A 72,089-nucleotide genomic window follows, 5' to 3' on the forward strand; every position below is an offset into this window, starting at 1 on the left:
CCTTTATCCAAGGCGCTTTAGATTGTGGATTACATTCACCCATTCACACACACATTCATACACAGATGGCAGAGGAAACCATGCAACGCACCAACCTGCTCACCAGGAGCAACTAGGGGTTCAGAGTCTTCCGTGTTTTAATTTTCTCTGCGGTTTCTCTACCCCTGAGTCACTGCCGCCCATGATATTTACATGTCTTTGCCAGTGTGCAGTGTTTTCCTATAAGCCGTAAAGCACATGTACTGCTTGCTTACTGACCTGCCTATTTGCCAACATTTAGTTGTGTGCGGACGTTGTTATTACCTAAACCTACATTTCCAGAATGGTTTTAATGTTTCATTAAATGTGATGTGTTAAAGGAATCGATTACTCACCCCATGGAGACCTGAGTTCAATAATATTTCTGTTTTTGTCGCATTCCTAACTAAGACAATAATGTGATTAGCTTAATACATTTAGCCCCCTTTGATTCCGGATGCGTGGAGACACGTCTCCATCCAAAACAAAAACAAAACACTATTATTGAACTCAAGTCTCCATGAAAAAGAAAAAAATATATATATATTTGGGTGAACTACTCCTTTAACACCCCCAAAATGTTTTTTTTTTCTTTCTATTGATTAGTCCACACCATGGAGACTTGAGTTCAGTTCAATAATATTGTTTTTGTATTTGTCGCATTCCTATTACAAAATTTACTTGACCCTTGACCCTAAATTTACCCCCATTGATTCTGACCCAAATGCATTTGGTTCCTCTTCCAGGGCCTTATTTGGGTCCCCATCCAGAATCAATGGATATAAATTTACTATAATCTTTTTTTTTTTTTTTTCGTCTTAGGAAAGCGACAAATACAAAAAAATATATATATTATTGAACTCAAGTCTCCATGGTGTGACTAATCAATAGAAAAAAGTCATTTTGGGGGTGAACTACTCCTTTAAGTCCACATGGGCAGGGCGACATATTTTGGTTATTTTGCCCTCAGTGCCTGACGTCCGCCCTGAACATAGTGAAGACTCAGATAGAATATTAACAACCAGTTACAACCGGTTACCAGGGCTGGATTAACCATTGGGCCGGTGGGGCCGTTGCCAGCAGCCCTTGGCTCTCAGGGGCCCTTGGGGAACTGGGCCACGTGGTCATTGACAATTTACTAAAATCAAATGTATACGTTAATCAAAATGGCCCCACGGGGGTTAATCCGTCCCTGCCGGTTACAACCAGTTACAGACCGAATATAACAACCTGAATAAACAGAAAGACCAGTGACAAAGCAGCTACTGCTGCAAACTCATTCGTTTTTTGATTCTCCTTCTTACAGATTCTGAAACTGATTAAAGAGAACGACAACCTGGTCAATGACCTGGACCGTCTACAGTCCAAATACAACAACCTGAACAAACACCTAGACCACACACAGTCCACATGTAACAACATCACTGAAGACAATGCAGAGTTACAGTCCAAATATAACAACCTGACCAAACACCTAGACCACATACAGGTCCAGATACAACAACATCATTGAACACAATGATGAGATACAGTCCAAATACAACAACCTGACCAAACACCTAGACCACATACAGTCCAGATACAACAACATCATTGAACACAATGATGAGATACAGTCCAAATACAACAACCTGACCAAACACCTAGACCACATACAGTCCACATGTAACAACATCACTGAAGACAATGCAGAGTTACAGTCCAGTCTTGACCATCTACAGTCCAGATACAACAACGTGACTGTAGAGAGAGATGAACTGAAGAGGAGGCTCTGTGGTCAGTGAGACGTCACTGTTTTTATTTATAATTAAGCAATATTACACAAGTGGGTGTGCTATATCGTCAGATATCATCACGCCTGCGTTGCCTCAGGAAGATATGGCACACCCTCAAGTGTGGAATATGCAACTGTTGCCCCCCCCCCCCCCCCCCCCCCCCCCACACACACACACACACACACACACGTCAAGTTCATTTCATTCTAATTAAGGCCCTTCCATACTTCGACCGAAGCCGCCGTTTTCGGTCAAAAGGTCCTTTTCTACCATAAAATTATATCCCTCGGGACTTCTGAAAAGCATTGGACCGAACGGAAGTTCGGAAATTTGCACGTCGGAACATTTCGGTCGAAGTATGGAGAGGCCTTAAGATAGTCGACAGAAATGTGGAAGTTTTTAATGCCACATTTAGCATAGTGCTGGAACAGGCAGCCCCGGGAGCTTATTTTTGTGAACAGTGCAGCTGATTTCTTTGATTGATGAGAGCGTTACATAAGGCTGAATATGATCACGTCACGTGATTGTTTCATCCAATTAGATTGCTTTTTTGGAACAACCTGTTGTATAATGTGCCATTAATCCGAGCAAATGACAAAACAGTGACTATTTTCTTTCTTTCTTGTTAGGATCACATGGATTTAAATTCAGCAGCGGTGTGTGTTACTACATCTCTCCATGGACGTTCACATTAACCTGGGAGAAGAGCAGGCAATACTGCAAAGACAACCAATCAGACCTGTTGATCATAAACAGTGAAGAAAAGCAGGTGTGTGTGTGTGTGTGTGTGTGTGTGTGTGTGTGTGCGGGCGTGCGTGCGTGCGTGCGTGCGTGCGTGCGTACGTGAGCGTGCAGGTGCTTGCGTTGCATATAAACTGTACTTAAAGGGGGCGGGACACCGGCCGAAATTTAACATTATGATACAGTAGGTCACGTGGTCTTTCTTCAAACGGTCTGAAAAGGAGGCGGGCCGTATCAGTTAGTAGTGAATGTACACTTCGACCGTTGTGCGGTGCCCTCGCAATGTATACTTCGTCCGTCGTGCGGTGCCGCGCACAACGTTGTTGTTAGGCGTGTAGCCCGGCTAACGCTGCAGGCTGCGGCTTTGCGAGAGCTATTGTGTGTGTGTACACACACACACACACACACACACACACACACACACACACACACACGCGCGTGAAAGCACACACACACAGGCTACACACACACACAGAGTGTATGAGCCACAGACCTCCTCTGCGGAGGAGAAGTAGGAGATCGCTGTTCTCTCGTTCTACGCTTGCTCCAGTGTCCCGGGTGCTCCAGGTTAGGGTAAGAGACAGCAGAGTATGGCCGACAAAACCGTCTCATAGAGGGGGAGAAGCGTGTTGACCCTCGTACACCTTTTTTGACACCTTTTTTGAAGAAGACATGTACTTTTTTATCGGTCTAACCATTGATTTTATAGCGAATGCTATATATTTTTTACCCCTAGAACTGATAGTTTTAAAGTTGGTTTAGAAAGTCGGAAACACAACTCGGACAGCTTTTTTTGGGGCAGTTTCAAAAGATAATGATATGGATACTCGACTCCGCGAGTGACCGCCCCTCCCCCCATATTAGCCCAATCAAATTAATGTATTGCCGTTACTGTACAGAAAGTACTACTTTCAGTACAGTAACTACAATAAATTAATTTGATTGGGTAATTTAACATGGGGGTACATGACATCATTTAAAAAATTGGCTAATTTGATAGCCATAATGGACCAATCCCCAATCACATACACACCCATTGTAACTGTTACAATGGGTGTGTATGTGATTGGGGATTGGTCCATTAGCTGTTTTGGCCGTGTCACGCCCACTTTAAGTAACCAGCATCTTTTCTGTCCAGGACTTTGTTAACAGCGTTGTTTCCAGAAACCAGAACGTGTGGCTGGGTTTGACTGACAGAGAGGAGGAAGGGGTGTGGAAATGGGTAGACGGAACACCAATGACCTCACCAACGTAAGACTTAAGGCCCATTCCCACTGGGCCAGATAACAGATAAAAAAATCTCTTTCTCCAGATATTTTTCCATTCAAAGTGGATGGTAGATACAGATAAAACAAATATCTGCCACAGATAAAAGAAATATCTGTGGCAGATATTTTTTTATCTGTATCTACCATCCACTTTGAATGGAAAAATATCTGGAGAAAGAGATTTTTTGAAGCGGTGAAAGCCGCTTCCAAGGAGTGGCTTTGTCTGTCCCGTACATGTTTTTTTGAGGATTCCCATAGATTCTCAAGGAGTGGCTTTGTCTGTCCTGTACATGTCCCGTGCATGCAGAATTGAGGATTGATCAAGCTTCACATGACAATTTGGCCCTCCAGACAAAATCATTCATTCATTCAGAATTCATAAAAATATAAAACTAAAGCACATAGAAAGTCTAGAACACATAGAATAGAAATTCACCGCTTCACTTCGAACCGAGGTTTGATTTTTTTTAATCTGTTATCTGGCCAAGTGGGAATGGGCCTTTAACCTTAATTCTACTCTTATTCATTTAAACTACCATTATAAGCACATTTCACATACAGGGATTTCATCTTCTCTATTTCTTTCTAAATGGTATTAAATCTTATAATAAAATTATAGATTCCAGGATTACAGCTTAGGTAATTGGCACTGGGTGGAAAAAATGGGTTGCAAAATTGAGGGATAAAAATTATTAATTAAAAAAATAAAGTCTTCATAGCGGAGCTTGGAGCTTGAGTTCAATCAATGCTGGTGTATTCATAGAAAGACAAGACACTTTATGCATGGCAGTAAGGGGGACGTCCCAGTGGCAGTCACGTGGGTTCAAAGATTTTACACAATGTGAGAGGTTCATGACAGTTCATACAAAGTCCATTATCTAGAGTTTGGGTACATGTTTGCTGGGGTCTGAAGTTTAAGTCAGGTGAGAAAGCAGAGGAGCCTCTTTCCTGAGTGTGTGGGGGACAGTGTGGTGATAGCAACATAGTAAATGCTGGGGCAGGAAGTGGAGAGCTGAGCTCGCCTGAGACCACACCGCACAGCACAGCCTCTTCAGATGTCTCTAGGGCAAAGGTTAGCAGTATGTGTAAGGTGTCAAATGGAAACTTACTTGGCGTGGTACTTCATGTAGACATTTGCTAACTTCAAGTTTTGTAGACACACAAGTGGAAACAACAAGGCACTTGCAGTAAGCATAAGCCCCCCTCCTGATAACCACTAAATGCGCCTCTTACAGCAGTGGTTCTCATATTTTAACTGGGGACCCACCCGCCCCACCCGCCCTACACACCCCTTGACGAGCACTAACAGTTGAGTGATTAATTTTGTAACATGGTTCTATTGTGAAAATAGTAGATCTACATGCTCACAACGCCTCGCGTTGCGAGGTGTTGTGAGCATGTGGATCGGCTATTTTCACAATTTCTGCCTCTAATATTTGCCAATTTTGTCAATGTTTAATTTGTCATTTTAGAAGTATTAAAAAGTCCTTAAATTGTCAATTTAGAAATGTGCTTATACCCTCTAGTCTATACCCTTAAACTTTATGTTGGTTTGTTTTCTGTTGAGTGAGAAAACAATGTTACATTAAGTTAATCATCTGGGGACCCCCCAAATAATTTGGGGAACCCCTGGGGGTTCCCGACCCACAGGTTGAGAACCACTGTCCTGCAGCACTAGTCAGAGGAAAAGCATGTCTTCCATACAGAAAGACTAATATGGTGGTCGTAGGAGAAAAACAAGCATTAACCTGAAATGTCAAGGTTAGATTGAATTGTATCAGATCACAACAGCAACACAATGACACACGTTGTCTATTTCACTATGCAGTGAATTTGCATCTGATTCTAGAATATAATTTTGAGGTCATGTTTAATTGTAATGTAAATGTATTGTAAAGAATGAAATGTTCCTACTAGGTACTGGTACCATGGTGAGCCTAACAACTCTGGAGATGAAGACTGTGTTGTGTTTTATAACGGAAGATGGAGCGACCGACAGTGTTCTTCCCAAAGATATCTGCTCTGTGAAAAAGTTATCTAGTAATAAAACGCTAGTGCGTTGGTACAGCTACACATTGAGTTTGCTCTGAAATATTATCTTTACTCCCAGGTATGTGTAGATCTACTATTTTTGCAAATCATGTTTTTTTTTGGGCAAATATTTAAATATATATTTTTCAGAGCAAACTTTTCTAACTCAAATCTCTGATTCTGGGGGAACAACATGCTGCCCTGCAGATCAGTGCTTAATCCATGACCTTAGCCTTATTATTGTTCATGTCATTCTAAAACAGTTGACCAAGTTAAAATGTATGCCTTTAATAGATAATTGTCTGTTAAAAAATAGCACTGCTAAATAAATAGGTTTAAGACTTGTGTTAAGAATGCATATAATTCATGGGAGTTAAAGGGGTTAAATTAGGAGAGCCTGTGGATTAGGCTACTGGGTTTACTGATCAAGAGTTTACTGATCAAAGGGTAAACTAGGCAACTGAGGTGTTTATGCTTATTGGTGATGTGTGCTGATTGTGGACTTCTCAATTGGTAAAGTGGACCCCACTCAGTGGGGAGAGGAGAGAGATTATAAAAGAGGGGGATGTTTGCTTAGCAGTATGAAGAAAAGTTTGCAGCCTGCTGCTTGGTTTAGGCACAGTATCCTTCTTTGTTTTTGTAACATGAGTGTTACCTTCTCAGTAGAAATCTCAGTAAGTTTGTATAAGCGTGTGTTTGAGCTGAGGGGAAAAAAGATTGTTGGGACTTGGGAGTATGTCCTAGAGAAGGATTCTACCTGCCTGCTGTCTGTTTCACCTCACACACCTTGTCATCCCATCACCAACTGTTCCCCAGAGCGAACAGGGACTGTGAGTATAGGGCTTTCTGGACTTTTCACCGAAGAGAGAGGATTACAGTATATCACCACCAACTGTTCCCCAGAGCGAACAAGTACTGTGATGAAGGGTTTTCTGTATTAGTCTAGTTTGGTTTTGCATTAAGATAACAGGGGTAACATAGGGTGCAAGAGGTATTTTGAGAAGGTTTTTGAGATTTGAGTTTTGACATTTTGATTTAGTAAGCCAAGCCAATTGTGGTTTTCATGTGAAGGTAATTAGGTAACTACATTAGGTAGATCTCTTATTTGTGTTGTATGTCCATTTCATGTTTTTATTTTATTTGACATTTAAAAAAGGTAAAACACATTTTGTAAATATAACAACCAATCATTAACCCTTTCAGTAAACTTTGATTACCCTTAAAGTGTGGTCTGTTAATTTATTTAAAATAGGTCTGTGGTCTAGTTATCTAGCCTTGTGGGTTATGATATAAATACAGGGTAAAAGTAGAAGGTAACAAACTCAAATGCCACATTACTCCATTCCCTACACTACAGTCCCGGGGTATGTGTGTTGAGATGGGGTCTGCGGCCAAATACATGCACTTTTGGGGGTCCTTGACATGAAAAATAAACACTGATTTAGAAGACATTTATATAATCCGGTCAAAGACTTCCACACATTTTATAAAATGTTCAAAAATAGCAGATTTACAAGCTTGCAGCACGTGTATATCTGCTATTTTGTATTAGCTAAAGCATAAAATAATGGTTGAAGTGGTTAAAATCTATTAATGACACAGATGTGCCTTCCAGGTCTCAATGGGTTAAGACCTACCATGGCCCTTATCAAGAAGAACATTTGATAAATAATAATACAATCTATCTATAATAATGACAATTTATATTGACATTATAAAATACATGAGGTGGCTGCAAGCCATCAGTCAGGTTTCGGTTTCAGTTTTCACCTTCTGCAGTGATGCAGGGTCATGTTTCACCTTTGCAGCTGCAACCACCATGAAACTTGTGCCGATTTACTTATATTTAATTTCTGTTGCAGATTATACAAATGAGATATGTTTATTTCATTTGTCAGCTTAGTACAGAGATAGGGCCCTATTTTTGCCAAGCTAAACCCTAAACCCCTAAACGTCTTTGCCTTTTTTTTTTACTATTCTGAAAAATAAAATAAAAAAATAAATAGTTCAAATAGCTGATCTACAAGCTCACAACTTGTCGATTTAGATTTTAGAGGTGTTAAAAAGTCCTTAAATTGTCACTTTAGAAATGTGCAGATACCCTCTATACACATCAACTTTATGTTGGTTTGTTTACTGTCGAGAGAGAAAACAATGTTGCACATTAAGTTAATCATCTGGGGACCCCCCCAAAATAATTTGGGGACCACACTGGGGGTCCCGACCCACAGGTTGAGAACCACTACAAGACTAACCTTTGAATGCAAAATATTTCTGCTTTGTCTGCTCAGTGGTAAAGTACTATGCGAAGTGCGATGCCCCTATTATGTTTCTACTTATAATTATTCTTCCGTCGTTTTATGAATAAAGTGCCGTATTATCTCTACGGTGCTGTCGGTTGGGGGCAATATGGTAGAAGGAAGCCCACACCATTGGCCAAAGGGTGGCGCTGTAGCGATCAACTGAATGCAAAACTTTGAACAGGTATAACTCATGCCGTTTGAGTACAAATACAGTTTAACACCCTGCCTAAGGGCGGATTCACACTGCAATCCGTTTGATTAGAACTGATTCTGAAAACGGTTGCTGGTTCACGCTGGCCAGCATTCACATTGGCAGACCTTCTGGCCTCCCTGGAGATCACTAGCACTATACAGCCCGGTCCTATAGGTGGCGGTATGCACATAGTGTCATCAACTATGCGACATTGCTGATGGTGGTCGCCAATAAATTCAGGCACGAAAGCTGGTGTAACAATTCAATGACGCGCGACAGCGCAGTGTGGTTACCAGTGTTGCGGTCTTGGGTCGAGCGACGTTCCCTGATCTACAAGCTCACAATGCCTCGCATCCGCGACGCTTTGTGAGCTTGTAGATCTGCTATTTTCCAGGGGCAGAAACGTGCAGAATGATGAGCCAGTAATAAACGTGCAGAATGATGAGCGAGTATCTGTGTCAGACCTCAGACGTCCAGCGTAGCACACGTTATTATTTTTATTATTTAATATATATAATCAACGTAGCCTACAATTGAAACGCTTTCACAAGCCACAGTGTGGCTTAATATTCACATTAATGGCACGTCAAGCAGGCATAGCAGTGCCAAGGAATCTATAACATCGAAACAAAAGTCAGGGATATAGGTTATTTTCGGTTTGTTTTCATGGTTTAACTTGTAGGCTAGTGCTTTCTCTTTCTGCTTTTCTTTCCCGACGGGCGACAGCAGGAGTATAGCTGCTACGCATCATGCACACGCATGCATGCACGCACGCACCAATCTCTTTCCCCCCCGCTGTAAATCTGATCCTAGAGCAGCATTATCATCTCACAGTTACAGCCATACTTCATGTCGCTGCCTCGCGGCTAATAACGGACCTGAATCTGATCCTAGGTCAGCCTAAACAGCACAGCAGTGACAGCACACAACTACACGCATTGATTGATTGATTGATTGCTTGCTTTACGGTTTGCATAAAAAGCAAAAAGTACACACACGTCTCACACACACAGTATGGGTCCTCTCGGGTTAAACACATGATGATTACAGACCCGTGTTCCGAATGTTTTAACGGAGCGGTGGTTCTGGCCGTTCCGTCTCACTTTCACCCTGCCCTGCGCTCAGTGCGCTGGTGCGAGACAATAAATAACTGTTCGCCAATTGTTACTTCTCTCAATTGGAAGTACATGACACCAGTCCAGCGCACCGCAGTAGTAGGCTAACTGGTGATATAAAAAAATAATTTTAGAAGACAGCCCTACAAGCAAGCAATCTCTCTGTGAGACGAAGTCGCTGATCCCATGGCCATGTCGACAACTGTTACCCAGTGTTTATTTGTGCCGACGCCTGACTCGTCGACATTATATGAGGTCACGTTCAACATCAATACCGGTTTTGAGGACGGTTGCTTCACACTGCTGCTCACCGGTCTCGAGGTCGCACAATGCAGTCTCGAGACTACCTCTTGAGGTGGTTTCGAGGCTATCCGTTTCTAAGGAAAACCGCAAGCTTCACACTGTCAAAACCGGTCTAAACATCTGCCAAGTAGCCTCGAGACCGGTCCCAAGACCGCAGTGTGAATCCACACCCCAAATCAGCCCTTTACGGCTCTATGGTCTTGATCTATGGTCAGCCCCAGCCTGTGGGAATTCTCACACACCTGTGTCCACTTCCACAACACCTGAGCCTGGTTCCACTGAGGCGCCACAGTACTTAATCAGTGGCTCCTCTGCCTGCTGATCAGACCAGTTTAGCTATGGGTTCATACACATTTAGTTAAAAGGCATCAAGCTACACAAACATGACCAACCCTCTCTGTTGGCTGATGCAATTTCACCTATAGGCCCCAAACTGTATTGGTAGGCCTACTAACCAAACTGTATGGGTAGGCCTACTAACACACTAGTGTTTTATTTATTTATTTTTTATAAAAAAAAAAAATGAGTGTCTGCAGCTGTCTTTTAATGACGTGTGATCCACCTTCATGCATGAAACTGTTAACACTAGAAGTGCATTCAACAGTAAGGTTTCAGTTCAATTGTTTTAAATTGTGTCTTGGAAGTACAGAGTATGTGACAGGATAAAATACAGTTGGAATACTGTACATTGTTGGGCATTTTATGAATAGATTTTTTATATAGCTTAATAGCTGTTGTTAATCTTATCTTGTTCATTTTCTTCGCTTTTGGAAGGTAATTTAAACCAGAAAAATTGTGAGCAAGGCAAACATGACACACGTGCATATGTACTTGTATGGGCCGTTCTTTCCACGTCAGTTCTTTTATGTGTATGAGCATGCATCAGCATCTCCATCATGGAAATCCGTACCAAGAAACCGCTCAAAATCTGCTTTAAAAACAATTAAACTGAAATTGAAAACAAAAAGGCAGGACAAAATAAAAATAATGAATGAAAAAATATATAATAACCTTAGAGGAAGCAGAGGCATACGTCTCAGGGTGGTGGTTCTCAATGTGCACTCTGGGGACCCCCAGGGGTCCTTGAGGAGGTTCCAGGCAGCAGAGGCATCTAATCAGAGAGTTCTGCCATTTGCGGGGTCGGAAACAGTGCTGGTCACGTGATTCATTGTCACTTTACCCCTCATAGACTTCAATGCACTGTGTAACTTCCGGTTCGCGGTTTGTCACTATACGCAAGAAGACCCTAGCTCACACATGGGCAACTGGCGGCCCGGGGGCCACATGCAGCCGCCCCCCACCTTCACTTAATGCGGCCCGCAGGTTAATATCGGAATACTGATATTTTATGGTTACAATTCCAAACATGCAAACATGACCCTCTTTAATTACTTCGGTCTATATTAGCAGCTTAATTATTAGTATAGTAGTATTAAAATGTGAGTCTTCTTTATGACCAACGTATTTGTATTTAAGTTCATAAAGTTAACAGGAGTTTAACTACAGTAAAAGCATTTGAAATTAATTCAAAATGTTAAATTTCAGGATTCCAATTCAAAAATAAAAAATAAAACATTCAGGATTCAAATTCAAAAGAAGCAAAAATAGCAGATCTACAAGCTCAAAGCGTGTTGCGTCGCGTCGCAGCGCGTTTTGAGCTTGTAGATCGGCTATTTTTGCTTCTTTTGTATGACATACTAAAATGGTCCCCTGGATTGAGTGTGGTCAAATATTGGTCCTCTCCATCATCAAAGTTGCCCACCCCTGCCCTAGCTCAATTGTTGATAAAAAGTGGACCTTTACAGATCAGCAACTCTCAGAGTTGTGGCGGTCCATGGCCTTATCACGCAAACCAAGTGGGGGTTCTGTAAATTAAACGTTTTGAGAACTGCCGGCCAGCTTCATCCTCCTAGCTGCTACCTTCTTGCTGAGCCTCGGCAGTTGCCTGTACAGGTCCTTGTTGGTAATGTGGATGTTCTGGTCCACATTCAGAACAGCTCATAGCATTCTGGTGTAGCACCCATCCAGGGACTTTCCTGCATGGTGTTGAGTGGATCAACAGTCACCAGCTGATCCTGTTCCTCATACCATTTATTCCCGACGTGTTTTAGGAGCGGTGCTGTTTATGAGTTCATTTCATTAAGTACACGATCCTTTCCACCTGTTGTTACTGGTCATCATGGTCGACAGTTCCCACCTGATGTCGTGTGGGAGTCCTGACTGCTCCAGACCGTACTCAATAACTGCTAGCTTGCATAAAGTCTTCATACTAGGATTCAAGTCTAAGACGTACAGTTCAGGTTGTTCATATCCTGCAAACACCATGATGCGATCTCCCATGATTTTACAGAACTTCCACAATATCTGAGATGGGCCTTTCCCCTTGGGCTCAACCTTTGTCCAGGAGAAGGTCTCTGGATTGAATTTCCACAGATCAATGAAGGTCCACCTGATGTTGCCACCAAATATGTACAGCTCTCCATTGTAGGTAAAGCTATTCCTGTTCTGGTATCTTACTTGAAGCGGTGCAAGTGGGCTGAGCCAGCAGTTGGTCTCAGTTTCAAACACATTGATGCTTTTGTCATGGCTTTCATCTCTGGACATGACAAACATTTTTGTCCCAATGAATAAGGTTTGCGGACAGGAGCAGCATATATATGCTTGAGCGCCTCTGATGTCAATCAAAGACCAGACCATTGTGGTGGTGTCCAACTTGTAGATGTCCCTAGTAGATTGCATCTGTGTGCTGGTCACCTGGATCCTTCCTCCACATATATACATGACCTTCCCCAAAACACAGGCTGAGTGACTTTCCCTTCCCTGTGGAACAGTCCCAGAAACCTTGGGCCTGAACCATCTGTGAGTGTCAACATCAAATGCATAAAGAACATTGTAGTAAACTAATGTTGTTCCCCAGTGTGATCCTCCCCATATGTAAATGATATCTTCTATCAGCACAGCTGTGTGGGTGTAGCGCCAGGAGGGAACCTCAAGATGACGCTCTCTGTCAGTTGTCACTGGAGGCAAACTCATGCAGCGTAAAGACACTGTGTTGAATATGTGCACACTCATTTGATCAGCGCCATCCCCTCCAAAGGAGTAAAGTTTGTGTCCCACTGACACAGTAGAAGCATGCCATGTATTCATACCACATGTCTCTTTCAGATGTGCAGTCCAGTGTAACATCGTGATTAGGTATCGTTATTAAGTCTTGCTCCGCAAAGACTTATTGCACACTCAAACTTATATTGGTGCAGTGGAAACAAGAGCAGACAAAGCTTGGCCAATCTGTGAAGCCGATGGGTTGGCTCAGCCAATCAGGGATGTGGATGATATATTTTAGATAGTCATCATTAGATATAGAAAAGATGTGTTAAATGTTTTCATTTACTTCTTTCGTTTTAGTGATTTTAACATCTTTGATTTTCATGCATGCCCCTAGGTTGTGGGGCATGCACGTCAAATCAAATCCAAATCCACTTGTACACATGCCCCCAAGCCCAACCACTGAAATCAAAATACTAAAATCGGCACAGAGTGCCGGCACACAACAGCTATTTCCCGTATTAAAGCCGTTTCCCACAGAACACAGATGCTGGGGTTATAGACACACACACGTCACACAGTCTTATTATATTATTATTATTGTGTGCCTGCAGCGTCCCCACTCAGGGTAAGGGGAGAACGAGGACTACTGCAGCCATCAATGCAATCCCTATGGGAAGCATTGTAGCAATTCATTTTTTTATTTTATTCAGCTACATCTAGATAGGAGAGAGAGAGGGATGAGGTTGCATCTCCAGGCAGAATGAAACTGCTGTAACAGCCCACAATAAACCTAACCCTTGCCAAAATATAGGGGTTAATGTGGAATAGCCTGTTTTATTCCCACCATTTATTTATAATTTATTTTCATCATTTTGTGAAATTACATTATTTTATTTATCCACGGGTTTCCAACGCCCCATAGTGCATTGCGCAGACGTTGTACCGAGCTTCCGGCGCCGCATCTGCGACGCGACGTGAGCTTGTATGCCTGCTGTTAAACTGGAAGTGTGGTCCAAAATAATCTCCAGTAAACTCCCGCAGAAACAGGTGGATATCTTACTGTAAATACTAAATATATATTGATCAGTGGTGGAAAAAGTACTCGCTATTTACAATTTAGGCATTTACTGATACTCTCACTCACATTTTATTTAAGCAAAAGTATCAATACTGCAATGTAGAAATACTTTGTTACAAGTAAAAGTCCGGTATTCGAAATGTAATTGACTAAAAGTACAAAAGTAGTATTACTCATAATGATTTCGAATGTATAATCAAAATGTACTTAAAGTACGAAAAGTAAAATTACTCATAATGTTTTCGAATGTATAATACAAATAGGCGATGCAACATATTGTGAGCTTGTAGATCGGCATTTACTGTATGTTTTGTCATACTAATCAAAATCTACAAAGTAACTAGTAAATAAGGTTTTCAAATCATTTAGTGGCGTAACAGTAAAATATTTGGATCCAAGATATAGAGTAGAAGTAAAAGTATTGGAAATTGGAAATACCAAATGCACTTAAAGTAGTTACTTTTACTCCTTGTGTCTCCATATTTCACTGTCTAAAGAATGTATAAATTCTTCATCTTTCAAGAGTGTTGCACAAGTAGTGAAAATACCTGTGTCAAAGTGAATTCACCTTTTTAAATGAAAAGGATCAAACATGCTTAGCCCATTGGATACAATTTGTACAGAACGATTGAGAAGGTAATTTAGTGTCTGCAGCTGTCTTTTGATGACGTGTGATCCACCTTCATGCATGAGACTGTTTGCACTAGAAGTGCATTCAACATTTCAGTTGAATCGTTTTAAATTATGTTTTGGAAGTACTGAGTATGTGACCTTTAAGAGCTGCTCTTATTAGCGCGCTCAAAATAAACTCCATTGAATCTATGCTACGTTACACATCGGCATTCCGACATGTCTCCTTTCCGACCTGACAGTTCATCGGAATGGGGGTGTTTTCACTTATAGCCGGGGACCCAGTCCCTCAAAATGGGAGAGGACCTGTGATCTTCTGCCGCACTTTTTATTTCTGTTTTATCTATTAGTTTGGTAATTAAGGTCCACAGAAAGCCAGGCCTGCTCTGCCGGAAACATTGCGAAAAAAAAAAAGTTATGGTCATTTGTATATTCACTGTCCCATTGACTCCACTACACAGGAACAGAAAAATATTGAAAAAAATGAAAAAATCTGCTTTAAGTAGCATGTGAGGGGTCAAACTGGGGTGTTTTCATGATTCTGAATCCATTGCAAGCTGATGACTCTGAAAAGTGATGACTCATCACTTTTGACAGTTTTGTAGAGCTGTTTTTTAGCCCAAGGAATGTGTTTCGTCGTGCAAAACAAGTGATTGCAATGGATTCAGAATCATGAAAACACCCCAGTTTGACCCCTCACATGCTACTTAAAGCAGATCTTTTTCATTTTTGTAAAATTTTTCTGTTTCTGTTTCCTGTGTAGTGGAGTCAATGGGACAGTGAATATACAAATGGCTATAACTTTTTTTCCGCGATGTTTCCAGCAGAGCAGGCCTGTCATTCTGTGGACCTTAATGACCAAACTAATATAAAACAGAAATAAAAAGTGCGGCAAAACATCACAGGTTAGACCCTATTCCCTTTGGGCCTGTGGGTCCCCGACTATTAGAACATGTGATTCAGATTGTAATGCATTGCTATTTTGAAACACAGCTATTTCGAAGAATAACACTTCAGAATGCCGGGGTTTCCCATTTTTCGAAGGACCTCGCCATTCCGAATATAATCCCAACTACTAATTGAAGCCGAGGCTGATGGGCCCGAGTCGCATGAACAGGGTCTCACACAGACTCACAGCACATGGTTGGTTCTACAGACTCCAACTTTCACACACGGATAGCTCAGATCTTTGCCTACGTTCTTAGCTACTTACCCTGCCGTTACTGTTCTTGCATGATGTACAGTTGTACAAAACATTTTTCAGTAGAACCGCCAATATGCCCATTATAGGTGACAAGGACTGAGAATCTCCATATAGAGATCTCCATATAAGGGCACATATCCGTTTTACATCACACTGACACACGTGGACTTAGTCCTACTGATGCCTTCAGTGTTCTCCATTTATGGGCATAAATGGATCGATTCACTCCACCCTATGTATGACCCAGCTGCCTATCCCTTGCTTGATCTTTCCACATGAAGATGGTGGCTTCAGCATCGACAATCCCTTCTGAATGTTAATGAAAATTCAGCCAGAGGCAATGTCACACTTCAGGAGTTCTTCAGATTCCATCTACAACAAGACCTTCATTCTTCAACAGATCTTTGCCATTTCCCCCTGGATATCATTCTGGATATCATTTCATGTTAGAACTATTTCCTTTCTTATTTGCATAATATATGTTGCAACAAACACTGTCCTATATTACAACATGACAATAACCTGTGACATCTAACAACAACGCTATCTCATTTCCATCAACAACTGCCCAATATATGCATTTATACTCAATTACTACTCAAAAAATCAAAAATCAAACCTCGGTTCGAAGTGAAGCGGTGAACTTTTATTCTATGTGTTCTAGAGTTATGAACTCTGTGATCTATACATTCTTTATATATTCTGAATTCTACATTCTTTATATATTCTGAATGAATTAATGATTCTATCTGGAGGGCCGAACTATCATGTGAAGCTTGACCAATCCTCAAAGTATCCAATCATCAGACCGGGAGGGACACTACACACATATTCTGGACGTACAGGACAGATAAAACCTGTTCATTCTGAACTGAAATGGCCATATATGGACATGGGACACACATTTTGCTTTTTGAAAAAGCCTATTCATTCTGGACTGATATTCTGGACGTACGGGACAGAAAAAACCTGTTCATTCTGGACTGGAGTGACCATATGGACATGAGGTGACATACATTGTGTTTTTGAAAAAACCTGTTCATTCTGGACTGAGATGACCATATATGGACATTAAACACACATTTTGTTTTGAAAAAAAAAACTGTTCATTCTGGACTGAAATGACCATATATGGGCGTGGGACACACAAAGCCACTCATTGGAAGCGGTTTTCACCGCTTCAAAAATAAATAAAAAATAAATAAAAACAAGAACAATAGTCTGGTGGCCCTGCGGGGCAACCACACTAATAGTTAATGAAAAAATCACACCCAATGTGAAGTGAGCGGTGGTCGTGCTTGCATAACATCTTCAGACTAGGATTTGAGTCTAGGATGTACAGGCTATGCTACACACAAGTTTTGCTATGGCAAAACACTGAGGAAAAAGGCTACAGACACACGCACAGCCACTCTATGGACCGCTCCAAAAATGTATAATAACTTTAGAGGAGGATATTAGGCTGGTGGTTCTCAATGTGCAGTCTGGGGACCCCAGAGGTCCTTGAGGAGGTTCCAGGGGGTCCCTAGCTCAATATTGTTGATACAAAGTGGATGGACCTTTACAGATCTGCCACTCTCAGAGTTGTGGCGGTCCATGGCCTTATCACGCAAACCAAGTGGGGGTTCTGGAAATTAAAAGGTTTGAGAACTGGGCCAAAGAAGTCAGAGTCGTGGTTCCACCATGGTGTTGAGTGGATCAACAGTCACCACTTTCTTCTGTTCTTCACAGCATTTATTCCCAACGTGGTTTAGGAGCGGTGCTGTTTATGAGTTCATTTCATACAGTACACAATCCTTTCCACCTGTTGTTACTGGTCGTCATGGTCGACAGTTCCCACCTGATGTCGTGTGGGAGTCCTGACTGCTCCAGACCGTACTCAATAACTGCTAGCTTGCATAACGTCTTCATACTAGGATTCAAGTCTAAGATGTACATTTCAGGTTGTTCATCTCCTGCAAACACCATGATACGATCTCCCACCATTTTACAGCCCTTCCACAATATCTGAGATGGGCCTTTCCCTTTGGGCTCAACCTTTGTCCAGTAGAAGGTCTCTGGATTGAATTTCCACAGATCAATGAAGGTCAAATTGACACCAAATATGTACAGCTCTCCATTGTGGGCAAAGCCAGACTTACGCCGGTATTCTATTTGAATCGGTGCAAGTTGGCCGAGCCAGCAATTTGTCTCAGTTTCAAACACGCTGATGCTTTTGTCCATGTCTGTGGTCCCAACTACAAACATCTTTGTCCCAATGATTAATGTTTGCGGACCTTCAAAATATATTGGACCGCAGCCTTTGGTGTCAATTAAAGACCAGACCATCGTGGTGGTGTCCAATTTGTAGATGTCCTGAGTAGATTTACTGTTTGTGCTGGTCACCTGGATCATTCCTCCAAATATGTACATGACCTTCCCCACAACACCGGCTGAGTGACTTTCTCTTCCCTGTGGAACAGTCCCTGAAACCTTGGGCCTGAACCATCTGTGAGTGTCAACGTTAAATGCATAAAGCACATCGTAGAAATATTGTGTTGAGCCGATGGGCCAGTATACCCCTCCCCAGATGTAGATGATACGTTCTATCAGCACTGCTGTGTGGGTGTCGCGCCTGGAGGGAACCTCAAGATGACGTTCTCCGTCAGTTGTCACTGGAGGCAAACTCATGCAGCGTAAAGACACTGTGTTGAAGATGTGCACATTCATTTGATCAGTACCATTCGCGCTCCCTTCAAAGAAGTAAACATTGTGTCCCACTGACACAGTATGAGTATGAAGCATATAGAGACGACATCTCTCTTTCAGATGTGCGGTCCAGTGTAACATTTCACACCACTTTGTATTTGTGATCAAAGCGGATCGGTTCAAGTCTTGCTCTGCAAAGACATATTGCACACTGGAACTTTTATTGGTGCAGTGGAAACAACATCAGACAAAGCTTGGCCAATCTGTGAAGCCGATGGGTTGGCTCAGCCAATCAGGGATGTGGATGCCAGTTAAGATCAATTCACATCAGCTTCCCTGTAACCATTCATGCCACATCTTCTCCAAGTGATTCACTAGATCCATAACCAATAACATCATCTTCTGTTGTAAACTTCTTAAAAAAAAAAAAGAAAAAGAAATACTGGACCCACTTAAATCCCATACGTTGTACAGTGGAGCCCCTCAAGGTTCAATACCTAGTGTCCTTTCTGTTTTCACTCTATATTAAAAGATCCCACACAGTGTGAAGTGAGCGGTGCCTTATGTATGTGTTCAATTCATTAAAGGAATAGTTCACCCCAAAATTACACTTTATGTAAATGTGTGTATGTATGTATGTATGTATGTATGTATGTATGTAGCATGAGCTGCGACACTGCTGGGTGACCGGTGGCAGGCCTGACGGACGGAGTCAGCATGTGCTGAGCCTGTTTCACATACTAAACTGCGACCACACTTTTAATAACTTACGGGCAAAGCCTACTTACTAATCTTATAGGCTATAGTTTGCTTATTTGTTTGTTTGTTTGTTCATTTATTTATTTTGTTTTAAATTGCTGTCTTTTGTTGTCTTAAATTGTATTACTGTCTATTTGTCCATTGTGTTTGTGGTAACTAATTTCCCTCTAGGTCTCGATGCCTTGGCTTATCCAAATGATAATATACCTTTTCATTTGTATAATTAAATATCTTTTGTTTATTTAGACACACCATAGATTAAAAAAAGCACACAAATTGGTCACCACACGCTTGGCTTGCTCCAACTGTGTTATTAAGATAAAGGAGGAACATAGACGTATGTCTCTATGTCGAGGGGGGAAACCTTGTATGTCCAAAACAGTCGGTCACTTTCCAGGATTCAAATTCCAAAGGCTTCGCGACGCGTTTAACTTTCGAGCTTGTAGATCTGCTGCTTTTTATACTTTGTATGATAAAGTATAGGGCGTTAATCTACGAAGAAAACCCGCAAAAAGTTAATATATGGAGATAAGAGGTTTCTGCCCGATGACAATGACCAAATCAAAGGGAGTAACCGTCACATGCAGCCTGAAACTCTGTGAGTAGGCTCAGGTCAAGATGGTGAGAGAGGAGCAGGCTTCCACAGTGTTGACCATGATGTCTGTGATGATGGCCGAGGACAGGAGCCCCAGTGACCACTGGATGGTCACCCAGCAGAAGATCTTCTACCCTGCCCTGGCCACTGTGGGCATCCCCTGTGAGTATATTGCAAATACTGTAGGGGTGCCCTGGCCACTGTGGGCATCCCCTGTGAGTATATTGCAAATACTGTAGGGGTGCCCTGGCCACTGTGGGCATCCCCTGTGAGTATTGCAAATACTGTAGGGGAGAAACTGGGTAAGATGAACCGCTGGGTAAGATGAACCACCCCTTTATCTTTAAAACTATACACATGAGTTGTCATTTGACCTTAAAATAAGAACACAAACATCATTTCTACCTGGCTGTAGAGTTGATAGACACATAGGCAAAGTGGAACGCATTCTTCTACCCCAAAAAGTGTTTTTTTTGCTGGTCGAAGTACATTTTTTACTTTTATTGTATAATGATTTTTATGTTAAAGCAAATGTACCCAGGTCTAAACGTATACATGTAATGCATGTTGGTGATATCCCAATGTGTAAAACTATGTGAATCATTTAGCTAAAGATCAGCCTTAATGCTTAAGGCTAGCCTCGTACCCGCCCAGCCTAGTAAACGACCAACTTCCGTGAAATGGTTTCCGGAAGAGGGCGGGTACGAGGCTAGCCTTAAGCATTAAGCTAGCCAGGTTTTGTCAAAATGGTGGCCATGGGGCAAGATGCCTTGGGGTAAATTGAACTATGTGAATCACCATTCATATTTTTTTATTAGGTCTTTGGTACTCAAATTATCCTGAATGAGCTTTCATTTTGATGAATACACAAATTTAAGAGATGTTTTTAATATCATATTAATTGCAAATATTGTCATCATGTTGAAATAATTGCCCTCTATGTGTAGAAATCCTTGTGGTACGTCACCAGTATTCACTTGATTATGCTTTAGTTCAGTGTGGTATCATGTACCGAACATAGCCGACCTCCAAGCTCTCACCCGTCGCAATGCGACACGTTGTGAACTTGGAGGTCTGCTATTTTCACTTGCCATTTCCACCAAAAAGGCCCTTTTTGGCCATTTCAACCCCTGCCTCTCTAACAGCAATGCCAGGCGGAGTGCGGCTGCTATAAGGCAATCGCCGTAGCAGTCAAAATCGTTAAACAAACAGCTGTCAGCGATGGGGTCCCACCCCTTTTACTGCCCTTGTTGGTTCCCATGGCGACGCGTCTATGCAACAGACATGGTAGCCACTACGTGGACAGGGAGATCCATTTCTGGTTGCCGTAGCCGTTGGAGCTTAAAGTCCCTATTCTCTGCACATCCCCGCTAAGAAATGTCGTTGTTCCACAGCCAACATGGCCACGTTCCTCATCATCTGGAGGAGGAAATGAATGCTTTCCCGGTCCAGCAGCTTCTACCTGATGGCCATGTCTGTGGCCGACACCTCGGTGCTGCTGGGCATCATGCTGCTGGAGTTCTCACTGAAACACCACCAACACTGTGGCCACGACATTTCAGTCCAGTTTTTATGTCAATAACTTATATTCAAACAACATTCAAACAACATTCAAACGCATCCCAGTTGCCTGGGACCATGTATTTTGGGTTGGCAACGGTCAGGCTCACAATAAGTTTCTCCAAGTGTCATCATGTCTGCCAAACACGTAAATGTTTGTCTGGTCACGCTGAGATACACCATGTTGGTTCAGTGCAGAGGCAGTATTAGCTTCTTTTTTTTAGATCGATGGTCTCAAACATGCCCATGGATGCCATGAAATCAGGGGGGGGGGGGGAATCGCCCGGCTTCGACATCCCCACACAACGCTAGATCGTTTTGAATGAAGGCTGTTTTAAAGAAGGTTTACAATTGGAGTGAATGAGAGCTCACATACAAACACATTCACACACACAAACACACTCACACAGTCATGTTTATCAACAGCTGCAGAAGAGCCTAGAGTAAAAGCCAATGCTTTTGGCTTAGTCAACAGTGCCACCTAGGGGTCAAAAATGATAATCTGTCAAGGTACATCAATGGCCTTGTGGGCTTACATAAGAAACCTGTCAAGATATGTCCATTGTCCATGGCAAAACTTTTATGACAACAGCGTTGTCATAACAGCAACAATTATAACATTATCCGTCTGTAATCATGAGGATCTCTTGTCAGCTATCTGCTCCTCTCTCGAATAGTACGTGCGTTCAGCAGGTTCATTAGGCAGGAAAGCACCTGAACGCACAGAGGCATAAAGCGGTTATTATTTTGTACAGTATACCTGGCTGGCATGCAGGCGAGTAGGCCTACAGGCGATGGCCCCATGTACTGTAGGCAAAGCCATACATTTGCATTTCTGCACTTCCACTTCAGTGAATGGACTTGGTGGTGAACTGATGATGGCTGTGTGACGCCAATGGCTCGCGGCGTGGTAGCCTAAGTATCTATTGTTCTCAGGGGAGGGAGGGTGTTGCTTTCAGGTGGTTTCAGGTGGCCATTTCTATCTGCATACTAAAGTGCCGGGGAAGATGTAGACTGATGCCAGGTCATTTGTAGACATACTGTAGGCCTATAGTGTGTATAGTTTCAATGTGCAGACTGATTTTTGTTTGATACGGTTAGACGGTTAGACTGATGATAGAATTTTGGTTTACCTACTGTATGAGCCTACAGTAGATTACTATGAATTTCATGTATTACCATGTGTTTTCTTTGCTAGTCGCTCTGGATTAACTCATTCTGTGCCAGATGCCAAAATGCCTCCAAGGTAGCTGTGCCACGGTTTTGTATGTTTTTCTTTACTATGCAATGAAAAAAAATGATTTTTTTTTTATAATTTTTTTTCCCCACAGAAACAGACACAGTTGTTGTGATTCAGTGGCAAAACGAATTTTGTCAATCGGACAAATGGTTCCAGAGATATAGCTGTTTGAATGAAAAAAAGTGTCCATCCACTAGAATGGACACACATGAACACACATTTTCTCAATCAGCTAAACAAGGGAGCGAACACACAAACAGAGAAAAGCTTTTTTTTCTATGTAAAAAACACAAAAACACAGGCACAGAATGAGAGCATCTGCTAAATGTCTAAATTGTAAATAAGACACATACTGCAGCTTACCTGCAGTGAAACAGAGACTGGCTATAGTGAGGTTACTGCTTACCTAACTGACTGAACTGGGGAGGTGCCTGCCTGGCCTGTCTGTCTGAACGAATGCACACAGCAACTTCACACTGAAGAGAATAAAGAACAGAAAAAGCCACGGCCGTTTTTAACAGTAACTCACTCAGCTCACACAAGATTCAAGTTGAAATAGACTTTATTGTGAATGATATAGCGTCATGTTTCACATAGGCCTACAGTGGCTCTACAGAGCGGATATAGGTACACTACATGGCTGTGTTATGTCTTCTTGCCACCCTTGGGAGGTTTCTCCAGGCCCTGGATGAACTTGCGAGGGATTTTGTAGTGATCTGTTGAAGAAACGAAACAACGTCAGTGGTGAGAAAAGTACTTGCCCCCCCCCCCTCCTCCAAGTATCAATACTGCAATGTAGAAACACTGTTAAGGCCCATTATATCACAGATAAAAGAAATATCTGTGACAGATATTGTTTCTGTATCTACCATCCACTTCAATGGAAAAATATCTGGAGAAAGGGATTTTTGGAGCTGTGTGAAGCACAGGCTCCCTATAGGGACTGTCGGTTATGACATCACTGCAAGATTCGGGGCTTAACTCCGCCCACTTTGGCGGCCATTGCCATTGCTAGGTCTTGGATGCATCAAGATCAGTCTGTACTAGTTCTACTTGTTGAGCAAGCAATGATACTTTTACTTCAATTGCTCTAGGCTTTGATTGCATTTCAATAAAACCATATTTGATCAACATAACGATCACACACATTTTACTGTTTATAGGGAATGTTATATTATTATAAACCGATCTTTATTTCCAAAGCAATGGATGAATGTGATGGCTGTTCTGATCTGCTTGTGCTCTTTCTGCGCTCATGCATGGACAGCCGAAGTCGTGATTTTAGCGTGATATCTTTTTATTGGGAGACAATAATGAGCACCAGCAAATGAAAGCAGACATTCCAGTGAATATGGACACGTTTACATTTTAATTTTTTGATGAAAATTGACCTGGCCGGGTCAAATTGCAAGTGGTCTTGGCAGTGGCCCAATAACTGGCTAGGCACGCTATGTGGTGTAAAGTAATTAAGTATATTTACTTAAGTACTGTACTTAAGTACACTTTTGAGTTATATGTACTTTGCCAATATTTTTACTTCTTCTCCACTACATCTCTGATCCAAATATTGTAACATTTTAGGCGACTGTTTATAGGGAATGTTATATTATTATCCGATCTTTATTTCCAAAGCAATGGATGAATGTGGTGATGGCTGTTCTGATCTGCTTGTGCTCTTTCTGCACTCATGCATGGACAGATTTTAGCGTGATATCTTTTTATTGGGAGACAATAATGAGCACCAGCAAATGAAAGCAGACATTCCAGTGAATATGGACACGTTTAAATTTTTATTTTTTGATGAAAATTGACCGAGTAATGGCCGAGTCAAATTGCAAGTGGTCTTGGCAGTGGCCCAATAACTGGCTGTAGGCACGCTATGTGGTGTAAAGTAATTAAGTATATTTACTTAAGTACTGTACTTAAGTAGGCCTACACTTTTGAGTTATATGTACTTTGCCAATATTTTTACTTCTTCTCCACTACATCTCTGATCCAAATATTGTAGGCCTGCTTTTACTCCACTGCATTTATTTCAAAACTTTAGTTAGTAATGCTAGGCCTACTATACTTTTGATTATTATTACAAAACATCATTATAACCACTTCAGCATATACATATATCTTGACCATTTGAAAATAGCCGATCTACAAGCTTACAATGTTAGATCCATGCTATTTTCAAAAGATGTTTTGATAACTTGAAAGGGACATTCTGCACAATGAGTAGGCCTACTTTTACTGTTGGTACTTTAAGTACATTTTGATACCATTCCAATACTTTTATACTTTTACTCATGTACATTTTGAATAGGCCTACTGGACTTCGACTTGTAATAGAGTACACTTGCATTGACCAATCAGTCTTATCTACAACCAGCGAACTGTCAATGCTGTTCTCCGGTCATCGCTTCCTTTTATCCAAGAGTCTTACAAGAAAGATAGCAACTAAGATGGCGGGCGGAAGTGGCCGATTTTTGCAAGGCCCCGCCCAGTCCTCACCCCCTATACGTGGCCGTGTGGGTCTGTCTGTCTGTCTGTGTGTCTGTGTGTGTGTATGTAGCCTGAACTTCCTAAACTTCGGCACGCCACTAGTCCCACAGTTTTGCCACCACACACTCGCGCCATATGTCAAATCGACCGGCTTACTCGGGAATCGTGGGCTATTACTTTTCTAAGAGAAAGGTTCTATAGTTTAATTGATATTAATTTATTAGTGAATTAATTTTCCCCATTGACTTATAATGGGAATTGCAAAAACTCACATTCAATTATTTGTCTCTCGCAAACCATAGGGGCTAGAGTTTCAAGACTTGGAGAGGAGGTTCATAATGATTTCAAGGATTAAATAAAAAATAATTGTGTCATTTGGCCGCATGGTGGCGCCATAACACCCCACTTTACGTTTTGGCCTGTAACTCTTGAACCGTAGGTCGGAAAATTAAAAATATTTTTTTCCCTGGATTCCTTGGGTCATGACGCATCTCCCTAACCCTACCCACGCCCATTTGCGCCATGATAGATTTTCCGCCATCTTGAATTTTCTCCAAAACACACTTTTTGCTCCTTTTCCTACATATTTTCTTCAAATGTCACAAAAATCGGTACACATGATCCACACACACACACACACACACACACACACACACACACACACACACACACACACACACACACACACACACACACACACACAGCTCCACTTCACACGGGTGTGATTTTTTATCTGTTATCTGGCCCAGTGGGAATGGGCCTTTACAAGTACAAGTCCGGAATTCAAAATGTACTTCGAGTACAGACAGTAGAAATAACTCATTATAACTCATTACTTTTTGACCCAAAGCAAAAGATTGCTGCTATTTGTTTGAAAAAAGCGTTATACCCTGTATAATATAACATGTATATAACGACCAAATGTGACATAGCTCTGTTTACCCAATGCTGCACCCCCTCCAACTGTATATATTATGTTCCCCTTTTCAAAACATTTTATTATATTTTGACACTTGCTTGACCAGCCCTATTTGAGTTTTTTTAGGTTTTGTTTTTGAAGGATAATCATTTCCACACCTAGCAGCAGATTGCCGACGTGTTGTATCTGACTGCCTTGGGTCTGGACCTGCATTCTGTCCTTGGCTCCAGGGACAGGCTGCAGCACAGAGCTGGCCTGGACGCGGTGCCTCAGGGCAGAGGCCACCGCCACGGGGTCCAAACCGTACAGCTCCAGGTTCTTGATGAGGGTCACCTGCAGGAAGATAGATAGCAAAAAGGGGTCATCAATATGTCCGTACACGGACAAAATGTGCCCGAGGCAAAGACTTGGCCTGGTCCGTGGCTCACATATTTTACTCAAGTAAAAGTTTCAATAGCCTACTGCAGTATAAAATACTTGTTATGTACTTGCGTTAAAGTATCAAAGTGTTGGCACCAAAATGTACTTAAAGTACCAAAAGTAAATGTACTAAATGTTTGAAAATAGCATATCTACAAGTTCACAACCTAGGTATAAAATAGGTATAAAGTCGTTGATGTATGTTCTGTGGTGTTATAATTTATAGCTGCAAGTAGGCCTAGTAACCCAAAGTGTTCAAATAAATGTAGTGGAGTAAAAGTACAATATTTGGATCCCAGATATAGTGGAGTAAAGTACAAATACTTCAAAACTGTACAGTACTTAGGCTAGTTACTTTCCGAGAGGCAGCATTTCTACTACTGTCCGTGGCAAATTCTGGATTTTCTGTTTCACACACCATTATAATGTACACTAGTGGTGGACAAAACCGTTTATTTCAGTGAACGTCGTGTTCTCAGCAATGATCAGTTCAAATGATTCGTTCACGTTCACCATACAGCACATCTCACACTGCCGCCGCAACCACCTGGCGATCCTTTAGCTGTCCATTGTCATCATTATTTCTTTCATAGATGACGGGGCGCTAAGTTCTCTAACTGGCCACCATTACTGTCCATTGATTAGTGTGAAGGAGGCTGGACACGTGTGTCATGCATCTACTTTATTTATTTCATACTTAATGTGGCGTGCTAACTCGTCACTACCTGTCTTTTGTCCTAGGAACAACAAACACAATCACATTAACACAACAATAGTTCTTTCTTTCAATTCAAATTGCAAATCACTCACTCTGACTGTCTGAGTGTGCCGTCCCGTGTACGGGGCCTCGAGGAGGCAGAGGTGAGGGGAGGAGTGAACTACAACATAACCAGTAAGACTCCCTAATCGGGAGATAAGCGACCGTTGGTCGCTTATCTCCACAAATAGGCCAAAAGTTTGTTTTACCAATTATTACACTCTATGTGAACATTTACATCAACAAATCCCAAATACAGGGCATCATCTGGGATACAATCCCTTTTATGCCCATATATGGAGATCCCTAACATAATCCCTTTCATGCCCATATATGGAGATCCCTAACAGAATCCCTTTTATGCCCATATATGGAGATCCCTAACAGCATCCCTTTTATGCCCATATATGGAGATCACTAACAGCTAACAGAATCCCTTTTATGCCCATATATGGAGATCCCTAACAGAATCCCTTTTATGCCCATATATGGAGATCCCTAACAGAATCCCTTTTATGCCCATATATGGAGATCCCTAACAGAATCCCTTTTATGCCCAGTTGGTTGCTAGGGTAAAAAAACATGGTTGCTATGGTAAACAGTTGGTTGCTAGGGTAAACAGTTGGTTGCTAGGGTAAAACCATGGTTGCTAAGGTGGTTGCTAACGTACACTAACAGACCAGCAACAACAGACTGTTGCCACAGCAACGTACACAAAGGTTTGTGTACACATGTGGTGTGATGTCATACTGAAGATATATGACATCACACCGTACACAAACAAAGGTGTGACGTGTGACGTGTGACGGACGGACGGACGGACGGACGGCCGGTGGAGGTTTTCATAGTAAACTGCTCCCTGACGGTCGCAACAACATAACATTTCAAGGAAATGAACAAATCGGTCATGATTCTTTCTAGTGAACACATCACATCACTAATGTACACACTCAGAGTTACAAACCAGGGTCCATTTGGTTCCATTTGTACAGTCTCATTTGTACAGTATTTATTTATTTTAATACAGTTTTTATTGGGGGTAAGTAGCAAAATACAAAACAGGTCAAAAAGTCAGTTTCCCCTTTTACATAGGAAGCACAAGAAAAAACAGACAAAAAGACAAAGACAGACCAAAACAAAAAGACAAAAAAGTCAGCCAAAGAAAGAACAATAAAAGTAAAAGTAGTTGTTGACAGCATCCAGGACGGAAAACCTTAGATAATAATATAAGCGGGATTCAGGGAAATAAAACCCAGACTGTTCTCAGGCATTTGAGGGGACACCCCGATCACGGGCTCTGTCACAGGAGACTGACCACCTATCCAGCAGAGGCTGCCATATTTTCATAAAGAGATCGTCCTTCTTAATAATTGAGTACCGAATTCTCTCCATATGGAGCACGTTGCCGCTTTTTGCCTTCAATGATAGTTAACTATGAAAACCGGCAGATCTTGTCCACGTATTCGCATATCTCTGTAGGTCACGCCTGACACTGCGGTTCCCCTGACACATCACTGATATCACATGTCTATGGGTTTGCTGTGATGTCAGGGGAACAACTCTTAACAGAGCGGGTTTGCCACTCTGACATCACGTTCTGGCTTCAGAATCCCTTAGGCTTTTATGGCCATATATGGAGTTCCCTGATGTCATCAATGTTAAGCCCATATCTAACAAGACTTCATATGTGAATGCCCATATATGGCCACATACCACACTAACAGAATCCATATATGGCCAAGACAGCCCATATCTACCACTTGTATGAACAAACTGCAATTATTGTTTATTAATCAAGAAAAGGTCAAACCATACAAGCACTTAAACACCAAACACCATACTGACATAAACACCTTCGCACACACTTTCAATGACACATTCATTCACATGTATGGTGAATGTTGTCTAATAGCAATTTAAATGTAGCTAATCTACACACAACTAATTTACACTTTTTTAGGTGTGTGAGCCTCCACCACCGTGGACTGGAGTAGTGGTTCTACAACTGTGTGTGTGTGTGTGTGTGTGTGTGTGTGTGTGTGTGTGTGTGTGTGTGTGTGTGTGTGTGTGTGTGTGTGTGTGTGTGTGTGCGCGTGTGTGTAAAACACCAAATAATGCAGGCAGGGCAGAATTTGCAGGACGATACCCACTCATAATTTAATTACAAAAGAGAGCATTCAAATCTTATAACCACCTAAAAGAAAGTTACCCAGATGAACTCCATAACAAGAGACTCTCACACACTGATAACATCTAGACTAGAGAGATGCCCCCTCAGCCAGCTGGTCCAGGAACTCTGTAGTACTGTACACAAACACAAGCAGAGCCACCAGGAAGACATCTCTCTGGACTAAACCTAATTGTAAAACAAAAGCTACCTGACAGTGGAACGAAGCAACCCAAAAGCAGAACAAACTAGAATGCTATTTGGCCACTAAACAGAGAACATAAAGTGGCAGAATACCTGAGCACGGTGACCAACCAAAAACAAAGAAAAACCCTTGACAAGGTACACACTCAGTGAGCATAGTCTTGCGAGAAAGGCTGTCATAGGCATACCTGGCTCCCTATAGGAAACAGACTGCGCACAAAATGAAGTGGAAACTGAGCTACACTTCCTAACCACCTGCTCACTGTACCAAGACATGAGAGACACATACAACCCATAGATCATAACCCCCAAGGAGAGTTTGAAAACATGATAAAAAACTCCCTTAACTGCGGTGTGAAGAAAAACAATGTGCAAAGTAAACAAACACAGCAGCAAGATTTGTGAGCTGCTGTGATAGAAGGATATCAAATGGAACACAACCACCCTAAAGACTACCATTGTTAATTATCACTGCACTCTGTCTGTATTGAGTAACCTCGATACAAAACTTTTTTACTCCCTTCAATTGTACACATTTTGTTATGATTGTATTGTATTGTATTATGTACACTTCTGCTTTGGCAAAGTAAACTTATGTTTTCTTATGCCTATAAAGCCCATTGAATTGTAATTTGAAAGTGTGTGTGTCTCTATATTGTAACAAAAGGCGAGGAGGTGTTAAAAATTACACTCTTCTACAGCAGTGTTTCTCAAACTTTCAAATGTCAAGGTCTCCCCTTAACTCTGACCTTGGTTCCATTTTTACACTGTCCTACAGACTTGTAAGGGTCAATTTAGACCCCCAAAAAGGAACCCAAGGAGTCCCTGGAATCCACTTTGAGAACCACTGTTCTACAGAAACAAGGAGTCTGGTCTCAGCCCCATCAAGACGGTCTCTAAAGCCTGCTCATTATGCTTTGTACTTTGTCAATAGTACCCAGAGCACATCACTGCATTTCATGTTGTGTGATGATGGCCCGTCAATCAGGCTGGCTTTTGTTCTGTTCTGACCTTTCACATTGAAATGAGCCAATGACTGGAGGAGGAGAGGTGTGAGGAGGTGTTTCTCCTCTCCAAGGACAAAGAGAACACTCTGCTGCTCAGACTCAGACCACTACAAATAGGAGTCAGGACACAACACACACACACTGCGACCAGACACTCACCATGGAGTGACCACCACCGAGCAACTATCATTTCAGTTCAACTATCAGATCGCTTTTTCAACCTTCTGTTGTGGGGAAACATTCAAGACAAAGTTACAGGTAAGGTTGCCTTTCCTTCTGCCTTCTTACACAATTACCATTTCTCATACAATATATTTGTTTGTTCCATTTTAACTTGACTTGATTTTGACTTAAATGTAAAACAGCATGTGATTCGGTAAGACGTTGAAGCTTTAAGGATATCACACAAAAAAAGTCCTGGGGACTTGTATCTAATCTATTCAACAGTTTCCATTTTTGTTTTGTTTGTTGAGAGTGGGTTGGATAAAACAAATTGTATTTGTTTTCTTTAGTGTAAGCATTCTCAAGAATAAATGTTACATCATGGGAATTATTTCATCCCTCCTGACCGCTAATTATGAATAATTTAAACTTCCTGTAGATTTTAATTATGAGGAATTACAGGATTGGTTCTGATTTGTCAAAGAGTATCCCATAGTGATTCCCCTCAAAAAAATATTTCCTTTAAATGTAGATACATGACTGATGAGGACTTTGCAGATACTTGGCCAGTGTTGACTTCCACCTCAATAATATTGTTCTAGTCAAATACAGTATATGTAAATGAAGTATCTTAATTGCCTGTGTGTGTACTTTGCATTACAACAGGTCTGTAGTGGCGTGTCAAAGCTCCATCCCCTGCCAGACTCATCTGAGACGATAAGATTGACCTTCAGATCAAACACAGCTTCCAGTGAGGAGGACAGACAGTCTTTCTACAGCTACAGGAGGGAATACTGACCCAGACCACTGGAACCTGCTGCTGACTCTGGACTTTAACAACAACCACCATTCACAGTGAAAGCAAACCTCAGGGAACATTCTAGAGGAGGTGTTACTACCACTGACTAACTTCTGTATTGAGTTTTTTGTAGCTTCACTCAAAGAGACTAAATGGCTTCCACGTCGTCTCTTCCAGAAGAGGATTACTCCTGTCTTGTGTGTTGTGACATCTTTAAAGATCCTGTTATCCTGTCGTGTAGCCACAGCTTCTGTAATGCTTGTCTGCAGCAATGGTGGAGACAGAAGGGAATGAAGCAATGTCCAGTTTGTAAGGAAATACATTCTACAGATCATCTACCCCGTAACCTGGCTCTGAAGAACCTATGTGAGGCCTTCGTACGGGAGAGACAGAGAGCTCCAAAACGTAAGAGAACTTTATCAGGGTCTGAGGATCTCTGCAGTCTGCATGCCAAGAAACTTAAACTGTTCTGCGTGGACTGTCGACAGCTGGCGTGTCTTGTGTGTCGAGATTCTATAAAACACACCGACCACAGTTTCAGACGCAGAGATGCTCTGGATCACAAGGAGGAAGTCTTTACATTACTGAAGCCTTTAAAGGAGAAACTAAAGGTATTTACTGATGTTTTAAAGATTAGTGACCAAACAGCGAAACACAATGAGATCCAGGCACAGAACACAGAGATGCAGATCAAGGAACAGTTTAAGAAGCTTCGTCAGTTTCTACTAGAGGAAGAGGAGGCCAGCATCAGTGCACTGGAGGAGGAAGTGCGGAAGAAGAAGAAGAAGATGAAGAAGAAGATTAAGGGTCTGAACAGAGACATATCAACCCTTTCAGACAACATCAGAGACATAGAGGAGGAGCTGAGAGCTGAACACCCGCAGAAATACAAGACCATAATGGAAGGAGCCCAGGTCACACTGCAGGACCCATCACTGGTCTCAGGAGCACTGATAGACGTGGCCAAACACCTGGGAAACCTGACCTTCAGGGTCTGGAACAAGATGAAGGACATTGTCTCCTACACTCCTGTCATTCTGGACCCCAACACTGCCTGTCCATATCTCATCCTGTCTGATGATCTGACCAGTGTGAGAGAAGCAGAGAGAAGGCAGCAGCTTCCTGACAACCCAGAGAGGTTTGACCATCGTGTCAATGTCCTTGGTCCTGAGGGTTTTAACTCAGGGACTGTGGGATGCTGGGATGTTGAGGTTGGAGACAATGCACACTGGGATGTGGGTTTGTTAGCAGAGTCTTACCCGAGGAAGGGTATATTTGCGTTTGTTCAACGCTGGAGTATGTCACTTTTTAAAGGTGAATACAGAGCATTCACAACAGGGAAAGTCAACACTGTTCTCTCATTGAAGCAGAAACCTCAGAGGATCCGAGTCCAGTTGGACTGGAATGAAGGAAGGCTGTCATTCTCTGATCCTGATACTAACACACACATACACACCTTTACAGACACTTTCACTGACACACTCTTTCCATACGTTTCCTCTGATGATGATCTCCCTCTGAAGATGTTACCTGGGAAGATCAGCGTAATGGTGGAACAATGCTGTTAGATATGATGATGATAAAACATTGAGAGTATTTAAGGGGAAATATTATAGAATATACTGGTGAATGACGGTCATGTTAATAGGGGTTTCCTAAAGCAGTGGTTTTGATTGATTGAAGACTTTATTAGACGTTTGCATAGGAAAGGGTACAGTTTCATGACAGTACATTTCACTGGTACACTTTTTTTCATTGGGATCCTTTCTTAACTCATGGTTTTTGTGGGTCCTGACCTTTTTCATGTCAGGACCCACAAATGGATATTTGGCTGCGGACCCCCATTTGAAAATATCTTGTGCCCTTTAAAGAGAACATTAAACATGTTAAAACATTTTTGTTCAAAAATCTGAAATAAATCTTGATGTGAACTTTTAATTCTTGCCTGATTGTTTCTTTGTTGTCCTGTCTGAGTCACTGAACGTTACATAAAGAGTTAACAACACATATATCCAGGGTAGTAGGCCTAGCTGAGCAGTGCACAAGTGTGCATTTACAGCAACACTGCACACACACACACACACACACACACACACACACACACACACACACACACACACACACACACACACACACACACACACACACACACACACACACACACAAAACATACAATTAGTATCACTGGACTAAACCTAATTGTATGTTTTGTTAATTCATAATTCCAGTACAGCTATTGTTCAGCTATGACTTATTCACATATTCATTCTCTCGTTCTGATCAGCCTATAGTGACAGACAAGAATTTGGTTCATCAGCCAAATTATTACATGAATTATAGCCAAGTATTAGCCATTTAAATAGAATTAATAACAACGATTTAACAACATTCAGTCAAGGGCCAAGGGACTAAACCTTAGTGGTGTCAACACTAACTGGGCCTTCTGACATTATGTGAGTCTCGTGTGGTTGAGTATATCTGACAGCTTGACCTATGAGCATGCCGACTCCGTCCGTCTGGACGTGTACACTTTTTTCCCCCGCTCTGACACCATGCTCTGACATCATGCTCTGACATTACTGTGATGTCAGGGGAACCACTTTTAACAGAATGGGTTTGCCTAGTGACAAAACAAGAATTTGGTATCAACTTGGCCACTGGCATAACTTCATAATTTCATTAGCCAAATTATTGTATTAATTGTAGCCAAATGTTAGCGAATTAAATAGAAATAATAACAATAACAATTATTTAATCAACATTCAGTCAAGGGCCAGGAGACCTTAGTGGTGTCAACACTAACTGGGCCTTCTGACACATGTGAGTCTCATGTGGTCTATAACATAATACATCTATGATGAATAAAACCTAGCCCGAGGTTGCTTTTCACCCTTAAGGTGTCTTACTGGTAATACTGTATATAATATTATATAGGATATAATTCTAAATAAAATATGTTGTTCAGTATATCTGACTGCTTGTATTGACCTATGAAACGTGCCATTTTGTGCAGTAATATTGATGCCATCATAGGCATACCTTGCTCCCTAGAGAAAACATATGCAACCACTGCGCATGAAATGAAGTGGAAACTGAGCTACACTTCCTAACCGCCTGTCCAGTGTCCACTGTACAAAGACATAGAGATCCACAGATCAAAACCACCCATATATGCTGGGTGAAGTACAACAATGTGCAAACACCACAGCAATATTAGTGAGCTGCTGTGATAGGAGAAGCATATCAAATGGAACACAATACATTATGCCTTGTACTTAGTACCCAGAGTATTACAAAATATACTGTATATGTCGATACAGTTAGGCTACTATACACTAATATACACTCTTGTGAAGAAATTAAGAGTTAAGCCAGAAGGCAAAGCTCTCTGTCGCCCGAGAAATCTTCGTTCCTACTCACCTATGGTCATGAAGTGTGGGTCTAAACCGAGAGAGAGGGCGAGATCATTTAGCGACCTACAACCGGGTTGCAACGTGGTCGGTAGTTTTCAACGACCGGGTCGCTAAATCAACCGACCGTGCCGGTAAATCACCGACCGTGCCGCTAAAGCGACCGACCGGGTCGCTAAATCCACCCATTATCCAATTAAATAGAAATAATAATAATAACAATGATTTAACAACGTTCAAGGGCCAAGGGACTAAACCTTGGTGGTGTCAACACTAACTGGGCCTTCTGACATTATGTGAGTCCAGACCCAAAGTGGGGTCGTGTTAAGGTGCCATTGGCAACCCAAAAATTATGAATATATTTAACGCTTGAAAAAAAAAGTGTGTTTTTTGCGAACGGACACTCTGGATGTGATGTGGACGCCAAAAAAAAGGCCATCATAGGCATAGCTGGATCGCTAGAGAAAACATATGAACCCACACTACACTTCCTAACCGCCTGCCCACTGTACAAACACCTGACAAATCCACAGATCAAAACCCAAGGAGAGTGGCAGACCAAAGACCAGACGGAAGGATTATATCTCTGACAACCGTTAGCTGTCCATTGTCATCATTATTTCTTTCATAGATGATGGGGCGCTAAGTTCTCTAACTGGCCATCATTACTGTCCATTCACTCCATTGATTAGTGTGAAAGAGGCTGGACACACGTGTGGCACATCTTCTTCATTTCTTTCATGCTTAAATGAGGCACGCTAACTCGTCACTACCTGTCTTTTGTCCAGGAACAACAATCACATTAACACAACAGAACAGTAGTTATTTCTTTCAATTCAAATTGCAAATGAATGCATGTCCACAGAGCTCACTGTCTGAGTGTGCCGTCCTGTGTACGGGGACTCGAGGAGGCAGAGGGGAGAGGAGGAGTGTGATGGATTAATGTATCTCATAGGGGAATAAGAAGGTGTTGTTGTTTACAAATAATATTTCTATCAGCCACATACCACACTAACAGAATCCATATATGGCCAAGACAGCCCATATCTATCACTCGTACTAACAAACTGCGATTATTGTTTATTGATCAAGAAAAGGTAAAACCATACAAGCACTTCATTTTTTTTAAATTATTTCTATGTCATGCTCTGATCCAGATACTGACATAAACACCTTCGCATACACTTTCACTGACACATTCATTCACATACGGTGAATGTTGTCTAATAGCAATTTAAATGTAGCTAATCTACACACAACTAATTTACACTTTTTTCGGTGTGAGCCTCCACCACTGTGGACTGGAGTGGTTCTACAACTGTGTGTGTGTGTGTGTGTGTGTGTGTGTGTGTGTGTGTGTGTGTGTGTGTGTGTGTGTGTGTGTGTGTGTGTGTGCGTGTGTGTGTGTAAAACACCAAATAATGCAGGCAGGGCAGAATTTGCAGGACGATACCCACTCATAATCTAAATACAAAAGAGAGCATTCAAATCTTATAACCACCTAAAAGAAAGTGACCCAGATGCACTCCATAACAAGAGACACTCACACACTGATAAAATCTAGACTAGAGAGATGCCCCCTCAGCCAGCTGGTCCAGGAACTCTGTAGTACTGTACACAAACACAAGCAGAGCCACCAGAAAGACAAATCACTGGACTAAACCTAATTGTAAAACAAAAGCTACCTGACACAGTGGAACGAAGCAACCCAAAAGCAGAGCCAACTAGAACGCTATTTGGCCACTAAACAGAGAACATAAAGTGGCAGAATACCCGAGCACGGTGACCAACCCAAAACAAAGAAAAAACCTTGACAAGGTACACACTCAGTGAGCATAGTCTTGCGAGAAAGGCTGTCATAGGCATACCTGGCTCCCTATAGGAAACAGACTGCGCACAAAATGAAGTGGAAACTGAGCTACACTTCCTAACTGTACCAAGACATCAGAGACACATACTACCCATAGATCATAACCCCCAAGGAGAGTTTGAAAACATGATAAAAAACTCCCATATCTGCTGTGTGAATAACAACAATGTGCAAACAAACACAGCAGCAAGATTTGTGAGCTGCTGTGATAGAAGGATATCAAATGGAACACAACCACCCTAAAGACTACTAGCCATTGTCACTGCACTCTGTCTGTATTGAGTAACCTTGATACAAAACTCTTTTACTCCCTTCAATTGAAATCATTTTGTTTTGATTGTATTGTATTATGTACACTTCTGCTTTGGCAAAGTAAACATATGTTTTCTCATGCCTATAAAGCCCTTTGAATTGAAATTTGAAAGTGTGTGTGTCTCTATATTGTAACAAAAGGCGAGGAGGTGTTAAAAATTACACTCTTCTTCTACAGCAGTGTTTCTCAAACTTTCAAGTTCTCCCCTTAAATCTGACCTTGGTTCAATTTTTACACTGTCCTACAGACTTGTAAGGGTCAATTTATACCCCCAAAAAGGAACCCAAGGAGTCCCTGGAATACACTGTGAGAACCACTGTTCTACAGTGTTTTAATTTGTATTGCTTTTGACATATTGTGTTGTGTTGTTGATGTACACTTTGCCTGTTTTTAACTGATTGTCTTTTTATGCTTTGCCTGTGTTTTTGAACTGTACGGCGACCTTGAGTGTCCTGAAAGGCGCCTTTAAATAAAATGCATTATTATTATTATTATTATTATTACGGACACAAGGAGTCTGGTCTCAGCCCCATCAAGACGGTCTCTAAAGCCTGCTCATTATGCTTTGTACTTGGTCAATAGTACCCAGAGCACATCACTGCATTTCATGTTGTGTGATGATGGCCCGTCAATCAGGCTGGCTTTTGTTCTGTTCTGACCTTTCACATTGAAATGAGCCAATGACTGTTTTCTACTGGAGGAGGAGAGGTGTGAGGAGGTGTTTCTCCTCTCCAAGGACAAAGAGAACACTCTGCTGCTCAGAGTCAGACCACTACAAATAGGAGTCAGGACACAACACACACACACACACACACTGCGACCAGACGCTCACCATGGAGTGACCACCACCAAGAAACTATCATTTCAGTTCAACTATCAGATCGCTTTTTCAAACTTCTGTTGTGGGGAAACATTCAAGACAAAGTTACAGGTAAGGTTGTCTTTCCTTCTGCCTTCTGCACAATTGCCATTTCGCATACAATAGTACCATAATGCTCTGTTTTGCTTTATTTTTCTTTACTTTTCCCCCCTGCTGGTATCTATATTGTAGCCTATACTGGAAACGGATGTATAGAAAAAAGAAAAAAAATGTACTTAAGAAAATTGTAACCTTGTTTGAAAAGGTGTCATATAATCCCATAAGGGATGGGCCACGAGGTGGCATGACACTCAAATAAAATCATTCATTCATTCATTCAAACAGCATGTGATTCGGTAAGGCGTTGAAGCTTTAAGGATATCAAACAAAAAGGTTGTGGGGACTTGTATCTAATCTATTCAACGGTTTCCATTTTTGTATTGTTTGTTGAGAGCGGGTTGGATTAAACATAAATTATATTTGTTTTCTTTAGTGTAAGCATTCTCAAAAATAAATGTTGCATCATGGGAATTATTTGATCCCTCCTGACCGCTAATTATGAATAATTTAAACTTCATGTAGATTTTAATTATGAGGAATTACAGGATTGGTTCTGTGGAAACAGATTTGATTTGTCAAAGAGTATCCCATAGTGATTCCCCTCAACAAATATTTAAATGTAGTTACATCAATGACTCATGAGGACTTTGCAGATACTTGGCCAGTGTTGACTTCCACCTCAATAATATTGTTCTTGTCAAATACAGTTTATGTAAATGAAGTATCTTAATCCTGTGTGTGTACTTTGCATTACAACAGGTCTGCAGTGGCGTGTCAAAGCTCCATCCCCTGCCATACTCACCTGAGACGATAAGATTGACCTTCAGATCAAACACAGCTTCCAGTGAGAGGGTACTTTCTACAGCTACAGGAGGGAATACAGACCCAGACCACTGGAACCTGCTGCTGATTCTGGACTTTAACAACAACCACTTCAGGGAACATTCTAGAGGAGAGGTGTTAGGAGGTGTTAGAGGAGGTGTTACCACCACTGACTAACTTCTGTATTGAGTTGTTTGTAGCTTCATTCAAAGAGACTAAATGGCTTCCACGTCGTCTCTTCCAGAAGAGGATTATTACTGTCCTGTGTGTTGTGACATCTTTAAAGATCCCTTTACCCTGTCGTGTAGCCACAGCTTCTGTAATGCTTGTCTGCCGCAATGGTGGAAGGGAATGCAATGCAAGCAATGTCCAGTTTGTAAGGAAATACATTCTACAGAACATCTACCCCGTAACCTGGCTCTGAAGAACCTGTGTGAGGCCTTCGTACGGGAGAGACAGAGAGCTCCAAAACGTATGAGAACTTCATCAGGGTCTGAGGTTCTCTGCAGTCTGCATGCCAATACACTTGAACTGTTCTGCCTGGAATGTCGACAGCCAGTGTGTCTTGTGTGTCGAGATTCTAAAAAACACAAAAACCACAGCTTCAGACCCATCGATGAAGCTGCTCTGGATCACAAGGAGGAAGTCCAGAAATTACTGAAGCCTTTACAGGAGAAACTGAAGGTCTTTACTGATGTTTTAGAGATTAGTGACAAAACAGCAAAACACATTAAGATCCAGGCTCAGAACACAGAGCTGCAGATCAAGGAACAGTTTAAGAAGATGCGTCAGTTTCTACTAGAGGAAGAGGAGGCCAGCATCAGTGCACTGGCGGAGGAAGTGCGGGAGAAGAAGAAGATGAAGAAGAAGATGAAGGGTCTGAACAGAGACATATCAACCCTTTCAAACAACGTCAGAGCCATAGAGGAGGAGCTGAAAGCTGAACACCCGCAGAATTACAAGACCATAATGGAAAGAGTCCAGGTCACACAGCAGGACCCACCGCTGGTTTCAGGAGCACTGATAGACGTGGCCAAACACCTGGGAAACCTGACCTTCAGGGTCTGGAACAAGATGAAGGACATTGTCTCCTACACTCCTGTCATTCTGGACCCAAACACTGCCTGTCCAGATCTCACCCTGTCTGATGATCTGACCAATGTGAGATTTGGAGAATTGCAGTTGGTTCCTGACAACCCAGAGAGGTTTGACCAACATGACTATGTCCTTGGTTCTGAGGGTTTTAACTCAGGGACTGTGGGATGCTGGGATGTTGAGGTTGGAGACAATGAAGACTGGGATGTGGGTTTGTTAGCAGCGTCTTACCCGAGGAAGGGTACATCGTTTGGTCAACACTGGAGTATGTCATGTCATTTTAATGGTAGATACAAAGAATACACAGCAAGAGTCTCCTCAACAGGGAATGTCAACACTCTTCTCGAACTGAACTCGGATCCTCAGAGGATCCGAGTCCAGTTGGACTGGAATGAAGGACGGCTGTCATTCTCTGATCCTGATACTAACACACACATACACACCTTTACAGACACTTTCACTGACACACTCTTTCCATATGTTTCCTTTGATGATGATATCCCTGTGAAGATGTTACCTGGGAAGATCAGTGTAACGGTGGAACAATGAAGTTAGACATGATGATGATGATGATGATGATAAAACATTGAGAGTATTTAAGGGGAAGTATTATAGAATAAATACTGGGGAATGTCAGTCACGTTGATAGGTGTTACCTAAAGCAGTGGTTTTGATTGAAGACTTTATTAGACGTTTGCTTAGGAAAGGGTACAGTTTCATAACAGTACATTACACTGGTACGCTTATTTACATTGGGGTCATTTTTTAACTAATGGGTCTCAAACTTTTTCATGTCAGGAACCTCAAATTAATATTTGGCTACGGACCCCCATCTGAAAATATCTTGTGCCCCTTGAAGAGAACATTAAACATGTAAAAACATATTTGTTCAAAAATCTGAAATAAATCTTGATGTGAACTTTTAATTCTTGCCTGATTGTTTCTTTGTTGTCCTGTCTGAGTCACTGAACGTTACATAAAGAGTTAACAACACATATATTTCCAGGGTAGTAGGCCTAGCTGAGCAGTGCACAAGTGTGCATTTACAGCAACACTCTGCACACACACACACACACACACACACACACACACACACACACACACACACACACACACACACACACACACACACACACACACACACACACACACACATTTTACTCTTTTCCCTGCAGTGATTATACAGGAAATGTAACTTTTGATAAATACATGTTTTGTTAATTCATAATTCCAGTACAGCTATTGTTCAGCTATGACTTATTCACTTATTCATTATCACGTTCTGATCAGCCTATAGTGACAGACAAGAATTTGGTTCATCAGCCAAATTGTTACATGAATTATAGCCAAGTATTAGCCATTTAAATATAATTAATAACAATGATTTAACAACATTCAGTCAAGGGCCAAGGGACTAAACCTTAGTGGTGTCAACACTAACTGGGCCTTCTGACAACATGTGAGTCTCATGTGGTTGAGTATATCTGACAGCTTGTATTGACCTACAAGCTCAAAATCTAGGTATAAAATAGGTATAAAGTCGTTGATGTATGTTTTGTGATATTATAATTTATATCTGCAAAGTAACTGATTGTAGTGATACGCGGAAGCGGGGATTGAACCCGGGACTCCCACTCGCCAGTCCAACGCACAACCAGTCGTGCTAATAGGGCTGAGCCCGATTAGCAGGGCTGTTGTCGCTGGTTCATGGCTGGTACTAACTCTGGGGGCTACAATCACCCCCCTGATCTTTGGAGCGCGCCCTCGCGCTTCACACTTCACGCCGTGGACCGCCGCACACGACGTGGACCTGTCCCTCACGCGAGGATACCACGCTCCTCATCCTGCCGACAACGCCAGATTGTAGTGATACGCGGAAGCGGGGATTGAACCCGGGACTCCCACTCGCCAGTCCAACGCACAACCAGTCATGCTAATAGGGCTGAGCCCGATTAGCAGGGCTGTTGTCGCTGGTTCATGGCTGGTACTAACTCTGGGGGCTACATATAGTAACCAAAGTCTTCAAATAAATGTAGCTGGCCACCATTACTGTCCATTGATTAGTGTGAAGGAGGCTGGACACACGTGTCATGCATCTACTTTATTTCTTTCATACTTAAATGTTTTGTCCTAGGAACAACAAACACAATCACATTAACACAACAATAGTTCTTTCTTTCAATTCAAATTGCAAATCACTCACTCTGACTGTCTGAGTGTGCCGTCCCGTGTACGGAGCCTCGAGGAGGCAGAGGTGAGGGGAGGACTGAACTACAACATAACAACATAACATTTCAAGGAAATGAACAAATCGGTCATGATTCTTTCTAGTGAACACATCACATCACTAATGTACACACTCAGAGTTACAAACCAGGGTCCATTTGGTTCCATTTGTACAGTCTCATTTGTACAGTCTCAAAGTTATTTGATTTGTATTTATTTATTATTATGTTTTTGGGCTTTTTGCCTTTAATGATAGTTAACTATGAAAACCGGCAGCTCTTGTCCACGTATTCGCGTATCTCTGTAGGTCACGCCTGACACTGCGGTTCCCCTGACACATCACTGACATCACAGGTCTATGGGTTTGCTGTGATGTCAGGGGAACAACTCTTAACAGAGCGGGTTTGCCACTCTGACATCACATTCTGGCTTCAGAATCCCTTAGGCTTTTATGGCCATATATGGAGTTCCCTGATGTCATCAATGTTAAGCCCATATCTAACAAGACTTCATATGTGAATGCCCATATATGGCCACATACCACACTAACAGAATCCATATATGGCCAAGACAGCCCATATCTACCACTCGTATGAACAAACTGCAATTATTGTTTATTGATCAAGAAAAGGTCAAACCATACAAGCACTTCATTTTTTTTAATTATTTCTATGTTATGCTCTGATCCCGATACTGACATAAACACCTTCGCACACACTTTCAATGACACATTCATTCACATGTATGGTGAATGTTGTCCAATAGCAATTTAAATGTAGCTAATCTACACACAACTAATTTACACTTTTTTTTAGGTGTGTGAGCCTCCACTACCGTGGACTGGAGTAGTGGTTCTACAACTGTGTGTGTGTGTGTGTGTGTGTGTGTGTGTGTGTGTGTGTGTGTGTGTGTGTGTGTGTGTGTGTGTGTGTGTGTGTGTGTGTGTGTGTGTGTGTGCGCGCGCGTGTGTGTGTGTAAAACACCAAATAATGCAGGCAGGGCAGAATTTGCAGGACGATACCCACTCATAAGTTAAATACAAAAGAGAGAATACCTAAAAGAAAGTTACCCAGATGAACTCCATAACAAGAGACTCTCACACACTGATAACATCTAGACTAGAGAGATGCCCCCTCAGCCAGCTGGTCCAGGAACTCTGTAGTACTGTACACAAACACAAGCAGAGCCACCAGGAAGACATCTCTCTGGACTAAACCTAATTGTAAAACAAAAGCTACCTGACACAGTGGAACGAAGCAACCCAAAAGCAGAACAAACTAGAATGCTATTTGGCCACTAAACAGAGAACATAAAGTGGCAGAATACCTGAGCACGGTGACCAACCAAAAACAAAGAAAACCCCTTGACAAGGTACACACTCAGTGAGCATAGTCTTGCGAGAAAGGCTGTCATAGGCATACCTGGCTCCCTATAGGAAACAGCACAAAATGAAGTGGAAACTGAGCTACACTTCCTAACCACCTGCCCACTGTACCAAGACATGAGAGACACATACAACCCATAGATCATAACCCCCAGGAGAGTTTGAAAACATGATGAAAAAAAATCCCTTAACTGCTGTGTGAAGAAAAACAATGTGCAAAGTAAACAAACACAGCAGCAAGATTTGTGAGCTGCTGTGATAGAAGGATATCAAATGGAACACAACCACCCTAAAGACTACCATTGTTAATTATCACTGCACTCTGTCTGTATTGAGTAACCTCGATACAAAACTTTTTTACTCCCTTCAATTGTACACATTTTGTTATGATTGTATTGTATTGTATTATGTACACTTCTGCTTTGGCAAAGTGAACTTATGTTTTCTTATGCCTATAAAGCCCATTGAATTGTAATTTGAAAGTGTGTGTGTCTCTATATTGTAACAAAAGGCGAGGAGGTGTTAAAAATTACACTCTTCTACAGCAGGGTTACTCAAACTTTCAAATGTCAAGGTCTCCCGTCCGTCTGGACGTGTACACCTTTTTCCCCCGCTCTGACATTACTGTGATGTCAGGGGAACCACTTTTAACAGAATGGGTTTGCCTAGTGACAAGACAAGAATTTGGTATCAACTTGGCCACTGGCATAACTTAATAATTTCATTAGCCAAATTATTGTATTAATTGTAGCCAAATGTTAGCGAATTAAATAGAAATAATAACAATAACAATTATTTAATCAACCTTCAGTCAAGGGCCAAGAGACTAAACCTTATTGGTGTCAACACTAACTGGGCCTTCTGACATATGTGAGTCGCATGTGGTCTATAACATAAGACATCTATGATGAATAAAAGCCTGAGGTTCGCTTTTCACCCTTACAGTGTCTTACTGGTAATACCGTATATAATATTATATAGAATAAAATTCTAAATAAAATATGTTGTTCAGTATATCTGACTGCTTGTATTAACCAATGAAAAATTTGCCATTTTGTGCAGTATTATTGATGCCATCATAGGCATACCTTGCTCCCTAGAGAAAACATATGCAACCACTGTTTATAAAATGAAGTGGAAACTGAGCTACACTTCCTAACCGCCTGTCCAGTGTCCACTGTACAAAGACATGAGAGATCCACAGATCAAAACCACCCATATATGCTGGGTGAAGTACAACAATGTGCAAACACAGCAGCATGATTAGTGAGCTGCTGTGATAGGAGAAGCATATCAAATGGAACACAATACATTATGCTTTGTAGTTAGTACCCAGAGTATTACAAAATATACACTAATATACACTGTTGTGTCCGTACACGGACAAAATGTGCCCGAGGCAAAGACTTGGCCTGGTCCGTGGCCAATGGTGGAAAAAATGCACTCACGTATTTTACTCAAGTAAAAGCATCAATACCTACTGCAGTATAACATACTTGTTATGTGTTAAAGTATGAAACTGTTGGCACCAAAATGTACTTAAAAGTACCAAAAGTAAAAGTACTAAATGTTTGAAAATAGCAGATCTACGAGCTCACAACCTAGGTATAAAGTCGTTGATGTATGTTTTGTGATATTATAATTTCTGCAAGTAGTAACCAAAGTGTTCAAATAAAAGTAGTGGAGTTAAAAGTACAAATACTTCAAAACTGTGGTAGGCCCACAGAGGCAGCATTTCTACCACTGTCCGTGGCAAATTTTTGTTTTTCTGTTTCACACACCATTATAATGTACACTAGTGGTGGACAAAACTGTTTATTTCAGTGAACGTCGTGTTCTCAGCAATGATCAGTTCAAATGATTCGTTCACATTCACCATACAGCACATCTCACACTGCCGCCGCAACCACCTGGCGATCCTTTAGCTGTCCATTGTCATCATTATTTCTTTCATAGATGACGGGGCGCTAAGTTCTCTAACTGGCCACCATTACTGTCCATTGATTAGTGTGAAGGAGGCTGGACACGCGTGTCATGCATCTACTTTATTTATTTCATACTTAAATGTGGCGTGCTAACTCGTCACTACCTGTCTTTTGTCCTAGGAACAACAAACACAATCACATTAACACAACAATAGTTCTTTCTTTCAATTCAAATTGCAAATCACTCACTCTGACTGTCTGAGTGTGCCGTCCCGTGTACAGGGCCTCGAGGAGGCAGAGGTGAGGGGAGGAGTGAACTACAACATAACAACATAACATTTCAAGGAAATGAACAAATCGGTCATGATTCTTTCTAGTGAACACATCACATCACTAATTTACACACTCAGAGTTACAAACCAGGGTCCATTTGGTTCCATTTGTACAGTCTCATTTGTACAGTCTCAAAGTTATTTGATTTGTATTTATTTATTATTATGTTTTTGGGCTTTTTGCCTTTAATGATAGTTAACTATGAAAACCGGCAGCTCTTGTCCACGTATTTGCGTATCTCTGTAGGTCACGCCTGACACTGCGGTTCCCCTGACACATCACTGACATCACAGGTCTATGGGTTTGCTGTGATGTCAGGGGAACAACTCTTAACAGAGCGGGTTTGCCACTCTGACATCACATTCTAGTTTCTACTAGAGGAAGAGGAGGCCAGCATCAGTGCACTGGCGGAGGAAGTGCGGGAGAAGAAGAAGAAGATGAAGAAGAAGATGAAGGGTCTGAACAGAGACATATCAACCCTTTCAAACAACGTCAGAGCCATAGAGGAGGAGCTGAAAGCTGAACACCCGCAGAAATACAAGACCATAATGGAAAGAGTCCAGGTCACACAGCAGGACCCACCGCTGGTTTCAGGAGCACTGATAGACGTGGCCAAACACCTGGGAAACCTGACCTTCAGGGTCTGGAACAAGATGAAGGACATTGTCTCCTACACTCCTGTCATTCTGGACCCAAACACTGCCTGTCCAGATCTCACCCTGTCTGATGATCTGACCAATGTGAGATTTGGAGAATTGCAGTTGGTTCCTGACAACCCAGAGAGGTTTGACCAACATGACTATGTCCTTGGTTCTGAGGGTTTTAACTCAGGGACTGTGGGATGCTGGGATGTTGAGGTTGGAGACAATGAAGACTGGGATGTGGGTTTGTTAGCAGCGTCTTACCCGAGGAAGGGTACATCGTTTGGTCAACACTGGAGTATGTCATGTCATTTTAATGGTAGATACAAAGAATACACAGCAAGAGTCTCCTCAACAGGGAATGTCAACACTCTTCTCGAACTGAACTCGGATCCTCAGAGGATCCGAGTCCAGTTGGACTGGAATGAAGGACGGCTGTCATTCTCTGATCCTGATACTAACACACACATACACACCTTTACAGACACTTTCACTGACACACTCTTTCCATACGTTTCCTTTGATGATGATATCCCTGTGAAGATGTTACCTGGGAAGATCAGTGTAACGGTGGAACAATGAAGTTAGACATGATGATGATGATGATGATAAAACATTGAGAGTATTTAAGGGGAAATATTATAGAATATATACTGGTGAATGACAGTCACGTTAATAGGTGTTTCCTACAGCAGTGGTTTTGATTGAAGACTTTATTAGACGTTTGCATAGGAAAGGGTACAGTTTCATGACAGTACATTACACTGGTACGCTTGTTTACATTGGGGTCATTTTTTAACTAATGGGTCTCAAACTGTTTCATGTCAGGAACCTCAAATTAATATTTGGCTGCGGACCCCCATCTGAAAATATCTTGTGCCCCTTGAAGAGAACATTAAACATGTAAAAACATATTTGTTCAAAAATCTGAAATAAATCTTGATGTGAACTTTTAATTCTTGCGTGATTGTTTCTTTGTTGTCCTGTCTGAGTCACTGGACGTTACATAAAGAGTTAACAACACATATATTTCCAGGGTAGTAGGCCTAGCTGAGCAGTGCACAAGTGTGCATTTACAGCAACACTCTGCACACACACACACACACACACACACACGCACGCACACACACACACACACACACACACACACACACACACACACACACACACACACACACACACACACACACACACACACACACACACAGGTAACATCACATTTTTTTTTATAAAACTAAGACATTTTTACTCTTTTCCCTGCAGTGATTATACAGGAAATGTAACTTTTGATAAATACATGTTTTGTTAATTCATAATTCCAGTATAGCTATTGTTCAGCTATGACTTATTCACATATTCATTCTCTCGTTCTGATCAGCCTATAGTGACAGACAAGAATTTGGTTCATCAGCCAAATTATTACATGAATTATAGCCAAGTATTAGCCATTTAAATAGAATTAATAACAACGATTTAACAACATTCAGTCAAGGGCCAAGGGACTAAACGTTAGTGGTGTCAACACTAACTGGGCCTTCTGACATTATGTGAGTCTCATGTGGTTGAGTATATCTGACAGCTTGTATTGACCTATGAGCATGCCGACTCCGTCCGTCTGGACGTGTACACCTTTTTCCCCCGCTCTGACATTACTGTGATGTCAGGGGAACCACTTTTAACAGAATGGGTTTGCCTAGTGACAAGACAAGAATTTGGTATCAACTTGGCCACTGGCATAACTTAATAATTTCATTAGCCAAATTATTGTATTAATTGTAGCCAAATGTTAGCGAATTAAATAGAAATAATAACAATAACAATTATTTAATCAACCTTCAGTCAAGGGCCAAGAGACTAAACCTTATTGGTGTCAACACTAACTGGGCCTTCTGACATATGTGAGTCGCATGTGGTCTATAACATAAGACATCTATGATGAATAAAAGCCTGAGGTTCGCTTTTCACCCTTACAGTGTCTTACTGCATACCGTATATAATATTATATAGAATAAAATTCTAAATAAAATATGTTGTTCAGTATATCTGACTGCTTGTATTAACCAATGAAAAATTTGCCATTTTGTGCAGTATTATTGATGCCATCATAGGCATACCTTGCTCCCTAGAGAAAACATATGCAACCACTGTTTATAAAATGAAGTGGAAACTGAGCTACACTTCCTAACCGCCTGTCCAGTGTCCACTGTACAAAGACATGAGAGATCCACAGATCAAAACCACCCATATATGCTGGGTGAAGTACAACAATGTGCAAACACAGCAGCATGATTAGTGAGCTGCTGTGATAGGAGAAGCATATCAAATGGAACACAATACATTATGCTTTGTAGTTAGTACCCAGAGTATTACAAAATATACACTACACTGTTGTGTCCGTACACGGACAAAATGTGCCCGAGGCAAAGACTTGGCCTGGTCCGTGGCCAATGGTGGAAAAAATTCACTCACGTATTTTACTCAAGTAAAAGCATCAATACCTACTGCAGTATAACATACTTGTTATGTGTTAAAGTATGAAACTGTTGGCACCAAAATGTACTTAAAAGTACCAAAAGTAAAAGTACTAAATGTTTGAAAATAGCAGATCTACGAGCTCACAACCTAGGTATAAAGTCGTTGATGTATGTTTTGTGATATTATAATTTCTGCAAGTAGTAACCAAAGTGTTCAAATAAAAGTAGCTTTTTCAACCTTCTGTTGTGGGGAAACATTCAAGACAAAGTTACAGGTAAGGTTGCCTTTCCTTCTGCCTTCTTACACAATTACCATTTCTCATACAATATATTTGTTTGTTCCATTTTAACTTGACTTGATTTTGACTTAAATGTAAAACAGCATGTGATTCGGTAAGACGTTGAAGCTTTAAGGATATCACACAAAAAAAGTCCTGGGGACTTGTATCTAATCTATTCAACAGTTTCCATTTTTGTTTTGTTTGTTGAGAGTGGGTTGGATAAAACAAATTGTATTTGTTTTCTTTAGTGTAAGCATTCTCAAGAATAAATGTTACATCATGGGAATTATTTCATCCCTCCTGACCGCTAATTATGAATAATTTAAACTTCCTGTATATGTGACGGGTGGGACATTAGGACCTGGGAGCCTAGAGCAGGCAGGGACTAGAGCGGAGCCTTCCATATAGGAGAGGTCTCGTGAGAGCAGCTGTACTAGCGTTTGTTCTCGTGCGTCGAGGCTGTCTGACTGTGAGGAGCGCGGTGCGCTGGTGTTCAGCACCTTGTGTGTATTCTCCCAACTTGTATGTTACCAAAGGCATTGACACTTTAGATTTGGTACCTTCTGTATCTTCTGTTGGTTTTATGAGTCACATTACAAGTACTTACTTATGTTACTGCACTTCTAGACTCCTGGTGTTGCTGTGCTGGGACTTGGGCTGTGATTTATGTGGGAGCCAGAAATCACCAATGTTCATGCACATGCATTAGAGTCTTGAGGTAGGCTTAATTACACTTTATCAAACAAGGTTCATGTGTATACTGTATGAAGGTTATGGTGTCCACCAGTATGGTGGTTTATTTCATTTAAACTGCAGAACGTTTTTGGACTGTTTATATTAATATTATTTTCTGTACCATACTAGATGAGTGTCCTGGTCAGCTTGGTTCCTGGTCAGCTCGGTTCCTACCTGTTGGGCGCCCCAGTCCTTAGGGCCTAGGAGGTATGAAGTTGAGCTTGCCAGTATAATGTGTATATGTAATGGGATGTATATGCTGTTTATGGAAACTAATGAGTGCATTTGTTTATTGCAGGCTGTACTGGTGACACGGCTGTGTTCAGCAGGCAGCCATTGTTCTTTTCCTCCTCTTGGTTTTAGTTTTATAGTTGATGTTCAAGTGCCTCCATTATTTGTAATACAGGTTTTTACTAGAGTATCGAATTATTCCACTACCTTTTTGAGGACTGTATGCTACCCTTCCCTATTTTATTAGTGTGCAGTGTTTTAAGTGTTCAATGATATCTTTGGGGTGTGCGCTTTAAGTCGCAGTGATTTATCTTTGTTTGCAGTGATTTATTCTTATTGTACAGTGTTATTAATACCCCAGTCCAATGATGGTAGTGTGACATGTTTGATTAACTTTGCTCACTGATGATGTTTAAATAAAGTTGTAAACCTATGATTCACAAAAGCCTCTGTCCGTCTTCTTAGCCCTGTGTGGGGAGACTATGTTGGTCATAACGATAACAGTACATGTATAAGATAGGCGGGTCTCCCACCCTGTAATTGGGAGTGGCGTTGTCACTTTAATATATTCAATAATACTATCAGTGTCCATCTGGTCACATTTGGCGTTATAGTCGTCAGGAGACACAGAGGCTTTTTGTGTTTTATTATTTGGAGGCACTTAAGTTTGGTTAGGGAGGAAAAGAGCAGTGGTTGTCCAGGAGAACAAGAGGACATCCACCGCCCTCTAGCTGCAGTACCATCTGGGTGCATTTCTGTGGACATTTCTGGTGGTGTTTATCACCTTTGCTCAGGGTGACATTTTGGCTGTGGAAAAAAAAGTAAAATGACTGAAACTGATCAACAAATCCAGGCTTTGACTGAACTTGTGAAACAGCTACAGGCAGAGAATAACCGTCTTAAAGACAGGGGTAATGAGACAGTAAATGTAGAGGCCCCTAGTCTATCTAGCCAGGTAGCTGCTAACAATGTTGTACCACCTGAGCGGGTTTACGTATATGCACCAAGGGAGAGGAAATGCCCACGCTTTTCAGGAGCTATAGTGCAGGATGGTTTGACTGTAGAGGATTGGGTGGAGGAGGCGAGAAAATCACTGTCTGTGTGTCAAACATCGGCAGCTGAAAAGGCAGCGTTCCTCTGTGACCTCTTAGATGGGGAAGCTAAAAGGGAAGTTAAATTTGGCTCTTCAGCTGATAGAGCCAACCCTGAGGCAATTTTCACTATATTACTTGATAATTTTGGTTGTGATCAAACTTATGTGACGCTACAGAGACAGTTCTTTCAACGCAGGCAACAAGACAATGAGTCTATTCGTGAATTTTCACATGCTTTATTACATTTGATGGAACTGCTTAAATGCAAAGACCCACGTGGTGTTGCACACCCAGAATTGGTCATTCGTGACACTTTCATTGAAAATGTACGTGATGCTAAATTACAGCGTGAATTGGCTCACCTGGTTCGGCAACACCCGAACCAGTCATTTACTGAAGTACGTAACGCAGCCATCAAATGGGAAAAGCGAGGGCCCCCTACTGGTACACAAAGGGCAAGAGCCTATTCTTTTGACTCCCATGCTTCCGGAGTTAGTCAAAGTGAGGTTGATAATAATGCCATTTCTGTCAGATCTAGTGATGAGTTGGGGGAATTAAAGGAGTGTTTACGTAAACAGCAGGCACAACTTGATGCCATTCTTAAACACCTGGGCCCCTCTTCCTCTGTCCCTTCCTCTGTCCCTAACTATACAGGTGACTTCCCCAATGGTAATAGGCCAAAGCCATACAAGTTTCAACCAGATGGTAAACCAATATGTATGCGGTGCAACAGAGCAGGTCATATCGCAAGGTTTTGCCGGGTTGACACAAATGGGCTCCCAGGTGGGGAGAGGTTAAGGGGACTGGGCCAAAGGGCGGGGGCAAGGGTGAATGCGGTCGAGCAGCTGGAAAACTAGCGCCCTCTGTTGCTGGGAACCCGGCATCAGGAGGGGGATTTTTGGGTTCAAAACAGGCTAGTTTAGCATCCAGGTTGATTGGACGTTGCCCAGTGGTTAAGGTCATCATGGAGGGGGTGGTGGTGCCGTCCTTGCTTGATACAGGGTCAATGGTAACTACTGTAACACAGGCATTCTTTGAACAACACCTTAAGCCCCAAATTAACGAACAGCTCAAATCTTGTAACTGGCTTCACCTAACAGCAGCAAATGGATTGGACATCCCGTATTTGGGATATGTGGAGTTGGATGTAGAAGTTCTGGGCACGGTCCTCCCACGGATGGGCATCCTGGTGGTAAAAGACCCCCCTGACCCAGTTTCCATGCAGCGAAAAACAGCTGTGCCTGGCCTGCTAGGAATGAACATTATCAACGGTTGCTATTCTGTACTCTTCAGGGAACATGGTAACAAACTATTTTCTTCTCCCCTAGTCCAACAAGCTGGGAAGGAATGGGTGCGTGCATTGTCGGAGTGCCAGCAAATGGAACGCGTCCTAAAGACTGGATGTGTGGGGGAGGCGGTGGCACTGCCAGGACCAGCGATCCGCATTCCATCCGGCTCCCTAAAGTTCATCCAGGCCACGTGTAACCAAGGCCCCGGTCCGGCACTGGACAGTGTAATGCTAGAGCCCCTGCCCTATGGGAAAGGTCACCTTCCCATGAATCTGCTGATCTCCAGTGCCCTCCTCACTGTTTCCAGGGGGACCGTCAACATCCCCATTGTGAATGTTGGAGAGGAAGACCAGTGGCTGAAACCAAAAACGGTACTGGGGTCATTACATCTGGCTGACCTACATGCCCCCTCCCAGTCGATACAGGTGGTGGAGCAGTTGGAGGACCCGGACAGGCAGGTCGTGTTCATCCAGTCCATGGCAGCACAACCCCGTACCCCGTCTCCCTCCTCCCCTCTCCCTCTACCTGGGCTGCATGAGCTGAAGTGGCCTGACCTGCCCCCTGCTGATGTACAGGCAGCCAAGACATTGTTAAATAAGTATCGAGACTCATTCAGCCTGTCTGACGGGGAGCTGGGCTGTACCAACTTGATCCACCACAACATTCCGGTGATGGACGAGGCCCCTGTACGCCAGCGGTACCGCCGTCTCCCCCCCTCTCAGTTCTCACTCGTCAAGGCCCATATACAAGACCTTCTACGACGAGACATCGTGAGGGTGAGCTGCAGCCCCTACTCTTCCCCCATCGTGGTGGTCCAGAAGAAGTGTGGGGACATAAGGCTGTGTGTCGATTACAGACAACTCAACGCCAAGACAAGAAAGGACGCCTACCCGCTGCCACGCATCGAGGAGTCGTTGGATGCCCTTACCGGTGCCAAATGGTTCTCGACCCTCGACTTGGCAAGCGGGTACAATCAAGTACCGATGGCAGAGAAAGACAAAGAGAAGACGGCTTTCTGTACCCCATTTGGCCTCTTCGAGTTCAATAGAATGCCATTTGGACTTTGCAACGCACCAGGCACCTTCCAACGCCTGATGGAGCGCATCTTCGGAGACCAGAGTTTCCAGTCACTGCTGCTATATTTGGATGATATCGTCATCTTCTCCACATCTTTCAGCCAACATCTGCAACGGTTGGAGATGGTCCTGAGTCGGCTCCAGCAGCACAACCTGAAACTCAAGATGTCTAAATGCCACTTCTTCCAGCGGGAGGTGAAGTACCTGGGCCATGTCATTTCCTCTGCCGGTGTGGCCACCGACCCGGAGAAGACCAGGGCGGTAGCAGAGTGGAAACACCCATCAACGGTCACCGAGCTTCGTTCCTTCTTGGGGTTCTGCTCCTACTATAGACGTTTCGTGGAAGGATTCGCCAAGCATGCTGCTCCGCTCCACCGGCTGGTGGGAGAGTTGGAAGAGGGTAAGAAGACACCCCGGTCAAGGGTCAGTGTTAAGTTGGAAGGACATTGGAGTGGACACTGTGAACAAGCATTCCAAACACTAAAGAACAAGCTGGTCACTGCCCCTGTCCTGGGCTACGCTGATTTTAAAAGGCCCTTCATCCTGGAAACGGATGCCAGCCACCAGGGCCTCGGCGCGGTACTCTCCCAAGAGCAGGATGGCGCACGCCGGCCCATCGCTTTTGCCAGTCGGGGACTCAAGCCAACGGAGAGAAATATGTCCAACTACAGTTCGATGAAATTGGAATTTCTGGCTTTGAAGTGGGCCGTCACCGAGAAGTTCAGAGAATACCTCCTAGGGACGACCTTTACTGTATATACAGATAACAACCCCCTGAGCTATCTCCAGACGGCGAAATTGGCAGCAGTGGAACAGCGGTGGGCATCCCAGTTGGCCAGCTTTAACTTTGACGTCAAGTACCGTCCTGGCACAGCCAATCGCAATGCCGACGCCCTTTCCCGACAACCAAATAATCCAGTTCCCCAATCCCTCCCTGCTATTGTGCCTGGCTTCTCAGTCCCCCCACAGGTAGCCAGTGGCTCCATACAGCACCCAGGGGGCCCACCACAGCTCACGGCCAGTACCATGGCCGTGGATGCAGCTCCAGTGCGGGAGAAGGCTGACCTGCAGGCCCTGCAAGCCACTGACCCAGTGATAAAACCGTTCCTTGTCTACTGGAGGAGAGGGCACCCCCCAAACAAAGTAGAACGAACAAAGGAATCGGACCAGGTTCTGGAGCTGGCTCGGCAGTGGAGAAGAATAAGAGAAGAGGATGATGTGTTGTACAGAGAAATACAGATGCCCCCAGGCCGAAAGGCAGTGCACCAGTTGCTATTACCAAAAGCATTACAGACCGAGGTACTCACCAGCTTACATGACAACCATGGCCACCAGGGTGCAGAGAGGACAACAGCCCTTGTCCGAGAGAGGTGTTACTGGCCCAACATGCGCCTGGACATCGACCAGTGGTGCAAAGAGTGCGAACGCTGTGTCATTGCCAAGGCTGTACGACCATCAGTCAGAACCTTCATGGGGCACCTTATGGCCTCCAAACCATTGGAAGTGCTAGCCATTGACTTCACCACATTGGAGAGAGCCAGTGATGGAAGAGAACACGTCTTGGTCGTGACTGACGTCTTCTCCAAATTCACCCAAGCATATCCAACGTCAGATCAGAAGGCTCACACGGTAGTGAAAATACTGACTGAGAAGTGGTTCTATACGTACGGGGTCCCTAAACGACTCCACTCTGACCAAGGGCGGAGTTTTGAGGGGGAACTACTCAAACGCCTCTGTCAGTTGTATGGCATCGCAAAAACCAGGACAACTGCTTACCGGCCAGAGGGAAATGGTCAGTGCGAGAGGTTTAACAGATCACTTCACGACCTGTTGCGCACCATCCCAGGCGAGAAGAAGAGAAAGTGGCCGCAAATGCTCCCCCAGTTGTTGTTTGCGTACAACACCACAGTCCACCAGTCAACGGGTCATTCACCATATGAGCTGATGTTTGGACAGAAGCCCCAGCTGCCCGTGGACCTACTACTGGGACGAGCCGAAGTAGAGCAAGCCGCTACCACACCAGATGACTGGGTGAAAGAACACCAAGAGCACCTGGCTACGGTGTATGTGGCTGCCCGGAAACACCTGGACGCAGCTGCTACAGCCAGGGAGCGGCGTCAACCTCCAACAACCACATCCATCCTCCCAGTCGGCACTCTAGTCTATCGGAAGAACTATGGACCAGGACGAAGGAAGATTCAAGATGTGTGGGAGTCGACAGTCTTCCAAGTAGTAGAATGCTTGGACGAGGTGGGTACAGTATACAAGATCCAGTCCCGTGACAACCCAGTACAGCAGAAGAATGTCCATCGTTCACACATGAGGCCGATCACTGAAAGAGGAGTCCTGGTGATGGAGCCACTGGCAGTGCCCACCCTGCTCAGCCACACGGATGACATCCCCCCTCTAGGATCCGAAAGTGAGGAGGATGACAGCTTTTCATCAGGTTTTGTGACCCCACCAAATGTCCCCCATCCAATCCAAGGCAACTCAAACCCGATTGCAGATTGGGAGACAGACCCAGATCCTCTGTCCCCAGACACTGGTGCAGTGTCCATTCCAGAGTCCCCAGAACTCTTAGAGACCAGCCCACATCCCCCTGAAAGGTCGGAGACGACCATGCAGCCATTGGAGCCACAACTAGTGGTAAGGCGCACAAGCAGAACTACTGCCGGCCAGCACTCGAACCCATTTAACCTGCCCCTGCCCTTGGCCCAACATCCCCCACCCCCATCAGTACACTCCCAGCAAGTGACCTTCAGGGCTTCAGGCCATGGTACTCATGCCCCGTTAGTCGGACAAGTTATGTTACCGGGACGGCAACCTTTTAAAGTGGGGGTGTATGTGACGGGTGGGACATTAGGACCTGGGAGCCTAGAGCAGGCAGGGACTAGAGCGGAGCCTTCCATATAGGAGAGGTCTCGTGAGAGCAGCTGTACTAGCGTTTGTTCTCGTGCGTCGAGGCTGTCTGACTGTGAGGAGCGCGGTGCGCTGGTGTTCAGCACCTTGTGTGTATTCTCTGAACTTCTCGGTGACGGCCCACTTCAAAGCCACATATATTTTAATTATGAGGAATTACAGGATTGGTTCTGATTTGATTTGTCAAAGAGTATCCCATAGTGATTCCCCTCAAAAAAATATTTCCTTTAAATGTAGATACATGACTGATGAGGAATTTGCAGATACTTGGCCAGTGTTGACTTCCACCTCAATAATATTGTTCTAGTCAAATACAGTATATGTAAATGAAGTATCTTAATTGCCTGTGTGTGTACTTTGCATTACAACAGGTCTGTAGTGGCGTGTCAAAGCTCCATCCCCTGCCAGACTCATCTGAGACGATAAGATTGACCTTCAGATCAAACACAGCTTCCAGTGAGGAGGACAGACGGTCTTTCTACAGCTACAGGAGGGAATACAGACCCAGACCACTGGAACCTGCTGCTGACTCTGGACTTTAACAACAACCACCATTCACAGTGAAAGCAAACCTCAGGGAACATTCTAGAGGAGGTGTTACTACCACTGACTAACTTCTGTATTGAGTTTTTTGTAGCTTCACTCAAAGAGACTAAATGGCTTCCACGTCGTCTCTTCCAGAAGAGGATTACTCCTGTCTTGTGTGTTGTGACATCTTTAAAGATCCTGTTATCCTGTCGTGTAGCCACAGCTTCTGTAATGCTTGTCTGCAGCAATGGTGGAGACAGAAGGGAATGAAGCAATGTCCAGTTTGTAAGGAAATACATTCTACAGATCATCTACCCCGTAACCTGGCTCTGAAGAACCTGTGTGAGGCCTTCGTACGGGAGAGACAGAGAACTCCAAAACGTAAGAGGACTTCATCAGGGTCTGAGGATCTCTGCAGTCTGCATGCCGAGAAACTTAAACTGTTCTGTCTGGAATGTCGACAACCAGCATGTCTTGTGTGTCGAGATTCTAAAAAACACACCAACCACAGTTTCAGACGCAGAGATGCTCTGGATCACAAGGAGGAAGTCCTGAAATTACTGAAGCCTTTAAAGGATAAAGTAAAGGTCTTTACTGATGTTTTAAAGATTAGTGACCAAACAGCGAAACACATTGAGATCCAGGCACAGAACACAGAGATGCAGATCAAGGAACAGTTTAGGAAGCTTCGTCAGTTTCTACTAGAGGAAGAGGAGGCCAGCATTAGTGCACTGGAGGAGGAAGTGCGGAAGAAGAAGAAGAAGATGAAGAAGAAGATTAAGGGTCTGAACAGAGACATATCAACCCTTTCAGACAACATCAGAGCCATAAAGGAGGAGCTGAGAGCTGAACACCCGCAGAATTACAAGACCATAATGGAAAGAGCCCAGGTCACACCACAGGACCCGCCGCTGGTTTCAGGAGCACTGATAGACGTGGCCAAACACCTGGGAAACCTGACCTTCAGGGTCTGGAACAAGATGAAGGACATTGTCTCATACACTCCTGTCATTCTGGACCCAAACACTGCCTGTCCAGATCTCACCCTGTCTGATGATCTGACCAATGTGAGATTTGGAGAATTGCAGTTGGTTCCTGACAACCCAGAGAGGTTTGACCAACATGACTATGTCCTTGGTTCTGAGGGTTTTAACTCAGGGACTGTGGGATGCTGGGATGTTGAGGTTGGAGACCATGAAGAATGGGATGTGGGTTTGTTAGCAGCGTCTTACCCGAGGAAGGGTACATCGTTTGGTCAACACTGGACTATGTCATGTCATTTTAATGGTAGATACAACGAATACACAGCAAGAGTCTCCTCAACAGGGAATGTCAACACTCTTCTCGAACTGAACTCGGATCCTCAGAGGATCCGAGTCCAGTTGGACTGGAATGAAGGAAGGCTGTCATTCTCTGATCCTGATACTAACACACACATACACACCTTTACAGACACTTTCACTGACACACTCTTTCCATACGTTTCCTTTGATGATGATATCCCTGTGAAGATGTTACCTGGGAAGATCAGTGTAACGGTGGAACAATGAAGTTAGACATGATGATGATGATGATGATAAAACATTGAGAGTATTTAAGGGGAAATATTATAGAATATATACTGGTGAATGACAGTCACGTTAATAGGTGTTTCCTACAGCAGTGGTTTTGATTGAAGACTTTATTAGACGTTTGCATAGGAAAGGGTACAGTTTCATGACAGTACATTACACTGGTACGCTTGTTTACATTGGGGTCATTTTTTAACTAATGGGTCTCAAACTGTTTCATGTCAGGAACCTCAAATTAATATTTGGCTGCGGACCCCCATCTGAAAATATCTTGTGCCCCTTGAAGAGAACATTAAACATGTAAAAACATATTTGTTCAAAAATCTGAAATAAATCTTGATGTGAACTTTTAATTCTTGCGTGATTGTTTCTTTGTTGTCCTGTCTGAGTCACTGGACGTTACATAAAGAGTTAACAACACATATATTTCCAGGGTAGTAGGCCTAGCTGAGCAGTGCACAAGTGTGCATTTACAGCAACACTCTGCACACACACACACACACACACACACACACACACACACACGCACACACACACACACACACACACACACACACACACACACACAGGTAACATCACATTTTTTTTTATAAAACTAAGACATTTTTACTCTTTTCCCTGCAGTGATTATACAGGAAATGTAACTTTTGATAAATACATGTTTTGTTAATTCATAATTCCAGTATAGCTATTGTTCAGCTATGACTTATTCACATATTCATTCTCTCGTTCTGATCAGCCTATAGTGACAGACAAGAATTTGGTTCATCAGCCAAATTATTACATGAATTATAGCCAAGTATTAGCCATTTAAATAGAATTAATAACAACGATTTAACAACATTCAGTCAAGGGCCAAGGGACTAAACGTTAGTGGTGTCAACACTAACTGGGCCTTCTGACATTATGTGAGTCTCATGTGGTTGAGTATATCTGACAGCTTGTATTGACCTATGAGCATGCCGACTCCGTCCGTCTGGACGTGTACACCTTTTTCCCCCGCTCTGACATTACTGTGATGTCAGGGGAACCACTTTTAACAGAATGGGTTTGCCTAGTGACAAGACAAGAATTTGGTATCAACTTGGCCACTGGCATAACTTAATAATTTCATTAGCCAAATTATTGTATTAATTGTAGCCAAATGTTAGCGAATTAAATAGAAATAATAACAATAACAATTATTTAATCAACCTTCAGTCAAGGGCCAAGAGACTAAACCTTATTGGTGTCAACACTAACTGGGCCTTCTGACATATGTGAGTCGCATGTGGTCTATAACATAAGACATCTATGATGAATAAAAGCCTGAGGTTCGCTTTTCACCCTTACAGTGTCTTACTGCATACCGTATATAATATTATATAGAATAAAATTCTAAATAAAATATGTTGTTCAGTATATCTGACTGCTTGTATTAACCAATGAAAAATTTGCCATTTTGTGCAGTATTATTGATGCCATCATAGGCATACCTTGCTCCCTAGAGAAAACATATGCAACCACTGTTTATAAAATGAAGTGGAAACTGAGCTACACTTCCTAACCGCCTGTCCAGTGTCCACTGTACAAAGACATGAGAGATCCACAGATCAAAACCACCCATATATGCTGGGTGAAGTACAACAATGTGCAAACACAGCAGCATGATTAGTGAGCTGCTGTGATAGGAGAAGCATATCAAATGGAACACAATACATTATGCTTTGTAGTTAGTACCCAGAGTATTACAAAATATACACTACACTGTTGTGTCCGTACACGGACAAAATGTGCCCGAGGCAAAGACTTGGCCTGGTCCGTGGCCAATGGTGGAAAAAATGCACTCACGTATTTTACTCAAGTAAAAGCATCAATACCTACTGCAGTATAACATACTTGTTATGTGTTAAAGTATGAAACTGTTGGCACCAAAATGTACTTAAAAGTACCAAAAGTAAAAGTACTAAATGTTTGAAAATAGCAGATCTACGAGCTCACAACCTAGGTATAAAGTCGTTGATGTATGTTTTGTGATATTATAATTTCTGCAAGTAGTAACCAAAGTGTTCAAATAAAAGTAGTGGAGTTAAAAGTACAAATACTTCAAAACTGTGGTAGGCCCACAGTACTTTCCGAGAGGCAGCATTTCTACCACTGTCCGTGGCAAATTTTTGTTTTTCTGTTTCACACACCATTATAATGTACACTAGTGGTGGACAAAACTGTTTATTTCAGTGAACGTCGTGTTCTCAGCAATGATCAGTTCAAATGATTCGTTCACATTCACCATACAGCACATCTCACACTGCCGCCGCAACCACCTGGCGATCCTTTAGCTGTCCATTGTCATCATTATTTCTTTCATAGATGACGGGGCGCTAAGTTCTCTAACTGGCCACCATTACTGTCCATTGATTAGTGTGAAGGAGGCTGGACACGCGTGTCATGCATCTACTTTATTTATTTCATACTTAAATGTGGCGTGCTAACTCGTCACTACCTGTCTTTTGTCCTAGGAACAACAAACACAATCACATTAACACAACAATAGTTCTTTCTTTCAATTCAAATTGCAAATCACTCACTCTGACTGTCTGAGTGTGCCGTCCCGTGTACGGGGCCTCGAGGAGGCAGAGGTGAGGGGAGGAGTGAACTACAACATAACAACATAACATTTCAAGGAAATGAACAAATCGGTCATGATTCTTTCTAGTGAACACATCACATCACTAATTTACACACTCAGAGTTACAAACCAGGGTCCATTTGGTTCCATTTGTACAGTCTCATTTGTACAGTCTCAAAGTTATTTGATTTGTATTTATTTATTATTATGTTTTTGGGCTTTTTGCCTTTATTTATTTTAATATAGTTTTTATTGGGGGTAAGTAGCAAAATACAAAACAGGTCAAAAAGTCAGTTTCCCCGTTTACATAGGAAGCACAAGAAAAAACAGACAAAAAGACAAAGACAGACCAAAACAAAAAGACAAAAAAGTCAGCCAAAGAAAGAACAATAAAAGTAAAAGTAGTTGTTGACAGCATCCAGGACGGAAAACCTTAGATAATAATATAAGCGGGATTCAGGGATATAAAACCCAGACTGTTCTCAGGCATTTGAGGGGACACCCCGATCATGGGCTCTGTCACAGGAGACTGACCACCTATCCAGCAGAGGCTGCCATATTTTCATAAAGAGATCGTCCTTCTTAATAATTGAGTACCGAATTCTCTCCATATGGAGCACGTTGCCGCTTTTTGCCTTTAATGATAGTTAACTATGAAAACCGGCAGATCTTGTCCACGTATTGGCGTATCTCTGTAGGTCACGCCTGACACTGCGGTTCCCCTGACACATCATTGACATCACATGTCTATGGGTTTGCTGTGATGTCAGGGGAAAAACGGAGCGGGTTTGCCACTCTGACATCACGTTCTGCCTTCAGAATCCCTTAGGCTTTTATGGCCATATATGGAGTTCCCTGATGTCATCAATGTTAAGCCCATATCTAACAAGACTTCATATGTGAATGCCCAAATATGGCCACATACCACACTAACAGAATCCATATATGGCCAAGACAGCCCATATCTACCACTCGTACGAACAAACTGCAATTATTGTTTATTGATCAAGAAAAGGTAAAACCATACAAGCACTTTTTTAATTATTTCTGTTATGCTCTGATCCCGATACTGACATAAACACCTTCGCACACACTTTCACTGACACATTCATTCACATGTATGGTGAATGTTGTCTAATAGCAATTTAAATGTAGCTACACACAACTAATTTACACTTTTTTAGGTGTGTGAGCCTCCACCACCGTGGACTGGAGTAGTGGTTCTACAACTGTGTGTGTGTGTGTGTGTGTGTGTGTGTGTGTGTGTGTAAAACACCAAATAATGCATGCAGGGCAGAATTTGCAGGACGATACCCACTCATAATTTAAATACAAAAGAGAGCATTCGAATCTTATAACCACCTAAAAGAAAGTGACCCAGATGAACTCCATAACAAGAGACACTCACACACTGATCAAATCTAGACTAGAGAGATGCCCCCTCAGCCAGCTGGTCCAGGAACTCTGTAGTACTGTACACAAACACAAGCAGAGCCACCAGAAAGACAAATCACTGGACTAAACCTAATTGTAAAACAAAAGCTACCTGACACAGTGGAACGAAGCAACCCAAAAGCAGAGCAAACTAGAATGCTATCTGGCCACTAAACGGAGAACATAAAGTGGCAGAATACCTGAGCACAGTGACCAACCCAAAACAAAGAAAACACCTTGACCATGTACACACTCAGTGAGCATAGTCTTGCGAGAAAGGCTGTCATAGGCATACCTGGCTCCCTATAGGAAACAGACTGCGCACAAAATGAAGTGGAAACTGAGCTACACTTCCTAACCACCTGCCCACTGTACCAAGACATGAGAGACACATACTACCCATAGATCATCAACCCCCAAGGAGAGTTTGAAAACATAATAAAAAAAACTCCCATATCTGCTGTGTGAAGAACAACAATGGGGCGGCATAGCTCAGGGGTAGAGAAACTGGTATTAGAGCACGAAGGGTATAAATCCCGAAGGGTTCCCAGTTCGAATCCGGGCTCCCCCTGAGTTAATGTCGAAGGGTCCTTGGGCAAGACTCTGAACCCCTAATTGCCTCCGGTGAGTAGGTTGGTGCCTTGCATGGCTTCCTCCGCCACTGGTGTATGAATGTGTGTGTGAATGGGTGAATGTAATGCACAATCTATGTAAAGCGCTTTGGAGTAAAAGCGCTATATAAATGCACCATTTACCATTTACCATTTATGTGCAAACAAACACATCAGCAAGATTTGTGAGCTGCTGTGATAGAAGGATATCAAATGGAACACAACCACCCTAAAGACTACTAACCATTGTTAATTATCACTGCACTCTGTCTGTATTGAGTAACCTCGATACAAAACTCTTTTACTCCCTTCAATTGTACACATTTTGTTTTGATTGTATTGTATTATGTACACTTCTGCTTTGGTAAAGTAAACGTATGTTTTCTCATGCCTATAAAGCCCTTTGAATTTAAATTTGAAAGTGTGTGTGTGTCTCTATATTGTAACAAAGGGCGAGGATGTGTTAAAAATTACACTCTTCTACAGCAGTGTTTCTCAAACTTTCAAATTTCAAGGTCTCCCCTTAACTCTGACCTTGGTTCCATTTTTACACTGTCCTACAGACTTGTAAGGGTCAATTTAGACCCCCAAAAAGGAACCCAAGGAGTCCCTGGAATCCACTTTGAGAACCACTGTTCTACAGAAACAAGGAGTCTGGTCTCAGCCCCATCAAGACGGTCTCTAAAGCCTGCTCATTATGCTTTGTACTTTGTCAATACTACCCAGAGCACATCACTGCATTTCATGTTGTGTGATGATGGCCCGTCAATCAGGCTGGCTTTTGTTCTGTTCTGACCTTTCACATTGAAATGAGCCAATGACTGTTTTCTACTGGAGGAGGAGAGGTGTGAGGAGGTGTTTCTCCTCTCCAAGGACAAAGAGAACACTCTGCTGCTCAGAGTCAGACCACTACAAATAGGAGTCAGGACACAACACACAAACACACTGCGACCAGACGCTCACCATGGAGTGACCACCACCAAGCAACTTTCATTTCAGTTCAACAATCAGATCGCTTTTTCAAACTTCTGTTGTGGGGAAACATTCAAGACAAAGTTACAGGTAAGGTTGCCTTTCCTTCTGCCTTCTTGCACAATTGCCATTTCTCATACAATATAGTTGTTTGTTCCATTTTAACTTGACTTGATTTTGACTTTATTAGTCATAAATGTAAAACAGCATGTGATTCGGTAAGACGTTGAAGCTTTAAGCTTTATCACACAAAAAAAGGCCTGGGGACTTGTATCTAATCTATTCAACAGTTTCCATTTTTGTTTTGTTTGTTGAGAGAGGGTTGGATACAACAGTAATTTTATTTGTTTTCTTTAGTGTAAGCATTCTCAAGAATAAATGTTGCATCATGGGAATTATTTCATCCCTCCTGACAACTAATTATGAATAATTTAAACTTCTTGTATATTTTAATTATGAGGAAGCTCAGGATTGGTTCGGTGGAAACAGATTTGATTCATCAAAGAGTATCCCATATTGATTCCCCTCAACAAATATTTAAATGTAGATACATCAATGACTCATGAGGACTTTGCAGATACTTGGCCAGTGTTGACTTCCACCTCAATAATATTGTTCTTGTCAAATACAGTATATGTAAATTAAGTATCTTAATCCTTTGTGTGCATTACAACAGGTCTGTAGTGGCGTGTCAAAGCTCCATCCCCTGCCAGACTCATCTGAGACGATAAGATTGACCTTCAGATCAAACACAGCTTCCAGTGAGGAGGATAGACCTTCTTTCTATAGCTACAGGAGGGAATACAGACCCAGACCACTGGAACCTGCTGCAGGCTCTGGACTTTAACAACAACCACCATTCACAGTGAAAGCAAACCTCAGGGGACATTCTAGAGGAGGTGTTACTACCACTGACTAACTTCTGTATTGAGTTGTTTGTAGCTTCACTCAAAGAGACTAAATGGCTTCCACGTCGTCTCTTCCAGAAGAGGATTACTCCTGTCTTGTGTGTTGTGACATCTTTAAAGATCCTGTTATCCTGTCGTGTAGCCACAGCTTCTGTAATGCTTGTCTGCAGCAATGGTGGAGACAGAAGGGAATGAAGCAATGTCCAGTTTGTAAGGAAATACATTCTACAGATCATCTACCCCGTAACCTGGCTCTGAAGAACCTGTGTGAGGCCTTCGTACGGGAGAGACAGAGAACTCCAAAACGTAAGAGGACTTCATCAGGGTCTGAGGATCTCTGCAGTCTGCATGCAGAGAAACTTAAACTGTTCTGTCTGGAATGTCGACAACCAGCATGTCTTGTGTGTCGAGATTCTAAAAAACACACCAACCACAGTTTCAGACGCAGAGATGCTCTGGATCACAAGGAGGAAGTCCTGAAATTACTGAAGCATTTAAAGGAGAAACTAAAGGTCTTTACTGATGTTTTAAAGATTAGTGACCAAACATCGAAACACATTGAGATCCAGGCACAGAACACAGAGATGCAGATCAAGGAACAGTTTAGGAAGCTTCGTCAGTTTCTACTAGAGGAAGAGGAGGCCAGCATCAGTGCACTGGAGGAGGAAGTGCGGAAGAAGAAGAAGAAGATGAAGAAGAAGATTAAGGGTCTGAACAGAGACATATCAACCCTTTCAGACAACATCAGAGCCATAAAGGAGGAGCTGAGAGCTGAACACCCGCAGAATTACAAGACCATAATGGAAAGAGCCCAGGTCATACCGCAGGACCCACCGCTGGTTTCAGGAGCACTGATAGACGTGGCCAAACACCTGGGAAACCTGACCTTCAGGGTCTGGAACAAGATGAAGGACATTGTCTCCTACACTCCTGTCATTCTGGACCCAAACACTGCCTGTCCAGATCTCACCCTGTCTGATGATCTGACCAATGTGAGATTTGGAGAATTGCAGTTGGTTCCTGACAACCCAGAGAGGTTTGACCAACATGACTATGTCCTTGGTTCTGAGGGTTTTAACTCAGGGACTGTGGGATGCTGGGATGTTGAGGTTGGAGACCATGAAGAATGGGATGTGGGTTTGTTAGCAGCGTCTTACCCGAGGAAGGGTACATCGTTTGGTCAACACTGGACTATGTCATGTCATTTTAATGGTAGATACAACGAATACACAGCAAGAGTCTCCTCAACAGGGAATGTCAACACTCTTCTCGAACTGAACTCGGATCCTCAGAGGATCCGAGTCCAGTTGGACTGGAATGAAGGAAGGCTGTCATTCTCTGATCCTGATACTAACACACACATACACACCTTTACAGACACTTTCACTGACACACTCTTTCCATACGTTTCCTTTGATGATGATATCCCTGTGAAGATGTTACCTGGGAAGATCAGTGTAACGGTGGAACAATGAAGTTAGACATGATGATGATGATGATGATAAAACATTGAGAGTATTTAAGGGGAAGTATTATAGAATAAATACTGGGGAATGTCAGTCACGTTGATAGGTGTTACCTAAAGCATTGGTTTTGATTGAAGACTTTATTAGACGTTTGCTTAGGAGAGGGTACAGTTTCATAACAGTACATTACACTGGTATACGCTTGTTTACATTGGGGTCATTTTTTAACTAATGGGTCTCAAACTTTTTCATGTCAGGAACCTCAAATTAATATTTGGCTGCGGACCCCCATCTGAAAATATCTTGTGCCCCTTGAAGAGAACATTAAACATGTAAAAACATATTTGTTCAAAAATCTGAAATAAATCTTGATGTGAACTTTTAATTCTTGCCTGATTGTTTCTTTGTTGTCCTGTCTGAGTCACTGAACATTATATAAAGAGTTAACAACACATATATTTCCAGGGTAGTAGGCCTAGCTGAGCAGTGCACAAGTGTGCATTTACAGCAACACTCTGCAAACACACACACACACACACACACACACACACACACACACACACACACACACACACACACACAATGGTAATATATATACATATTTTTTATGTAAAATGTAACTTTTGATAAATACATGTTTTGTTAATTCATAATTCTAGTACAGCTAATTGTTCAGCTATGACTTATTCACTTATTCATTATAACGTTCTGATCAGCCTATAGTGACAGACAAGAATTTGGTTCATCAGCCAAATTGTTGAATTATAGCCAAGTATTAGCCATTTAAATAGAACTAATAACAATGATTTAACAACATTCAGTCAAGGGCCAAGGGACTAAACCTTAGTGGTGTCAACACTAACTGGGCCTTCTGACAACATGTGAGTCTCATGTAGTTGAGTATATCTGACAGCTTGTATTGACCTACAAGCTCAAAATCTAGGTATAAAATAGGTTTAAAGTCGTTGATGTATTTTTTTGTGATATTATAATTTATATCTGCAAAGTAACTATAGTAACCAAAGTTTTCAAATAAATGTAGCTGTCCATTGTCATCATTATTTCTTTCATAGATGACGGGGCGCTAAGTTCTCTAACTGGCCACCATTACTGTCCATTGATTAGTGTGAAGGAGGCTGGACACACGTGTCATGCATCTACTTTATTTCTTTCATACTTAAATGTGGCGTGCTAACTCGTCACTACCTGTCTTTTGTCCTAGGAACAACAAACACAATCACATTAACACAACAATAGTTCTTTCTTTCAATTCAAATTGCAAATCACTCACTCTGACTGTCTGAGTGTGCCGTCCCGTGTACGGGGCCTCGAGGAGGCAGAGGTGAGGGGAGGAGTGAACTACAACATAACAACATAACATTTCAAGGAAATTAACAAATCGGTCATGATTCTTTCTAGTGAACACATCACATCACTAATGTACACACTCAGAGTTACAAACCAGGGTCCATTTGGTTCCATTTGTACAGTCTCAAAGTTATTTGATTTGTATTTATTTATTATTATGTTTTTGGGCTTTTTGCCTTTATTTATTTTAATATAGTTTTTATTGGGGGTAAGTAGCAAAATACAAAACAGGTCAAAAAGTCAGTTTCCCTGTTTACATAGGAAGCACAAGAAAAAACAGACAAAAAGACAAAGACAGACCAAAACAAAAAGACAAAAAAGTCAGCCAAAGAAAGAACAATAAAAGTAAAAGTAGTTGTTGACAGCATCCAGGACGGAAAACCTTAGATAATAATATAAGCGGGATTCAGGGAAATAAAACCCAGACTGTTCTCAGGCATTTGAGGGGACACCCCGATCATGGGCTCTGTCACAGGAGACTGACCACCTATCCAGCAGAGGCTGCCATATTTTCATAAAGAGATCGTCCTTATTAATAATTGAGTACAGAATTCTCTCCATATGGAGCACGTTGCCGCTTTTTGCCTTTAATGATAGTTAACTATGAAAACCGGCAGATCTTGTCCACGTATTGGCGTATCTCTGTAGGTCACGCCTGACACTGCGGTTCCCCTGACACATCACTGATATCACATGTCTATGGGTTTGCTGTGATGTCAGGGGAACAACTCTTAACAGAGCGGGTTTGCCACTCTGACATCACGTTCTGGCTTCAGAATCCCTTAGGCTTTTATGGCCATATATGGAGTTCCCTGATGTCATCAATGTTAAGCCCATATCTAACAAGACTTCATATGTGAATGCCCATATATGGCCACATACCACACTAACAGAATCCATATATGGCCAAGACAGCCCATATCTACCACTCGTATGAACAAACTGCAATTATTGTTTATTGATCAAGAAAAGGTCAAACCATACAAGCACTTCATTTTTTTTAATTATTTCTTATGCTCTGATCCCGATACTGACATAAACACCTTCGCACACACTTTCAATGACACATTCATTCACATGTATGGTGAATGTTGTCCAATAGCAATTTAAATGTAGCTAATCTACACACAACTAATTTACACTTTTTTAGGTGTGTGAGCCTCCACTACCGTGGACTGGAGTAGTGGTTCTACAACTGTGTGTGTGTGTGTGTGTGTGTGTGTGTGTGTGTGTGTGTGTGTGTGTGTGTGTGTGCGCGCGCGCGTGTGTGTGTGTAAAACACCAAATAATGCAGGCAGGGCAGAATTTGCAGGACGATACCCACTCATAATTTAAATACAAAAGAGAGAATACCTAAAAGAAAGATGAACTCCATAACAAGAGACTCTCACACACTGATAACATCTAGACTAGAGAGATGCCCCCTCAGCCAGCTGGTCCAGGAACTCTGTAGTACTGTACACAAACACAAGCAGAGCCACCAGAAAGACATCTCTCTGGACTAAACCTAATTGTAAAACAAAAGCTACCTGACACAGTGGAACGAAGCAACCCAAAAGCAGAACAAACTAGAATGCTATTTGGCCACTAAACAGAGAACATAAAGTGGCAGAATACCTGAGCACGGTGACCAACCAAAAACAAAGAAAAACCCTTGACAAGGTACACACTCAGTGAGCATAGTCTTGCGAGAAAGGCTGTCATAGGCATACCTGGCTCCCTATAGGAAACAGCACAAAATGAAGTGGAAACTGAGCTACACTTCGACCACCTGCCCACTGTACCAAGACATGAGAGACACATACAACCCATAGATCATAACCCCCAGGAGAGTTTGAAAACATGATGAAAAAAAATCCCTTAACTGCTGTGTGAAGAAAAACAATGTGCAAAGTAAACAAACACAGCAGCAAGATGTGTGAGCTGCTGTGATAGAAGGATATCAAATGGAACACAACCACCCTAAAGACTACCATTGTTAATTATCACTGCACTCTGTCTGTATTGAGTAACCTCGATACAAAACTTTTTTACTCCCTTCAATTGTACACATTTTGTTATGATTGTATTGTATTGTATTATGTACACTTCTGCTTTGGCAAAGTAAACTTATGTTTTCTTATGCCTATAAAGCCCATTGAATTGTAATTTGAAAGTGTGTGTGTCTCTATATTGTAACAAAAGGCGAGGAGGTGTTAAAAATTACACTCTTCTACAGCAGGGTTACTCAAACTTTCAAATGTCAAGGTCTCCCGTCCGTCTGGACGTGTACACCTTTTTCCCCCGCTCTGACATTACTGTGATGTCAGGGGAACCACTTTTAACAGAATGGGTTTGCCTAGTGACAAGACAAGAATTTGGTATCAACTTGGCCACTGGCATAACTTAATAATTTCATTAGCCAAATTATTGTATTAATTGTAGCCAAATGTTAGCGAATTAAATAGAAATAATAACAATAACAATTATTTAATCAACCTTCAGTCAAGGGCCAAGAGACTAAACCTTATTGGTGTCAACACTAACTGGGCCTTCTGACATATGTGAGTCGCATGTGGTCTATAACATAAGACATATATGATGAATAAAAGCCTGAGGTTCGCTTTTCACCCTTACAGTGTCTTACTGGTAATACCGTATATAATATTATATAGAATACAATTCTAAATAAAATATGTTGTTCAGTATATCTGACTGCTTGTATTAACCAATGAAAAATTTGCCATTTTGTGCAGTATTATTGATGCCATCATAGGCATACCTTGCTCCCTAGAGAAAACATATGCAACCACTGTTTATAAAATGAAGTGGAAACTGAGCTACCCTTCCTAACCGCCTGTCCAGTGTCCACTGTACAAAGACATGAGAGATCCACAGATCAAAACCACCCATATATGCTGGGTGAAGTACAACAATGTGCAAACACAGCAGCAGCAGCGCGTGTGTGTGTGTGTAAAACACCAAATAATGCAGGCAGGGCAGAATTTGCAGGACGATACCCACTCATAATTTAAATACAAAAGAGAGAATACCTAAAAGAAAGTTACCCAGATGAACTCCATAACAAGAGACTCTCACACACTGATAACATCTAGACTAGAGAGATGCCCCCTCAGCCAGCTGGTCCAGGAACTCTGTAGTACTGTACACAAACACAAGCAGAGCCACCAGGAAGACATCTCTCTGGACTAAACCTAATTGTAAAACAAAAGCTACCTGACACAGTGGAACGAAGCAACCCAAAAGCAGAACAAACTAGAATGCTATTTGGCCACTAAACAGAGAACATAAAGTGGCAGAATACCTGAGCACGGTGACCAACCAAAAACAAAGAAAAACCCTTGACAAGGTACACACTCAGTGAGCATAGTCTTGCGAGAAAGGCTGTCATAGGCATACCTGGCTCCCTATAGGAAACAGCACAAAATGAAGTGGAAACTGAGCTACACTTCCTAACCACCTGCCCACTGTACCAAGACATGAGAGACACATACAACCCATAGATCATACGTGTACACCTTTTTCCCCCGCTCTGACATTACTGTGATGTCAGGGGAACCACTTTTAACAGAATGGGTTTGCCTAGTGACAAGACAAGAATTTGGTATCAACTTGGCCACTGGCATAACTTAATAATTTCATTAGCCAAATTATTGTATTAATTGTAGCCAAATGTTAGCGAATTAAATAGAAATAATAACAATAACAATTATTTAATCAACCTTCAGTCAAGGGCCAAGAGACTAAACCTTATTGGTGTCAACACTAACTGGGCCTTCTGACATATGTGAGTCGCATGTGGTCTATAACATAAGACATATATGATGAATAAAAGCCTGAGGTTCGCTTTTCACCCTTACAGTGTCTTACTGGTAATACCGTATATAATATTATATAGAATAAAATTCTAAATAAAATATGTTGTTCAGTATATCTGACTGCTTGTATTAACCAATGAAAAATTTGCCATTTTGTGCAGTATTATTGATGCCATCATAGGCATACCTTGCTCCCTAGAGAAAACATATGCAACCACTGTTTATAAAATGAAGTGGAAACTGAGCTACCCTTCCTAACCGCCTGTCCAGTGTCCACTGTACAAAGACATG

General features: G+C 42.2%; 1 protein-coding gene across 1 annotated transcript; it reads left to right on the top strand.

Moving 5' to 3' along the window:
* Positions 1–39,030: 39,030 nt before the first annotated feature.
* Positions 39,031–45,777, top strand: LOC308291839 (uncharacterized protein; the record flags this gene model as incomplete). The annotated part of the gene is made up of 5 exons (XM_080733970.1): positions 39,031–39,130; positions 39,371–39,432; positions 39,553–39,651; positions 39,850–39,972; positions 45,724–45,777. 5 exons carry the CDS (start codon positions 39,031–39,033, stop codon positions 45,775–45,777), a joined length of 438 nt encoding a protein of 145 aa, XP_080590096.1.
* Positions 45,778–72,089: the final 26,312 nt, after the last annotated feature.

Source organism: Nannobrachium achirus, assembly GCF_963921795.1.
Source record: "Nannobrachium achirus genome assembly, chromosome: 9".
NCBI lineage: Eukaryota > Metazoa > Chordata > Actinopteri > Myctophiformes > Myctophidae > Nannobrachium > Nannobrachium achirus.